The sequence below is a fragment of the Nicotiana attenuata genome, unplaced genomic scaffold (assembly GCF_001879085.1).
Source record: "Nicotiana attenuata strain UT unplaced genomic scaffold, NIATTr2, whole genome shotgun sequence".
In the NCBI taxonomy this organism is placed as follows: Eukaryota; Viridiplantae; Streptophyta; class Magnoliopsida; order Solanales; family Solanaceae; genus Nicotiana; species Nicotiana attenuata.
This window is the reverse complement of record NW_017670916.1, coordinates 260,166-314,058: the sequence shown is the minus strand read 5'-3', so window position 1 is coordinate 314,058 and position 53,893 is coordinate 260,166. Positions and strand designations below refer to the sequence as shown.

The 53,893-nt window shown below is 38.8% G+C and overlaps 2 protein-coding genes across 2 annotated transcripts; one reads left to right on the top strand and one right to left on the bottom strand.

The window, feature by feature from the left end:
• Positions 1-23,938: 23,938 nt before the first annotated feature.
• On the top strand, positions 23,939-24,911 carry LOC109244464 (PRA1 family protein F3-like). Its single transcript, XM_019411561.1, has one exon. It carries the CDS (start codon positions 24,035-24,037, stop codon positions 24,563-24,565), a length of 531 nt encoding a protein of 176 aa, XP_019267106.1. The 5' UTR covers positions 23,939-24,034; the 3' UTR covers positions 24,566-24,911.
• Positions 24,912-25,897: 986 nt separating this feature from the next.
• On the bottom strand, positions 25,898-40,488 carry LOC109244463 (E3 ubiquitin protein ligase DRIP2-like). The gene is made up of 7 exons (XM_019411560.1): positions 39,951-40,488; positions 39,081-39,180; positions 36,825-37,152; positions 36,249-36,694; positions 36,100-36,150; positions 26,961-27,033; positions 25,898-26,544 (listed from the first exon to the last, which is right to left on the bottom strand). The coding sequence occupies exons 1-7, from the start codon at positions 40,063-40,065 to the stop codon at positions 26,365-26,367; spliced, it is 1,293 nt and encodes a 430-aa protein (XP_019267105.1). The 5' UTR covers positions 40,066-40,488; the 3' UTR covers positions 25,898-26,364.
• Positions 40,489-53,893: the final 13,405 nt, after the last annotated feature.

Here is a 53,893-nt window from a genome sequence, read left to right as displayed (position 1 = left end):
TTTTTCCTTCGAAATTTATTCATGTATATCTAATGACAATGAATGAAAGTTAACTATGTAATGCAGCAAATATTTGTAAGCAGCATAGTGCATGTTCTTTCATTTTTTATTTTTATTTTTTAACTAAAGAAGTCAGGTTATAAGTTTTGGAGACACTGAGCATTGGACGCATACTTATTATTTTGCATACTCTGCACACCTAAGTTATAAGTTTTGACAACAACTTATAGTGTATAAACAATTCATTAGATCGAGGGCCTAATAGAGGAGGGTATTTTTGCAAGTGGAAATGACACCAAGGGTGTGTTTGGTATGACGTAAAATGTTTTCCATGGAAAATATTTTTCTAGAAAATATTTTCATGGAAAATGAGTGGTTTTATTAATTATTTTCCCTTGTTTGGTTGGTGAGTGAAAAACTTTTTCTGGAAAATATTTTCTAGTATTTGGTTAGAGGGTAGAAAATATTTCCTTATGCTACTCTCCTCACCCCCTTCCCCCAAGTCCCCATGTTTCCTGTCACGACCCGGAATTCCCTCCTTCGAGACCGTGATGGCGTCTAACATTTCACTTGCTAGGAAAGCAAACGTTAGAGAATCTTTAAGCCAATTTTGAACCAATTTCAATATACAAAATCAATTAAAACAAAATAAGACTAAAACTGAGTGCGGAATAACATAAAAACCAACAATATCTGATACAACCCGGACCTGGAGTCACAATTCACGAGATTCTAGAATCTATACAAACAGGGTCTGAAGTAAATACAACTGTCTTGAACAAAAAGAACAGTAAAATAGGAGAAATAGATGGGGACTTCAAGGTCTGCGAACGCCAGCAGATCTACCTCGAGTCTCCAAAAGCAGTTCCGAGCTTAAACGCCTCACGGACAACTGGGACCCATACCAAAATCTGCACAAAAAGAGCAGAATGTAGTATGAGTACAACTGACCCCATGAACTCCGTAAGTGTCGAGCCTAACCTCGACGAGGTAGTGATGAGGCTATCACAAGACACCCACATAATAAACATGTGCAGATAACAATATAAGTACAAGATAACAACAAATGAAGGCTAAACAAGTACTTTTGGGAGGGGACATACGAAAGGGGTACATGATACGATAATTACAGCAGAAATGATAATCAAAACAATCAATATGCCTTTAACAGTAAAACGAATAAACACAATGAATAAAGTTGCACAACATCACCCTTCGTGCTTTTACTCTCACTTTCATCATAAATCAATAGATACGACACGATATCACCCTTCGTGCATTAGCTCTCAAAATATGGAACGACATCACCCTTCGTGCATTAACTCTCACAATATGGCACGACATCACCCTTCGTGCATTAACACTCAAATACGGCACGACATCACCCTTCGTTCTTTAACACTCTCCCTTACCATATAATAATGAACTTATAACAACAGGGAGAAAGAATGAACAGGAACAAGCCTTACGTCAAAATGGTTCCACAATACCACCCTCAACTTTAGAAACAATATTCAATTATCACAGAAAGCCAATAAACGCGGAAAGAACGATCAATTTGATAAGTAACTAGTCTAAATATGGATAGCATGATCAAAGTAGGCAATTAATTACAAGGAACAAGTCCCACCTGCGTGCTTTAACCCAACAACAACGCATAAGTACTCGTCACCTCACATATACGTTGTACCCAATACCTAAACATGTAGCAAATGGGCAAACAAATCCTAATCCCTCAAGTCAAGGTTAACCACGACACTTACCTCGCTCCAAGGATCAACTCAAAGCTCAACCACATCTTTGCCTTTCAAACAAGCCTCCGAACCAATAGAATCTAGAAAATTACCAGCCAAACGATTCACATTAAGCCTTAGGAACTACCCACGATTGCAAAAGATTCAATTTAGGTCATTATTGAAAAAGTCAACAAAAGTCAAATCCCGGGCCCGCTTGGTCCAAACCCGAAATTCAGACCTAAATCCGATTACCTCATCCCCGAGCCCGATTATATAATTTAAATCCGACCTCAATTTGGGTTCTAAATCCCAATTTTTACACCAATCCCTAATTCTACCCAAACCCCCAATTTCCACCATGAAAATACTAGATTTTAGGTTGAAATCTTATGAAATGTAATGAATGATCGAAAGAAAATAGGTTAGAATCACTTACCAATAATTTGGGGAAGAAGGGTTCTTGGGAAAATCGCCTCTAGGGTTTTCTTGTTTTGAAAATTTGAAGAATGAGAGAAAATCCCATTTTTCGGCTATTTGATTAGTTGCCGATGTCACAATTGCGAACCCCGCAAATGCAAGAAAACCTTCGCAAATGCGAAGTCTCAGCATCTCTGCTATCATCGCATTTGCGATGGTTTGTTCGCAAATACGAACAATGATCTTTTGCAATTGCGACCAAAATGATAGCAAATGCGATCAAGCCCCTCCCAGTCCCACTTTGCAAAAGCGAAGTCTAGTTCACAAATGCAAAGCTGAGGTGTCCCAGCTACTCTTCGCAAATGCGATGGAGTAGCTCGCAATGCGAAGCCTGACCTCGCAATTGCGAGGTCTAATGCTTGCACCAGACTTGAAGCACACCAGCACTTTCCTAAGTCCTAAATTCACTCTGTAGCCTATCCGAAACTCACCCGAGCGCTCGAGGCTCCAAACCAAACATGCACACAAGTCCCAAAACATCATAGAACTTGCTCGCGCGATCAAATCGCCAAAATAACACCTAGAACTACGAATTGAGCACCAAGTTAGAGGAAATTTTCAAGAAAACTCATAAACTTCTATTTTAACAATCGGATGTTCGAATCACGTCAAACTAATTCCGTTTCTCACCAAATTTGACAGACAAGTCATAAATATAGTAATGGACCTATACCGGGTTCCAGAACCAAAATACGGACCCGATATCAATAAAGTCAAACTGGTCAAGCTTTCAAAGTCATTAAGCCTTTAAACTTTCAAATTTCAACAAAAAGAGATAACGCGAGCTAGGGACCTCTGAATTCGATTCTGGGCATACGCCCAAGTCCCAAATCACGACACGGACCCACCGGAACAGTCAAAATACAGATCCAGGTGTATTTGATCAAAACGTTGACCGAAGTCAACTCAAATAGATTTTAAGGTAAAAATTTCATATTTTATCAGTTTTTAACATAAAAACTTTTTGGAAAAACACCCGGACTGCGCACGTAAATCGAGGAAGGTTAAAATGAGATATTGAGGCTTCGAATCACAGAATTAGATTCTAAAACTCTAGATGATCTATCGGGTCATCACATTCTCCACCTCTAAAACAATCGTTCGTCTTCGAACGGACATAAAAAGGTACCTAGACTGGTGAAAAATGAGGATATCTACTCCGCATATCCAACTCGGACTCCCAAGTTGTTGCCTCAATGGGCTGACCTCTCCACTGCATTGGAATGAAGGATAACACTTTGACCTCAACTGACGAACCTGCCGAGCTTGAATAGCCACCCGTTCCTCCTCATAAGTCAAATACTTGTCCAACTGGACAGAGCTGAAATCTAACACATGGGACGGATTACCGTGATACTTCCGGAGCATGGACACATAGAACACCGGATGGACCGCTGATAAACTATGTGGAAATGCGAGCTTGTAAGCCCCCCTCCCACTCTCTGAAGAATCTCAAAAGGTCCGATATACCTAGGACTCAACTTGCCCTTCTTTTCGAACCTCATCACATCCTTCATGGGTGAAACCCGGAGCAATACCCTCTCTCCGACCATGAATGCAACATCACGAACTGTACGGTCGACATAACCCTTCTGCCGGGACTGAGCTGTACGAAGTCGATCCTGAATAATCTTGACCTTATCCAAGGCATCCTGCACCAAATATGTACGCAACAATCGAGCCTCCCCCCTCTCGAACCATCCAATTAGAGATCGACACCGCCTCACGTATAATGCCTCATAGGGAGCCATTTGAATGCTCGACTGGTAGCTGTTGTTGTAGGCAAACTTCCACAAGTGAAAAGAACTGATCCCTAGAACTTTCGAAGTCTATAACACAAGCGCAGAGCATGTCCTCTAATATCTGAATAGTGCGCTCGGACTGTCCGTCCGTCTGAGGATGAAATGATGTGCTCAACTCAACCCACGTGCCCAACTCACGCTGTACTGCCCTCCAGAAGTGCAAGGTGAACTGCGTACCTCGATCAAAAATAATAGACACGGGCACACCATTAAGAAGAACGATCTCGCAGATATAAATCTCAGCCAACCGCTCTGAAGAATAGGTAACTGCCACATGAATGAAATGCGCTGACTTGGTCAGCCTGTCCACAATAACCCAAACTGCATCGAACTTCCTCTGAGTCCGTAGGAGTCCAACAACAAAATCCATAGTGATACGCTCCCACTTCCACTGAGGAATCTCTAGCTTCTGAAGCAAACCACCAGGTCTCTAATGCTCATACATTACTTGCTGACAATTTAGACACCGAGCTACATATGCAACTACGTCCTTCTTCATCCTCCTCCACCAATAATAACGTCGCAAGTCCTGATACATCTTGGCGGCACCCGGACGAATAGAATACCGGGAACTGTGGGCCTCCTCAAGAATCAACTCACGAAGTTCATCTATATTAGGCACAAAAATACGACCCTGCATCCTCAAAACTCCGTTATCTCCAACAGTAACCTGCTTGTCACCACCGTGCCGCACTATGTCCCTAAGGACAAGAAAATGAGGGTCATTATACTGCCGCTCCCTGATGCGCTCAAACAAGGAAGACCAAGCGACTGTACAAGCTAGAATACGACTGGGCTCTGAAACATCCAACCTCACGAACTGATTGGCCGGATGATACAAGATGGTGATATCATAGTCTTTTAATAGCTCCAACCACCTCCTCTGCCTCAAATTGAGCTCCTTTTGCTTGAACAAGTACTGCAAGCTCTAATGATCTGTGAATACCTCACACGACACACCGTAAAGATAATGCCTCCAAATCTTAAGCGCATGAACAATGGCTGCCAACTCTAAGTCATGAACATGGTAATATTCTCATGAATCTTCAATTGCCGTGATTCATATGCAATCACTCTACCATTCTGCATTAGTACCGCACCAAGTCCAGTACGAGATGCATCACAATATACTTATAAGATCCTGAACCTGTGGGCAACACCAACACTAGCGCCGCAGTCAAAGAAGTCTTGAGCTTCTGAAAGCTCACCTCACACTCGTCTGACCATCTAAACGGGGCACCCTTCTGGGTCAACCTGGTCAACAGGGCTGCTATAGATGAAAACCCCTCCATAAACTGATGGTAATAACCCTCCAAACCCAAGAAACTCCGGATCTCTGTAGCTGAAGTGGGCCTAGGCCAGTTCTGAACTGCCTCAATCTTCTTAGGATCCACCTGAATGCCCTCTGTTGATACAACGTGCCCCAACAAAGCGATTGAGTATAACCAAAACTCGCATTTTGAAAACTTAGCATATAACTGGTTGTCTTTCAGAGTCTGAAATAAGATCCGAAGATGCTGCTCATGCTCCTCTCGACTGCGGGAGTAGATCAAGATATCATCAATTAACACAATAGAAAAGGAATCCAAATAGGGCTTGGACACTCGGTTCATCAAATCCATAAATGTTGCTGGGCAATTTGTCAGCCCAAATGACATCACTAGAAACTCATAATGCCCATACCGAGTCCGAAAATCTATCTTAGGGAGATCGGATGCCCTAAGATGGTAGCCAGACCTCAAATCAATCTTTGAAAACACCTTGGCACCCTGAAGCTGATCAAATAAGTTGTCAACTCTCGGCAATGGATACTTGTTCTTGATGGTAACTTTGTTCAACTGCCGGTAATCTATGCACATCCTCATCGTTCCATCTTTTTTCTTCATAAACAACACAGGCGCACCCCAGGGTGAGACACTAGGTCTAATGAAGCCCTTATCAAGGAAATCTTGCAACTGCTCCTTCAATTCTTTCAACTCTGGCGGGGCCATACGGTACGACGGAATAGAATTGGGCTCAGCGCCCGGAGCCAAATCAACGCAGAAGTCAATATCCCTGTCGGGTGGCATCCCCGACAGGTCTGCAGGAAATACCTCTGGAAACTCACGAACAACTGGTACTGAATCGATGGAATGAACTTTCGCACTAGAATCGAGGACATAAGCCAAATAAGCCAGACACCCCTTCGCGACTATATGTCGAGCCTTCACATAAGAGATAACCCTACTGGTAGAATGGACAGGAGTCCCTCTCCACTCTAATCGAGGCAACCTCGGCAAGGCTAAGGTCACCGTCTTGGCGTGACAATACAATATAGCGTGATAAGGTGACAACCAATCCATACCCAAGATAATATCAAAATCTACAATATTGAGCAGTAGAAGATCTACACTAGTCTCAAGACTCCCAATGGTAACCACACACGAAAGATAGACACGATCTACAATAATCTCCTACAGGTGTAGACACATACATAGAAGCACTCAAAGAATCACGAGGCATAACCAAATATGAAGCAAAATAGGATGACACGTAGGAATAAGTAGAGCCCGGATCAAATAGAACTGAAGCATCTCTACGGAAAACTGAAACGCTACATGTGATAACAGCGTTAGATGACTCAGCCTCAGGCCTGACTAGAAAAGCATAGCATCGGGGCAAGGACCCACCACTCTGAACTACATCTCTAGGATGGGCCCTAGCTGGCTGGCTTCCACCTGTAGCAGCCCGACCTCTACCTCTAATGGTCTGACCTCCACCTCTAGCCGCCTGACCCCTACCTCTAGCTGGCTGAGCGGGCGGTAAAGCACCCGATGCCGGGACCATGGCACGAGAACCCTGATGCCGTGAGTTGCTCGATGACCGAGGGCAAAATCTAGCAATGTGCCTTGGATCACACAAGTATAACAGGACCTCGACTGCTGTAACTGCTGACCCTCAAACTGACCTTGTCGACCTGAGAAACCACCTTGAAAACTTTGGAGAGGAGGTGCACTAATAGGAGCTGGTGGTGCACTGTAGGCTAGCTGGTCGAATAAGACATTTGAGGGCCACGATCACCTGAAGTACTGTGGGATGCCTGGAGTGCTGAATGAAACGGCGTGGGAGGATAGCCCCTACCAAAAGTACCCCTACCTTTAGATAACGCACCATTGAACCCACCGGAATGATGAGGCCTCTTATCAGACCCCTGACCTCCCCCTGTGCAAGAACCATCTAGACTCGCCTGGCGACATTTGCAGCTGTCTGGAAAAAAATCTCACTCCCGGTCTCCTTGGCCATCTGCAACTTGATAGGCTGAGCGAGTCCCTTAATTAACCTCCTCACCCTCTGTCTCTTGGTAGGAAGCAAAAGAATAGCATGACGGGCCAGATCCACAAAACAGGTCTCATACTGAGTGACTGACATACTGCCCTGCTGGAGACACTCAAACTGCCTGAGATAATCCTCTCTCAGTGTGGCAGGAAGGAACTTCTCAAGAAATATCTGAGAGAACTGGTCCCAAGTAAGAGCAGGAGACCCAACTGGTCTGGTCGATACAAAATCCTTTCACCATCTTTTGGCGGAACCCATCATTTGAAACACGGCAAAATCGACCCCATTGGTCTCAACTATCCCCATGTTCTACAGCACCTCATGGCAGCGGTCAAGATAATCCCGTGGGTCCTCAGAAGGTACACCACTGAAGTGAACTGGAAAGAGCTTGGTAAACTTTTCCAATCTCAATAATCCCTCAGAAGAAATGGCTGGTCCATCACCAGCCTGTGCCGCAACAACCGGCTGAACTACCTCAACTGGCTGGGCTGCTGGAGTCTGATACTGGGAGCCATCTACTCCAGAGTGTGAGTAGTGGGAGTCTATGCTCCTCCCCCAGCCTGAGAGACGGTTGGTGCCATAGGGAATGTACCGGCCTGGGCCACACTCTCCATAAGGCCCACTAAATGGACTAGAGCGTCCTGAAAACACTAGGGTGGCGATGAACCCCTCGGGGACCTGAGCTGGTCCACCAGGCACAGTCTGGGCGGGAACCTCCTCATCAAACTCCACTTGAGGCTCCACTGCTGGTGCTGCTGCTCGAGCTCTAAGCTGAGCTCTGCCCCTGCCTCGGCCTCTAGCGCGACCTCGGCCTCGACCTCTGTACCTCGTAGTAGCTTCGGCTGCTGTCCAGCTGAAGATGCAGTACGTGTTCTCGCAATCTGCGAGAGAACAAGAATAGAAGAGTTCAATTAGCAATGAGATAACAAAATCGCACGACAGAGAAGAATAGAAGTGAAATTTGTTCCTAAACTTCATAGCCTCTAGAAGATAAGTACAGACGTGTCTGTACCGATCCTCCAGACTCACTCGTGACTTGTGAGACCTAGGCAACCTAGGACTCTGATACCAACTTGTCACGACCCGGAATTCCCACCTTCGAGACCGTGATGGCGCCTAACATTTTACTTGCTAGGCAAGCCAACGTTAGAGGATCTTTAAGCCAATTTTTAACCAATTTCAATATACAAAATCAGTTAAAACAAAATAAGACAAACTGAGTCAGAATAACATAAAACCAATAATATCTGATACAACCCGGATCTGGAGTCACAATTCACGAGCTTTAAGAATCTCTACAAACAGGGTCTGAAGTAAATACAACTATCTTAAACAAAAAGAACAGTAAAATAGGGGAAATAGATTGGGACTTCAAGGTCTGCGGACGCCAGCAGATCTACCTTGAGTCTCCAAAAGCAGTTTCGTGCTGAAACGCCTCACGGACAGTTGGAACCCGTACCTAAATCTGCTTAAGAAGTGCAGAGTGTAGTATGAGTACAACCGACCCCATATACTCCGTAAGTGTCGAGCCTAACCTCGACGAGGTAGTGACGAGGCTATGACAAGACACCCACGTAATAAACTTGTGCAGATAACAATATACGTACAAGATAACAACAAATGAAGGCTAAACATGTACTATTGAGAGGGGACATGCAAAAGGGGTACATGATACTATAATTACAGTAGTAATGTAATCAGAACAGTCAATATGCCTTTAATAGTAAAATGAATAAACACAATGAATAAACTGCACGGCATCACCCTTCGTGCTTTTACTCTCAACCTCACAATGGAACAATAATACTGCACGACATTACCCTTCGTGCTTTTACTCTCACTTTCATCATAAATCAATAGATACGGCACAACATCACCCTTCGTGCATTAACTCTCAAAATATGACACATCACCCTTCGTGCATTAACTCTCACAATATGGCACGGCATCCCCCTTCGTGCATTAACACTCAAATACGGCACGACATCACCCTTCGTGCTTTAACACTCAAATACGGCACGGCATCACCCTTCGTGCTTTAACACTATCCCTTACCATATAATGAACATATAACAACAAGGAGAAAGAATGAACAAGAACAAGCCTTACATCAAAATGGTTCCACAATACCAACCTCAATTTTAGGAACAATACTCAATTATCACAGAAAGCCCATAAACGCGGAAAGAACGATCAATTTGATAAGTAACTAGTCTAAACATGAATATCACGATCAAAGTAGGCAATAAATTACAAGGAACAAGTCCTACCCACATGCTTTAACCCAACAACAACGCATAAGTACTCGTCACCTCACATATAAGTTGTACCCAACACCTAAACATGTAGCAAATAGGCAAACAAATCCAAATCCCTCAATTCAAGGTTAATCACGACACTTACCTCGCTCCAAGGATCAACTCAAAGCTCAACCACAGCTTTGCTTTTCAAACAAGCCTCCAAACCAATAGAATCGAGCAAATTACCAACCAAACGATTCACATTAAGCCTTAGGAACTACCCACGGATGCAAAAGATTCAATTTAGGTCATTATTGAAAAAGTAAACAAAAGTCAACTCCCGGGCCTGCTTGGTCCAAACCCGAAATTCGGAGCAAAACCTGATTACCCATTCACCCCTCAGCCCAGTTATGTAATTTGTTTATGATGGGCTTAAGGTCTTTTAATCTGTGTTTTGATGATCTAACAAACTTTCTGTATAGAACCAGATAAAGGACCTGAAGCATGCCTGGTACAATCATTCAAGTTAATCGACTTAAGACAATCTGGGCAGTCTACCTTTAGATTCACAAGAACCAGATTAGGGACCTGATCCCTTGGTGTTCCCCTGACAGAAGTACAAGTCAACTATACAGCTGGAACGCAACTGCAGAAAATGACTGTCCACAACTGTATAAAGAGGAACACAACAGGGACCTAGTCCCTTAGGGTTCTCTGACAGAAGTATGAGTCAACTATGCAGCTGGAAAGCAACTACAGAAAGTGACTGCCTGCAACTGTACACGCGAAAGTGCAGCAGACAGTGCAGCAGTCACTTCCCATTGAGAAGAAGCATGTACTAACCAAGATTTGACATCACCATTGTGAATTGACATCACCATGGTAATGTCTTTTGTAGTATAACAACCTGGTGCAGGGGATCTGATCACTTGAACACTTGCAAATTAGAAAAGAAAACATTCTCTCAAGTGCTAGCAACAACCTCTCTCAAGAACAAAGCTACAGCAACCTCAAGGACCGGATCCAAGATTGAAGATATCTTAAGTCCTTAGGTTTGTTGAGCCTTTGTTATGTGTTCTTCATTGTAACTCCTATCCTGCTTTCTTAGAAGCGTTGATTAGGAAACCTCTTGTAAAATCCGTAAACTCTCTGAGTTTATGTTGTGACTAAGTTTAGTCATAAGTTAAAGTCTTTGTTACTAGAGAGTGACAAAGTGGCTTGTGGTGAGAGTATCACAAGTTAGTTAAATTCTTTGTAACTAGAGAGTGATAAAGTGGCTTGTGGTGAGAGTATCACAAGTTAGTTAAATTCTTTGTAACTAGAGTGACAAAGTGGCTTATGGTGAGAGTAACACAAGTTAGTTGTGTTGAATTCTTTGTAGTGGAGTCATTACAAAGTGGCTTGTAATAGGCGTTTACAAGTTAGTGAAGTTGAAAGCCTACAAGTGTAGGTCGTGGTTTTTGTCCCCTTGAGTTGGGATTTTTCCACGTAAAAATCCTGTGTCTCATTTACATACTGGTTCAGTAGTTAGCATTGACGGAACTGATATAGGACCAGATCTCTATACAGTTTGGTTCATTAGTATTTTCATTGGAAACTCATAGAGGACCAGGTACTCTATAGTATGGTGGACTCATATAAACTATCAATTGGTATCAGAGCGGGTTCTTTCTTAAAGGTTAACACCTAGAAAGGATCTCAATGGCCGCTCCACCTAACCTTGAGGAAGGACAATCAACCTACAGACCCCCTAGATTCAATGGTCAGTATTACGACTGGTGTAAGACTCGTATGCATGATTTCATAATGGCAAAAGATTCAGAGTTGTGGGACGTCATTTGTGATGGTCCACATGTTCCTATGAAGAAGCTTGGAGAAACTTGACCAATGGTGCCGAAAAACAGAAAAGAGTACAGTGATATTGATAGAAAAGCTGTAGAAAAGAACTTTCGTGCCAAGAAAATCTTGGTATGTGGTATAGGACCTGATGAGTACAATAGAATCTTAGCATGTGATTCTGCCAAGGTAATATGGGAAGCTTTGCAAACGGCACATGAAGGAACCACTCAGGTTTAACAGTCCAAGATTGACATGCTCACCACCGAGTATGAGCTCTTCAGGATGAAGGATGATGAGTCTATATACAAGATATGCACACTAGATTCACATCTATTATAAATGAGCTTCATTCACTTGGAGATGTTATTCCCAGAAACAAGCTTGTAAGGAAGGTTCTCAGTATTCTACCTGGCTCTTGGGAGAGTAAGGTGAATGCTATCACCGAAGCTAAAGATTTACAAACTCTAACCATGGATGAGCTGATTGGAAATCTGAAGACATACGAGATGAAAAGACAGAGAGATAGTGAAAGAAGAGAGCCGAAGAAGGAGAAGAACCTGGTGCTCAAGGCTGAAAATAATGACTCAAGTGAAGAAGATAGTGATATGACCTATCTCACTAAAAGATTTCAAAAGATGGTTCGAAGAAAAGGTGGTATACCTAAGAGAGGTAGTACAAGCAGACCAAGAAACTATGATCTCTGTCACAAGTGCGAAAAGCCAGGGCATTTCATCAAAGACTGCCCACTTCTGAAACAGGAGCATTACAAACAAAACTCTGACAAAGCAGCAAAAAGGAACCCGGTTCCTGACAAATGATTCAGCCGAAAAAGTGCAGCTAACAATGTTGTGAAGCAAGCTCTTGCTGCTTGGGGAGACTCCTCCAGTGAATCAGAAGGGGAACCAGATGCAGAAAACAGTTCCATGATGGCAGTGGAACATAAAGCAAAGGAATATGATTCACTGTTTGCATTAATGGTTCAGTCCGATGATGATGAAGAGGATGATAATGATGAGGGAACAGTGAGAGGAAGCGGACTGCAATGGACCATGAACAGTGGATGCTCAAAGCACATGACTGGAAGCACCATGGACTCTCTCTCACCGAAAGCCCTGCAGGAAGGGAATGTATCCTTTAAAAAAGGGGGTACATTCTCGGTGTTGGAAAAGTTGGAAAGCCTCTTTGACACTCAATTGAGAATGTGTACTATGTGGATGGCCTGAAGTACAGTCTCCTGAGTGTTTCTCAAATCTGTGATAAAGGGATCAAAGTAGAGTTCTTATCAAAAGTGTGCACAGTTACCAATCTGGTAACTGGCGAAGTGGTCTTAGTAGCCAAAAGGCATAAGAACATCTACGTTGCTAACTTTTGAATCTCTACAAGCTGGTGATATGAGATGCTTGAAGTCAGTTGATGATGACGCAGAACTTTGGCATAGAAGATTGGGGCATGCAAGCTTCTCACTTCTGAATAAATTGATTCAAAAGGACCTGGTTCATGGTCTGCCAAATTCAAGATTCACCTGGACACTGTTTCTTAGAACAAAGGATGAGACTTTCGAGGTATTTGTGGCCTTTCTCAAGAAGATCCAAGTGAAGATGAAATTGAAGGTAGCATGCATCAGATCTGACCACCGGACAGAATTTGACAACGCCAAATTTGATGAGTTTGTAATGAAAATGGGATCACTCACAACTTCTCAGCACCAAGGACTCCACAGCAAAATAGTGTTGTTGAAAGAAAGAACAAAACTCTGGAAGACATGGTACGGACAATGCTCATTGACAGTGGAATCGCCAAAAATTTCTGGGCAGAAGCAACAAACACTGCTTGCTACTTGGTGAACAGGTGTATGATCAAGTTCCTCCTAAACAAAACCCCTATGAGTTGCTCAATGGAAGAAAACCAAAGATAACTCATCTGAGAACCTTTGGATGAAAATGCTATGTTCTCAACAACGGGAAGGACTAGCTTGGGAAGTTTGATGCAAAAAGCGATGAAGAAATCCTTCTGGGATACTCCCCTCAAAGCAAAGCCCACAAAGTCTACAAAAAAATGGCACACTGTGTGGAAGGAAGTGTTAATGTGCTATTCAACGAGACATCCTCCTCTAAAAAAGGAGGAAACAGTGATGATCAAGATAATGAACCACTTTTGGTCCCTGGGAAATATCTGATCTTTCAAATGGGAAGGCTGATATGATGAGTCAGATGAAGGAGACATGTGAAGACAATGCAACATCCTCTTCCACTTCTCAAGAGGAACTTGGTACTTCAATTACTACCACTGAAGCTGAAGAAAGAGTTGGAGATGCAGTGCAAGGCACTCCACAAGTAACAGAACAAGGAGTGCAGGAAATCCATTTAACTTACCCAGTTCCTCTACCAATCAAACTTCAGTCCCAAATTGGAAACACAAAAGCTCCCATCCACTTGCTAATATAATCACCCCCTTGATTCTAGAGTTCAGACAAGATCAAAAATCAGAAATTCCCCAGCCTTCTCAGCATTTCTATCCCAAATAGAATCCAAAAATATCAAGGAAGGCTTGAAGGATGCAGACTGGATTACTGCAATGCAAGAGGAACTACATCAATTTGAAAGAAACAAGGTATGACACCTGGTACCTAGACCCTCAGACAAAACCATCATAGAGACCAGGTGGGTATTCAGGAATGAGCTGGATGAACATGGAAATACTACAAGGAACAAAGTAAGGCTTGTTGTCCAAGGATACAATCATTGATTATGATGAGACTTTTGCCCCAGTGGCTCGCATGGAAGCTATTAGGATCCTCATCGCCTTTGCTTCACATATGGAATTCACCCTATTCCAAATGGATGTGAAGAGTGCCTTCCTGAATGGTTTTCTCAAGGAAGAAGTCTATATCAAGCTACCTCCAGGTTTCGAACGTCATGTACATCCTGAACATGTATTCAAATTGGATAAGGCATTGTATGGATTGAAGCAGGCCCCTAGAGCCTGGTACGAGATACTATCCAAGTTTCTCTTGGAAAATGGCTTCACAAGAGGAAAGATTGACAATACATTGTCTTTGAAGAAACGGGGAAGGAACCTGCTCATTGATCAGATTTATGTGGATGACATCATATTTGGAGCTACAGCTGACTCATTATGTGAAGAATTTGCTAAACTCATGGGAAGTGAGTTTGAAATAAGTATGATGGGGGAACTGAATGTCTTCCTGGGTCTTCAAGTGAAGCAGTCCATAAAGGGAACGTGTATCAGTCAGCAGAAATGCATCAAAGAACCCTTGAAAAGGTTTGATATGGAAGCATAGGAATCATTGGATCTCTACTCTACCTTATTGCCAGCAGGCCAGACATTGTATTTAGTGTGGGATTATGTGCAAGGTTCCAATCAAATTCTAAGGAATCTCATCTGAAGGCTGCTAAGAGAATTTTGAGATATTTTAAGGGAACACAGAACCTGGTTTTGTACTATCCTTCAGCTGCCTCGTGATGTGCTCATTCACTGTGGATCAAGAAACAATTGGAAGATTTTGGTGTATACATTGATTGTGTACCGCTTCTATGTGACAACACCAGTGCTCTCAACATGGCAAAGAACCCGGTTCAACACAAGAAAACCAAGCACATTGATGTCAGACACCATTTTCTCAGGGACAATGTGGAAAAGGGTCTTATTTGTATAAGATTTTGTTGCACAGAAGATCAAATTGCAGATATCTTCACCAAAGCTCTGAGCAGGGAACACTTTGAGAAACAGGATGGCACTGGGGTCACTTAAACCTAATTGAGAGCCTGGTTCTGCTGACATGACTATGATAGTCACACTAAGGTAAAATTGGCTAAAGTGTTTTCTGACTAGGCCTAACTCACATCTATACCGTTGCAGGTAAACACGCATGATGATCATAGAAGCTAAAGGTACAATGTTGAACTTCGGAGGAGAGCTGCAAAACCTTTTTACAAAAATAGGTCAAGAACCTGGTTCCTGAACCACAAGTCAGTAGTAATGTGTTTTTCACATGCTTATTCAAAAATATAGCAAAATTAATTCAACTGCCACATCATCCGACTTCTCAGAGTCTGCATAACACGTCTTGTCTCTCAAATTCTTTCACTTACTCTGCACGTTACGTATTCCCTCAAACTACCGTCTTTTCAAAACTCTTCAGAACCCGTTCCTCTCCCCTCTCATCATTAGCTCTTTCTTCCATAAAACCCTCACACTCCCAGCAGTTCTGAACAATTATCTCCCTTTGCATCTCTTTAATTTTTCCTTCAGAACTCTCTACCACTTCTCTCACCATGACCAACGAACAATCGTCTCCTTCTCCTGCCATCAACATCACTCCCACATCTCCACCTGCCTTAACACCACCATCAGAAACCCACTTCTTCACTATCCATGATACTACTGTATTCCTCTTCATCTCCAGTCACCTCTACTCCTCCGTCAAACCCTGTCTCATTTCCATGTGTTGCAAACCCTACTTCTCCTCCTTTCTCCGAACAAACCAAAAGTGCTACTCCTCAGGCGTCAGAGGTCTCTGAGGAAGATCCCGATCAGTACTTGAAATCCTCCGTTCTAGGCTCAGTGGCTCCCACGGAGTCACCAGAAAAGGAAGCGGCACTAAATATCATGGCTATCGCTGCTAAGAGTCTTATGAATGAAGGAGCCTCCCCTCTGCCTGAATCTCAGGGGGAAGAAACTTCATTCTTAGGGGATAAAAGGACTCTGGTGCTTTTCGAGTCTCCGGTTCATGACACCTCATAGAAAAACCTATTGAAGAACTTGATTCTCTTTCAGCTGAAACAAACCAGGAGGTTGCAGAAGAAAGAGGCTTTTGAGTCTGCCTTGCAGAAGAGTAAGCAGAGTATTAAGAAAAAGAAGAAGAGGTTGATCAAATAGGAGGGAGTTGTGGCTGACAAACACATTCCAGTGGTTGAGGTTGATAAAGATGCTGTGGAGGAACCTAGTTCCTTAGTGAAAAGATCTAAAAAAGTTTGTGGTTGAGAAAGATTTGTTTGAAGGTGACATTGTGGCTGTTGCAAGCAGGAACGGGAAGTTTGTGAAATGTCTAGAAAACAAAAGTGGGAAACTGTGGGAGGACCTGGTTCAATGAAGACCATTCCAAGTGAAAGTGGCCTTGGGCAGGAGAGTTTGAGAACTCAGAAAAGTCTTGTGGGGTCGCACGTTTGACCTGGCAATCTCGGAGATGGCAGATATGAGACAAGTTCTGGACTTAGGCAACAAGTGAAGAACCTGCGGGAGAAACTGCTTGACTAACAGTTGTCTGCAAATGCCCGCATGGACCTGGTTCTCAAAACCATTGCTGCCTCCTCTTCCAAGCCTCCTTCTTCTAGTGCCCCCTAGGATCCTCTCAGTGGCCAGTTATCTTTTGCTCTGATGTTTTGTGGCTGTTGTTTTCTTTTTGTTTGTCTTTTTGTGATGGCATGTTGGATTTCACAGTTGCTGCTCCTGTTGAAACAGTCTAATTTCTTATCAATGAAACAACTCTTCTTTTGCTTGTTAGACTTCTTTATGCCGTTTTGTCTGACTGTGTCTTTTTGTTGATGCAAAAATGGGGAAGAATCGATTAAACTGAAATTGTAGCAAGCAATTAAAGGGGGAAGCATAGAGTCAGGGGGGAACATATGCGGTTGATGGTACCTTATCTGGTTAAGTCAAATAGTCATCAATGTTAAAAGTTTGTCATCATCAAAAAGGGGGAAATTGATGGTCTTAAGGTCTTTTAATCTATGTTTTGATGATCTAACAAACTTTTTGTATAGAACCAGATAAAAGACCTGAAGCATGCTTGGTACAATCATTCAAGTTAATCGACTCAAGACAATCTGGGCAGTGTGCCTTTAGATTCACAAGAACCAGATTAGGGACCTGACCCCTTGGTGTTCCCCTGACAGAAGTACAAGTCAACTATACAGTTGGAACGCAACTGCAGAAAGTGACTGTCCGCAACTGTATAAAGAGGAACACAACAGGGACCTGGTCCCTTAGGGTTCTCTGACAGAAGTATGAGTCAACTATGCAGCTGGAAAGCAACTGCAGAAAGTGACTGCCTGCAACTGTACACGCAACAGTGCAGCAGACAGTGCAGCAGTCACTTCCCATTGAGAAGAAGCATGTACTAACCAAGATTTGACATCACCATTGTGAATTGAAATCACCGTGGTAATGTCTTTTGTAGTATAACAACCTGGTGCAAGGGATCTGATCACTTGAACACTTGCAAATCAGAAAAGAAAACATTCTCTCAAGTGCTAGCAACAACCTCTCTCAAGAACAAAGTTGTAGCAACCTCAAGGACCGGATCCAAGATTGAAGATATCTTAAGTCCTTAGGTTTGTTGAGTCTTTGTTATGTGTTCTTCATTGTAACTCCTATCCTGCTTTCTTAGAAGCGTTGATTAGGAAACCTCTTGTAAAATCCGTAAACTCTCTGAGTTTATGTTGTGACTAAGTTTAGTCATAAGTTAAAGTCTTTGTTACTAGAGAGTGACAAAGTGGCTTGTGGTGAGAGTATCACAAGTTAGTTAAATTCTTTATAACTAGAGAGTGACAAAGTGGCTTGTGGTGAGAGTATCACAAGTTAGTTAAATTCTTTGTAACTAGAGAGTGACAAAGTGGCTTGTGGTGAGAGTACCACAAGTTAGTTGTGTTGAATTCTTTGTAGTGGAGTCATTACAAAGTGGCTTGTAATAGGTGTTTACAAGTTAGTGAAGTTGAAAGCCTACAAGTGTAGGTCGTGATTTTTGTCTCCTTGAGTTGGGATTTTTCCACGTAAAAATCATGTGTCTCATTTACATACTGGTTCAGTAGTTAGCACTGAGGAAACTGATATAGGACCAGATCTCTATACAGTTTGGTTCATTAGTATTTTTAGTGGAAACTCATAGTGGACCAGGTACTCTATAGTGTGGTGGACTCATATAAACTATCAGTTTAGAAATCCGACCTTAATTAGAGGTCTAAATCCCAATTTTACAAAAATCCCTAATTCTACCCGATCCCTAAATTTCAACCATAAAAATACTAGATTTTAGGTTGAAATCTTATGAAATGTAATGAAAGATTGAAAGAAAATAGGTTAGAATCGCTTACCAATGATTTGGGGAAGAAGGGTACTTGGGAAAATCGCCTCTAGGGTTTTCTTGTTTTGAAAATTTGAAAAATGAGAGAAAATCCCGTTTTTCAGCTATTTGATCAGTTGCAGAATGATCGCAAATGCGATCAAGCCCCTCTCAGTCCCACTTTGCGAAAGCGAAGTCTAGTTCGCAAATGCGAACCAGAGGTGCCCTAGCTACTCTTCGCAAATGCAATGGAGTAGCTCGCAAATGCGAACTTAACAGAGATCGCAAATACGAAGCCTGACCTCGCAATTGAGAGGTCTGAGGCCTGCACCAGAACTGAAGCACACCAGCACTTTCCTAAGTCCAAAATTCACTCTGTAGCCTATGCGAAACTCACCCGAGCCCTCGGGGCTCCAAACCAAACATGCACACAAGTCCAAAAATATCATACGAACTTGCTCACGTGATCAATTCGCCAAAATAACACCTAGAACTACGAATTGAGCACCAAATCATAGAAAATTTTCAAGGAAACTCATGAACTTCTATTTTAACAACCGGACGTCCGAATCACGTCAAACCAATTTTGTTTCTCACCAAATTTGACAAACAAGTCATAAATATAGTAATGGACCTATACTGGGTTTCGAAACCAAAATACGGACCCGATATCAATAAAGTCAAATATAGGTCAAACTTTCAAAGTCATTAAGCCTTTATACTTTCAAATTTCAACAAAAAGCGATAACTCGAGTTACGGACCTCCGAATTCGATTCCGGGCATACGCCCAAGTATCAAAACACGATATGTATCTACCGGGACTTTCAAAATACGGATCCGGGTGCGTTTGCTCAAAACGTTTACCGAAGTCAACTCAAATAAATTTTAAGGAAATTTTTTCATATTTATCAATTTTTTACATAAAAACTTTCCTGAAAAACACCCAGACTGCGCACACAAATCGAGAATGGTTAAAATAAGATATTTGAGGCTTCGAATTACAGAATTAGATTCTAAAACTCTAGATGACCTATCGGGTCATCATATTTCCTTGCTCCCTCCCTACTCACCACCCCCACCCCAAATACCCAATGTTTTCAGGACTCTATTTTATTCTTCTAAAAGTTCACACAAACCCAAAGGAACTAGTGTGCTGCTTTACTCTTTTTTACGCAAAACAACGTTGAAATTTATGCTCCATAACTAAAAAGAAAATACTCTTTTTTGGTTGAAAAAGAAAGTAAACTTTTTACAACATGAAAATAAAGTACTTTTTTTTTGTTAAAATGAAAATAAAAATACTTTTTTATATTATGAAAAGAAAATACTCATTTGTTGAAATGAAAAAAAACTATCTATAACATGAAAAGAAAGTACTATTAATAATATTTTTATTAAAGGTAGGGGTTGGGGTGGGAGTAGGGTAGGGTGGGTAGGTGGGGGTGGGTTGGAGGGAATGGGGAATATGGTAGGGAAGGTTTAGAAAGAGTTTTGGAAAATATTTTCCCTTCTTTTGACAAGGAAAATATTTTCCTCCAATTAGAGGAAAATGAGTTCATGAAGAAAATATTTTCTAAAACATTTAAGCCAACCAAACATGAGAAAATTGAAAAATATTTTCCGAAAAAATATTTTCCTTCATACCAAACACATCTCAGGTAGTCACTTTTAAGCATGCTGTTTAAAATATATCCACAGTTTATAATGTATTTAAAGATTAGCCAATTTCGCTCAAACTTCAGGACACGACGTCCTAGAGTTTAAACCTCAAAGTTCCAACTTCAGGACATTGTAGCCTAAAGTTCAAAAATTGTGTACAAAAGTTCGAATCATATGTCCTGAATTTTAAATTAGTAGTTCAGAAATCTAGGACTAAGAGTCCTGAATTTCGTATTAGCAGCTTAAAAATTCAGGACACTAAGTCCTGAATTTCCAAATTCAGGATATTTATAGCCCGTTTGACCAAGCTGCAAAAATTAGCTTATATTGAGAATAGGGATGGCAATGGGGCGGTGCGGGTGCGGGTGCGGGTGCGGGGCGGTGCAGGTTTATACATATACGGGGCGGTGCGGGTTTATACATATGCGGGTGCGGGCGGGGCAACATAAAAACAAATTCAATTTTTTGCGGGTGCGGTGCGGGTTAAGATTTAAATTTTTTGAATAAGTACAACTTTTCAGCTATCGACCACTAATATTCAACCAAGAGATATTTTTTTTCCAGTTTTGAACTTATAATTCCGTTCTCCTACGAATTGGATCATTGTAGTCTCAAATTGATTTAGTTTTTAAAATTGATTCAAAGTAGACGTCTATTCAGTTTATTGTAAATATGAATGCTTCTGCTAATTGCATCACTGGGAAGAAGAGCTGCTTGTTTTATATTTTATTTACTGCTCCAACGTCTCACTTTTAACTATATAGTTAATTTGTTTTAAGCTAAGTTCAGGTATATGATCTCATTACATTGTACACTCTGAATTGTATATTAGAATGATATACTAATAGCATTCTGTAGGGTTTATAGTTATTCCCTAGTTATGCGTATTCAAAATATGACTTGGTTTGCCACTGGATTCTGATAGAAACTTTTACATTAGCAATGACATATATAAACATAATTAAAAAGACAAAAATAAAAATAAGACAAATTGGAAAAGAAAAAAAAAGAAGAGGAAAATTTTGCGGGGCGGGTAACGCGGGTGAAAATGCAATGCGGGGCGGGGCGGGCGGGTTGGATTTTACGAGTTAAGGTAGAACCGGCCCCTCACCCGCACCGCCACGCACCGTTTGCCATTTCTAATTGAGAGGTGCTTTTTCTCATAAGTGTTTTTCTCAAAAGTACTTTTAGTGAGAAGCAGTTTGTGTTTGACTAATTAATTCGAAAAGCACTTCTGAGCACCTATTAATGTTTGGCCAAGCTTTTAAAAATAATTTCTAAGTGTATTTTTCACAAAAATGCTTTTCAAAAAAAGTATTTTTGGAGAGAAACTATTTTTTTTTTCTGCTTCTTCCAAAATTGCTTCTGCTTCTCCTCAAAAGTACTTTTTTTTTCTTCCAAAAGCTTGGCCAAACACTTTAACTTTGAAAAAAAAGCACAGTGCTTCTAAGATTGGAGAAGCTTGGCCAAACAAGCTATTGGTCTTGAAGTTTGTGTGAATTGGCTAATCTTTAAATATATTATAAATTATAGATATATTTTAAATAGCGGGCTTAAAAGGCGCTATTGGTGCACTTCTCCTTTTTTGCGAAATGTCAGGCCACGTAGGATGCGTTGGTCACATTAGAGGGCCTAACAGATAGGGTATTTTTGCATTAGTTTTGTAACATCGAGGATAATAGTGGATCGAAAGTATGACAGAGGATATAAGAAGTTTTATTGTGTGCCTCACACAACTAGCATTAGTTGTGTGAGACCCCTTTTGTCTCATAAATTTGTAGACACATTCTTACACATTTGAGTTCACAAAATTTTGGTCCATAAAATTGTGAGACAAAAAAGATGCCTCATACAACTAATGTGAGTTGTATGAAGCACAAAATAATTTTTTTTTTTATCTTTTTCTCATAGTAAAAGCGTATTTTTGACCCTTTACCCTTGTAAATTTTGTAAAGTGGAAGTGAATTTACACTATTGAATTAAAAAGAACAGAAAGAAAAAAAGCTTAGCAAAGAAGACTACCCTCGTTGAACTATATACCAATCACGAATTTCTCTATTCCTCTTATGTTGAAGCACAAAATTACAGTGAAAATTTTCCAGATGGACTAAAAAGTGCAATTATCTTTTAGGGTGTGTTTGGTTCGATGTTTTCTAATTTTTCCATGTTTGGTTGGCTTAAATGTTTTGAAAAATATTTTCTCATGAACTCATTTTCCTCCAATTGGAGGAAAACATTTTCCCTATCAAGATAAGGAAAACATTTTCCAAAACTCCTTTTTAATCTTCCCTACCCTATTTCTCATCCCCACCAATCCATCCCCACCCCCACCCCTACCCCACACTAGGGGTGTTCGTCGGTCGGTACGGTACGGTAATTAGACATTTCGGTTTGGTATTTTTGGTATTCGGTTTCTTAAAATGCTATACCAATACCATACCTAATTAAATTCGGTATGGTTCAGTTTTTCTCCTTTCGGTTTCGGTTTATTCGGTTCGGTAACTTCGATTTATTCGGTTTGAATACTAACTAGTGTGTAGAGTCATAGACTGTAATATTCTTAATTAAAGTACTCAAAAGTACAAAACAAAATACGCTTGTTGATAAAAGTTTTGTCCAAAACCAGCAAATATCAACCCAGAGATAAAAAACTGTATATAAAGGAATAAATTTGATCATTAGAAATGTCTTGTTACTTACTTAGAGTTAATTGATGAACTTAGAGTATAAAGAAAAGTAAAAATTTTAGATTTTTTATATTATGTTATAATTAATAATATGTGTATTGTGCAATATAATATCTATTTCGGTACGGTATCGGTATTTCATTTTAAAATACAAAATACCATACCTAATACCAATTATTTTTAAAAGTAAACCAAATACCATATCGAATACCAAATACCAAAATTTTCGGTTATGGTACGGTAATTCGGTATTTATCAAATTATGCACAACCCTACCCTACACCCACCCATCCACCCACCCCCTGCCCCCAACCCCTCACCCTAAATAGCAATATTATTAATGGTACTTTCTTTTTATGTTATAGATATAGTACTTCTTTTTAATTTCAACAAATGGGTATTTTTCTTTTTATGATATAAAAAGGTTTTTTTTTCTTCATTTTAACCAAAATCAGTAGTCTTTTTTTGTGATGTAAAAAGGTATTTTCTTTCATTTTAACAAAATGATGTAGTAAAAAGTATTTTCTTTCATTTCAACAATAAAAGTTTTTTTCCATGATGTAGAAAAAATATTTTCTTACATTTCAATGAGTATTTTCTTTTCATGATGCAGAAAAAATATATTTTTCATTTCAACAAAATACGTACTTATTTTCATGTTGTAGAAAGAGTACTTCTTTTTGAACCAAACAAGAGTATTTTCTTTTTAGTTGTGGAGCACAAATTTCAATGTTATTTTTGCGTAAAAAAGTAATGCAACACATTAGTGCCTTTGGGTTTGTATGAATTTTTAGAAGAATAATTAAATTTTTGAAGAAAAATAGAGTTCTAAAAACGTTGGGTATTTGGAGGAAGGGGGGGAGGGGGAGCACATGAAATATAGGGACTTGGGAAAGGGGATGAGTGAGGAGAGTAGCATAAGCAAATATTTTTCTAAAAAGTATTTTTTGGAAGATTTTTTCCATTCACCAACCAAACAAGGAAAAATAAGTTATAAAACCACTCATTTTCCATGAAAATATCTTCTAGGAAAATATTTTCCATGGAAAATTTTTTGCTTGTACCAAACACACCCTTAATATAAGGACCAATTATTTAGGCGCGGATTCACTCCCATTCGATCCCCTTCTAGGGTTTCAACTCGCTTATTCGAGAAGATTCACCATTTGAAACCCCAAATTACAATCCGATTCAATCATGCGTGCGGCTTATGACTTCTCCTTCAATCGGGCCAGATCCGGCACACTTTCCTTCTACGCTCGGCGTCGTCCATGGAGAGAACTATTGGCCCACCCGTCTTCATATACCCGGCCCATTTCCCTCGCCGATTTCACATCTCGTGTCAAGCGAAACCTCGGTTACTTTCGGGTCAACTACGCCATCATTGTGCTACTCATACTCTTCTTAAGCCTCTTATGGCATCCAATTTCAATGATCGTCTTCTTAGTCGTGTTCGTTGCTTGGTTTTTCCTCTACTTCCATCGCGACGAACCGTTGATGATTTTTAACCGTATGGTTGATGATAGGATCGTTCTGGTTGTTCTAAGCGTTATTACAGTGGTGAGTTTGGTGCTGACACGTGTCTGGTTGAATGTGTTGGTCTCGATCGTGGTGGGAATGGTGTTAGTATTTTTGCATTGTTCGTTTAGAATTACGGAGGATTTGTTTCTAGAAGAGGATGATGCTGCTGATGGTGGATTGCTTTCTTTTGTTGGTAGCTCGTCATGATATGAAGAAGCTAACACGGAGCAAAATGTTATTGCAGTCAATGGCCTCTTGTTGAAGCAATTAATTCAACAATTTGAATAAAATGTTCATTATATGCAATATATACAAGGTCGAATTAGAATGCAATGAGGTTTATGGCATTAAGAGTGTAATTTTTCTGGGTTTATTGTATGGTCGTGAATGGCTGTTGTTTACATTTTTTCCGGCAATTGAATTGAGAATTGAGACACGGATTATTTGGAGTATGTCTAGTTTTGTGCTGTCATTGTATATAAAGAGTACTCAATTTAAGCAATGGTACTCGAGTTAGTGATCAAATGCTGCATGGAATTTCTATGATTTGTGATTGGATCTGTTTCACTAGTTAACTGAGCTTTACTGGATTATTGTTGCACTTATCATGCTGATATATTTGATTAATGAATCAACAACATCTACATTTTAAATTGTTAGGATCGGTTATATGATGCTCTGTATTCCATCCTGTTCTATTCAAGTTTAATTCAACATAGCTTGACAATGTTTTGCCGATCGTTAATTGTTCAAACAGTTCAAACATCTGGGAAACGAATGCTGTCTATCCACAGTCATTCCAGCTATAAGTTAAATCATCTTCATATATAAGGAAGTTTAATAATTTGGATGAAGATAGTGCGAACTAGTGTTTGAGGCGCGTTTTTTAAGTGAGGCGTAAGTCTCTGAGACTTTTTCAAATTAAAACAAAATTTGTTGAATAAGTCCTCCAAAATAATACTCAAATTCTCAAAAGTCAGCTTGGTAATTGCTCAAAAGTTTTAAAAAGCAACTGAAATGTATTAAATTTAAAAGTCTAAGACCTTTTTTATTGATTGAAACCCTAATTCATGGTATTCAATTATTTTTTTACAAATACAAAGAGAACTTCATTCTCCTTCATAGTAGCAAGTTCAAACTTCAAATTGCAGGTTAGTCATCTTTTTTGTTCCTCCGTGTAGAAAATTTTATTCTTTTCAACTCAAGTTACTTGTTCTTCTAAGTAGCATATTATAGATTGCTTTGACTACTTTTCTAGTGGGGATAGAGCACTATATATATATATATATATATATATATATAGTTTTCTTCAATATTTATGCAATTTTACCTGTTTATAAATATTTACTGTAATTATATTATTTTATAAAACATTATAGATTAAATACTTATGGGGCTTACACCCCGTGCCTCCGGGCTTACGCCTTGTTGAGGCATATGTAAAACGCCCCACCTTAAGCCCACACCTTTTAAAACACAGGTGCGAACATCTCCAGAATAGCAGCAGATTAAATATGCACATGAATTCTAATCTCAGAATGGCAATCAGAATACAGCAATGTAATTCATCATTCTGGAGGCTGATGATGAAATACTAGTATCTTTGAAATATAAATAATTGTGTATTATGATGGCTGGAGGTTTGAAAGACATAATGAAAAAACACTATCAAAATTCACGCAGTATAACTACAAGGTAGTGTACACTACAAGCATACAACACATTGCAGAAAAATAGTGAACTTGAGAGCATGGTATCTTCTCAGTTAGAGCACGAATAGCCGAACTCGTTCAGGGTCCCATGTGAAATCTCATCTTTTTTCTTACCCTGTTGCTTGATTCCCGCCGATCTGCACCAATTCTAGTTGCAGCAATTAAATACAACTTACAAGTCTACACTTATCATATGCCACTCGAGGCACAGGGGCCTAGCAATTCCGCCTGGTACTTCAACATAACACTAGCTCTAATATAGTTTATCAAGTACATGAATGCAGTGATAATAACTCAAGAAGCTGGAACGCCTGGAATCTTTCGAGCATAAGCCAACACCATCACAAAGTCCTTTGCTGATGAACCAATAATTGCTGGTATTCTTTCGGATGTAGTAGTTTGAAGCCACATATCAACCAAACTGTTAAGTGGTAAACTGGGGGCTATTGATTGTCCCATACATCTAATCTCAACCTACAAATAAACTCGAGTCAGCACAACAAAAAGTAAAACAATTAAATCATGTATGTTTTCTTCAGTCAAGTTTATTGCAAGAACTCTCCCTCTGTCATACTTAGGGGCAACCATACTTGTCACTTACGGGTCATCTTCTTGGTAACCAGAAAGGAACATATTACAGTTAACATTGAGCATTACACATTATAATTCCTCATATTGCACTCACGTAACATAGACAGTTACCTGAGCCAAAGTTGAGTTCAACCCGTTCAAAACCAGACCGAATGAACATTGCACCCAATGGCAATTAATATTATAGAAAATCATGTTCCCCACTAACTTCAATTGAACATCACCAAGGAAGATGTATAATGTGAATAAATGCATGTGTTGTTCATTGATTTATAAATAACTAAAATCAAGCCAATTACCTCGTCTTCGCTCTTAAGATCCAACTTCCTCACCAGGTATTTTTGGATGAAAGAAACTGGAATGTTACCGTCTCTGCAACAGCGGAAGATATGAGAAAAATTATGAGGAAAATTTGCAAGAATTCATGTCATAAAATATCAGATTATCTTTTCACCAACTTCCAGAGCAGACCTCTTTTTCTGCATTGCCATTTTACCTTTTTCAAATCTTCCCAAAAACTACTCTTTTTCCATTTAGCCTTCTTATGAACCGTTTAAGAATTTTAATGTCAGCATATCAAATTGCAAGGTCCTTTTTGTCAGTGATTTTCCTTTTTTATTTCAAAGTTCCCAGATCACAAGCACGCTTCATTTCATGCTTTCATTACTACCCGTGATATTACTGTTGGTTATAAGCCATTAAAAGTTAACAACTGTGATTTCTGAACTTAGCTGGTCTGGAGATAGGATGCAGGTTTGGTATATAATTAGTTGTTTGAAATTGGACAGTGTAATGTTCAGGTCACAAGATATAGACCAAACCAGAACAAAGAGATAAAAAAAAGGGATGGATACTTCATAGTCTTTGTCCGATCTAAGCTTCCATATATTTCAAACTTCAGTTGAAGAGGAGATCATTTTGAGTTCAAGCTCAAGGACCTTAGTTCTACTCATGAGAACATAATCAGATGGAGGGCATACTAACTATTAGTAGTGATATTCTTCTATTTCGAGCAAACGTGGATACGACCATACCACCACTAACGCACTTGATCCCATCAAAACCAAACATACTTAGGCGAGAGTAGTACTAGGATGGGTGACTCCCTCGCAAGTCCTCATGCTACATTCCTTGTTTACCCAATTGGAGGCATAGTAGTTGTTGCTTGCAGTGTTATCAAAGGCTTAAAGCGCAAGAAAAGCTCTGAGGTACATTGGGGCTTTAAGTGCAAAGGGCAAATAAAGCATGGGCTTTAATGGAGAAAAGCTCAAATGGAAAAAAAATAGTCCTAGACTAATAATTATAAGCATGAATAACAAATATATGGATAAAGAAATTGATTTTTTTCACAATAAAGTGAAATATTAATTGTTTAGGTTTGCCTCTTCAGATACGCTCGTTGGCAAGGAAAAGTATGCCTTAGAGCCTTGATGACAACACTGAAGCGCCCGCTAAACAAGGCGAAACGCTCAACACGTTTTGAGCCTCGCTTTAGGGCTTAAGCACGCCTTTGACGACACTGGTTTCTTGTTGAATACTACCCCCAGAAGACGGCCAACATAATGTACGAGGATTGGTCCTACTAGTCAGTGTAACAAATCTAACCTCGTTCACCGACAGTAAAGTAGGACCTTTTACCAAAGCAAAAGATTAGCTTTGAGAGGTCCAACCTGAGTGTTGCTGACCTAATATAAACAAATAATCTGTCCCTTCTCTAAAAGCTTAAACTTTTATATGAAGCGGCCACACTCTTATGATGAACAGGCAAAGTTTCTAAATTCAAGCCTCACCTACACGAGGTGGTCACAATTCAAAATTGGTTAAAAGGATATCCAAGGGGTGGAAACAAATGAAAATAAGAAATACAAAAATCTAAAACAATATATGGCAGGTGCGGAAGCAAACATCACTCTGAATATTGGAGGAACTTTTGGGCTGCAGAAACATGCTGCAATAGTAAATCAGTTGCAGCACTGACGTGGAAGAAACCAGAGAATTCTGAGGCTTGAGGGGCGTAGATTAAAAAGCAACTGTGGAAGTGTAGCTGGGAAATAGGCAAGAAGATGGAAAACAAGAAATTATGAATGCAGTAATGCTAGATCACAACTATTGCTACTTCTAGCCTTCTAATAAAAAAGTAGAAACAAATGAGTTTAACAAATAGACACTCTATAGTACACTATTGTTGTACTTCTTAAAAAATTAGTATAATTACACATAAGATATTAATGTCAAAAAAGGGGAACATATCCCTATAAAAGGAGAATACATATCAAAAGGAGCTATGCAAGAATATTGCTCTCTACAGAAGCCATTCAACGGCTTGGAGGAATCAGATTGGTTTACCAATGGTACTTCTAATACCAGAAGAAAGTGGTACAAGGGGGACTATATTATAAGCCAATATTTTCATCATTCACCTGATTGGTCAAATAACTGTGAACACCACATAAGATCCAGCAAGAGACTGAGTTAGCAACTATATGAGAGAGAGAGTTCATAGAGAGAGGCAATACGTAAGGAGCTATCTTAAAATCAAGAGAAGAGGAGCTATCTTAAAATCAAGAGAAGACAAGGAACATAAAGGCACTTAACTAGGCATGAACATCCATTTTATTATACTACCCAAGTTGGCGCAGTGTTATCACCATGAAGCAAGTAGCTGGCTTATAGTTTACAGCAACTTTGCAAGACAGGTCTCTCATAAGTAGTTGCAATCCCTAAGAAATACTGGCCTGTAAAAGAAAATCCTATCCTGAAAGAGGAGAATAAATCCTCCAGCATTTTGTCCCAGTAACCCCTCTAGTACCTTAACTCTTATCTTCAGCATCTATTAGCTATGCTCCAGAACTGGCTTCCTCCACAGTTAAGAAATCCAAATTATAACTGGCGTTCACATCATAACCATCTTGGAAGGTAGGTATCGGACTCACCCATCCAGTTGACTAAAATAGATAAAAGACCAATCACTGGCTTACTCCAATTGTTTAGAGCATCTAAGACTATTCCAAGACCAAATGCAAAAGACTTGGTGAGAATCCACCAAGTAATTTTCTTAAATTAATACCCCGGGTCACCCTTCGGGTTGTTCCATAGGTAAATGCCTCATTAAAGCCAGTTGGTCTCCTTCACAAAGGTGTGGTTAGAGCCCATTTGGTATAGAAAAACATAGGTAACTTTGTAGTAAGAAATTCTTTGCACTCAAGATTGTATTCAGTCATCAAAGCGCAAGGGTCATGTTACTGCATGTGAAGTCGGGATGCTCTCTGCAACACGGGTTTCCTAGGATAAGTATATGGTCCCTAAAAGCATACCCAACTGAGTTTAACCAGCTGGTTTTCTCCAATTTCAAAAGCAGGGCTAGTTGTACCCCCATATCTGAGTGTAGCAACTGTTGAATAATGGAAAAGAAGTGCGTAGGAAAGCTCCAACAAACAAACATAGATTGATACGCGGAGCTAAAGAGAACCTACAGAACTGGTTCGCCAGAACTTTCCTTAGACTGGATTTGCGATACCCGAAAATCATATCTTTCATCAAAAAGAAAAAATGAAAAAAACAACAACTAAGTAATCCACCCAGAAAAGGACATCAAACAGTTCTAGAAAGATAACAACACCTTGTAAAAACAAAAAGAAGTTAAATGAAAAAGAAAAACTAGAAAAAAAGAATCAACAACATAAAAAACCAAACCAAAAGGCATCAACAACATAGAAAGACATTGACCAGAAGCACAAGCAGAAAAGAGATGTGAAAGCTGTGGCATATATTGTTTTTACTTTTTATTTTTTTATATTGGTTTTACTTTATAGTTTTTGAAGTAACATGACAAGAAGACCAGTTTCCTCGGTGCTTCTGGAAATCGCCATTAAATCTAGAAAGGGCAGCCCTGTGCACTAAGCTTCCGCTATGCGCGGGGTCCGGAAAAGGACCGGACCACTAGGGTCTATCGTATGCAGTTTTACCTTGCATTTCTGCAAGAGGTTGTTTTCACGGCTCAAACCATTAAATATCTCCATTTAAAATTGAATATCGAGAGGCATCTTGTACATACATATTGACTTGGTATATCTACTAATACTAAGTTAGAATACAAATGTGGTTCTTTTATGCCCCTAGGGCTTTTGTTCAATGGAAAATATAGTGCAGACGCATGTCAAGAGTTTGAATCCTCTTATTAACCAAGTTTGTATATAAGTGGAGAAGTATAGAGAGGCAGGCCATTATCCACCGATTTTCGAAGCTAAGACTAAGGCTGTTTGGTGGGCCGGTCTGGGACCGGGACCTGACCGGGCCCGCGGTCCTAACGGGCTAAACGGTCCCGGCGGGCCGGTCCTGGTGGGCCGGTCCCTAAATGGGTAGGAAGCCCGTGACGGGCCGGTCTTGTACACGAGGCCCACGAGACCGGGACCGCTAAGCCCGGGACCGGCAGGCGGTCCTGGGCCGGTTCAAGCGGGCCTAACGGTCCTAACGGGCTCCAACGGCTATTTTTTAAAAAAAAAAAACTTTTTTTTTTTTAAAAAATAGCCAACGGTCAGATTTTAAAATCTAGCCGTTGGCCTTTAATTTTCAACTGTTTGGAACTTTAAAAAATAGCCATTTGGCCCCCAAACTTTATTTTAACCCCAAACTTTATATAATTACACTTTTCCCCAATTCTCAACTATAAATACCCCCTCATTCTTTCATTTTTACTCACCAATTCATCAATCTATCTCAATCTCTCAATCTATATCTAAATTCTCTTCTATAATTGCTTATTTTATTATTGCAATTTCGTGAAAAATTGTGAAGTTGGTGAATTGAAGTATTCAAGTCTTCAACGATTTTCAATTTTCAAGAAGTTGTTCGGCAATTCGGTAAACTCGTTCCAACTCTTAACTTTTAAGAATATATTTTTGTGTGTTTAGTTTGCATAATTGTAATTAATATGGCATTTTCTTTGAAAAAAATGTTTGGTGGTAAGGGAAAAGCTAAAATTGGTGAAAGTAGTCTCCAACCTACTACCCTTCCCCCGGCTCCCCGACCCAGACCAATTACCCGTCCTGCTGCTCCTATTATTCTTGATAGTGATAACCCTTGTTTTCAATTTTCCGATAGTGAATTTTGCCATAATGTTGCACAAGGTGAACAATTAAATGAAGAAGTTATGAATGCTCTTTATCCTAATCAAACTATCTTAGAAAATGATGAGGAAAATGAGGATGTAGATGAAACCCAACCGGATTTAGATGATTCACCTACTAGTCCTGTTAATAACCCAACTGATGCCCCGCCCGACCCACCTGTACAAACCCCTACTTTTAATAGACAACCTTCTAAACGCCTAGAAACATCAATAGTTTGGAATTTTTTTACTCAAGTAAGAGAACAAAATAAGGCTAGGTGTAAAACTTGTGGGAAATTGCTGGCGCATAAACATCAATAATTTTGATGAGACTTCACATCTAAATGAGCTTCAAGTTTATTTGTCGCAGGGACTTGAAAAGGAGAATCCAGACGGCACCTTTGATCTTTTGGAATGGTGGAAGACAAGGGAAAAACATTTTCCGGTTCTTGCAAGGATGGCTCGGGATATTTTATCTATTCAAGCTTCAACAGTTGCATCAGAGAGCGCTTTCAGTCAAGCAAGACTTCAAATAGGTGATCATAGAGCGTCTATGAGGGAGAGCTTGGAAAAATCAGTACTATTCAGAGATTGGATCCGCTCGGAAAGAAGAAACTTTGGACTTGCAGAATCACAACCGGAGATAGACGAAGCTTATGAAGAAATGATAGCGGAACTTGCGGAGGATGCTGCTTCGCCCGGAAGCGGTGATGAACAAGCTTCTTTTCCGCCACCACCAACGGAACCTCCTCCGAACCTTGAAGGATTTATGAGATTTGTAAGAGATACAATGTAGATTATGGTGTAACTTGTACTTTGGCATATCTTCTTTAGTTTTTTTTCCTTTTAATGGTGGTATTAGTACCTTGTTGTGCTCATTCCATTGGGGGGAAGAAGACTAAGAAAGATATGCCATTTTTGGTAATAAAAATTATAAAACATACCCTTGGCCTTGAATATCTCTTCGCAATATTTTTTTGTCTTTAACTTGCAATTATTTATAAGGTATAATATATATACATAACATACAATATATACTACAACAAATTATATAATGGAATATATATACATAACATACAATATGTACTACAAGAAAATATATAAGGGAATATATATACATAACATACAATTTATACTACAACAAATTATATAATGGAATATATATACATAACATACAATATATACTACAAGAAAATATATAAGGGAATATATATACATAACATACAATTTATACTACAACAAATTATATAATGGAATATATATACATAACATACAATATATACTACAAGAAAATATATAAGGGAATATATATACGTAACATACAATATATACTACAAGAAAATACATAAGGGAATATATATACATAACATACAATATATAGTACACTATACTAGTATACTATATATATTATATTTACATGAAGAAGTAGTACTATATATACTACAAAACAAGATTTTTCAAAATGAGGGCCCCACCCCCAATGACCACCAACGGTCATATTAATTGCACAAATAGCCATTTTTTTTTAATTTACAAAACTAACCTTATCTAACACTATAAGTACCCCCCTCCCTCTTCTTCATTTCAATACTCAATACTCATTTCTCAATCTAAATTTCTCTCAATCTGTCAATCTCCAATTTTCAAGACTTCAAGTCTCAATCTCAATTTTCAAGTTAAATCATGCCTCGTTCGGAAAGAGTGCGCTTATTTGTGTCGCAATACTATGAAGTGCTTGAAGAAAATGAAGAAGGCCAAATATTAAAGTGCAAGAACTGTGGAAGAGTCTTAAATTTTCGTTCAGGGTGTACCACAGGCATTTTAAGGAGGCATATAAAGTATTGTGTTGAGGGTATTTATCCGCAAATTCGTCTTTAAGATTTTTCAACAATTTGTGTTATTTTAAAATTATCAGACGTATTTATGCTTCATGTTGTACTTTGTTATTAATTTATTATGCATGCCAATTTAGTTTTACTATTGATTTGTTATTTTACATTTTCGTCAAACACTTTAATAATTAGATTTCTATATTATATATACCACATATATTTATATAGCCATGCATAAGAGCAATTTATATATATACATACACATATGGTTTACAAGAAATTGCCCTAAATAAAAAAAATTAAAAAAAAAGCCCGGAAATAAAAAAAAGCCCGTTAGGCCCGCTAAGCCCACGAGCCCGGCCCATTTAGCCCGGGATCATATGGGCTTAGGCCCGTCACGGGCTGGTCCTACCCGTTGAGCCCACGAAGCCCGGGACCGCGAAGCCCGGGACCGCCAGAGCCCGGGACCGCTAAGCCCAGGCCCGTTTAGCCCGGCCCGTTTAGCCCATTTAGGCCCGGGCCCGGGACCACATACAGCCTTAGCTAAGAACAGCAGATTCACAGTTATAAAAACTTATGGTTCTTTTACAAAAAGTGGGTGTAGAAATGAGGTGATAGATTAACCATGGTTTATTATGGTTGGAGAGTGTAGAGTACCTTTTGTTTTTTCACTAGTTGGGAAGTGTAAATATAGCACCATGAACCTGAATTAATAAGTTGTAGTTTCATTTCGCAACTGGAAGTTTCACATGACCTAACATTCAATTTGATACAGAAACCGCATGAATACCACACTTGAATGAATTGCACGGTGGTTGACAGGTCACAGGTGGATACAGCATTCAGGATGTAGAGGAATCTACATCTAAGACAAAGTTTTTGCTTTTCTGGACTACTTTTAAGTAAATTCCACAAGCTAATTCAGGGAGAACTGGATAGCGATCTATCTGATTATAGGAACCCGTTATACTAACATTTTATGTTAGAACAGAGAATTAGTCCGATTTCAAAGTCAAATCAGCACGTTCAGTTTAGATTATTACTTTCGATCATTGCTGGTCTATAAACAATTACCCCCTAAATGATGCAAGAATATACTGACCAGATGTGATTAAATGCTCAAAATAAAGGTAATTTAAATCAACTGCCCAGCTTGTTAACACAGCACAATGCATGTACTCAGATTTAGAGCATATCTATACAATATTAAAAGCACGAAGGCCCTTAGCGAAATGTCGTTCACCATTTTTACCCTATATAAGTGTAATTTATAATGGATAAAATTGTAAATACAAATAAATTACTATTAAAAAAAAAGATATAGCCATAGAATAAAAAGAAATAATAATTAAGAAGAAGAGTAGAAGTAGGAACCTTCTTCCTTAATTAGTATCCCTAATAATCTACCAAAGATTGTTAAGTCAAAAAATTCTTAGGTAAAAAAGGAAAAACAATAAGACAACAATTAGGAGACCAATTACTTTCGTAGGGTAAAAATGGAAAAAAAATCTATACTATATTAAAAGCAGGAAAACCCTTGAAATGTCGTTCGCCTTTTTTACCTTTACCTTTTAAAATTGAGTTCATACTAGACAAAATAGTTATTTTATTATTTTCCTAAATATTTAGTAATAATCATTTATATAGAAATCCCTAATATTTAGGAATTTAATCTTTTCCTTATATAAATTTTACTTATATAAGTTCTTCCTTATTTCAACTAGGTAGGAAATATTAATCCTTACTATAATTAAACAAGGATTTTTCAACAATAGCGTTTAAAAACTTCCTTTCTCATCACTAATATTTAGTACTTATTTAGGAACACAATTTGATTTCTTCTTGAGGAATGAACAGACTTTGATTAGCCAAACGAGTGATTATAGACAAATGAGTTTAAAATCAAAACCCACAAGCCACATTCAAACATAAATGACTAGCTAAAATTTACATACAAAAATATAAATGCACATTCAAATAAATATATAATAGATATAAATTTCTAACATCTATGGTTATTATAATCTTTAGCACATCATCAAATTCTAGAAATATTATCGAAATGATAAGTTAATTGCATGACAAATACATATTATTTTATACTAATATTTAAATAAATTTTATATTCGTCGATATAGGTTCACGCGCAAAGCGCGTACCCTAAGACTAGTTCTATTATAAAGGTCAGTTTCAGTGCTCCTGACGCAACATTAAGTAGTTAGCATATTTAGCTTCTATCATTTATCTTTATGCAATGTGACTATGACTTCTCCGTAGCCACCGCAGTAGACAAGTTGCAGAATTGTCAGTGCTGGAAAGAAATGATATATCACCTTCGTACCTCAGGAAGGGTAGGAAAAGCTTATCAAATTTTGTAAGAACGAAAATTCATGCAGCTAATATGTTCTTGGTACAACCTTTGTGAATTCTAAGAGCAAAATCAGGCATATTAAGAGCATCATCATCAGAAGTTTGTTTCAAGGAATAAAATGCACTTACTTTATTCTCAAGTAACTCCCAGAAATCTGTGGCAAGGGTGTATCTCCCTCCCTGACACAAATAATTCGGAGAATTAAAAACATTGGAAATTCACTCGTCTCAGTAAAAGTAAAACAGAAAAATTCTATAAGATAAAAGCAGATTCTCACTGGTCTTCAGAGGCCACTAATGAGAACCATATTGGATAGATTCTTCTTTCACATCTGGCACTGGTTGCCTCCAGCACAGTTTGCGGTGAAATATTAAACTCTCCAAAAGCTGATGCCTTCTTTTGGCGAATTCTACGTGATTTCTTAGGTTTATCAAATTCTTGAGGACCAGGATCACCATTATTATCATCCTTGATCTTCAATTTGTGCCCATGTTCTTTGACTTTAGTTTTACGGACATGACCCTCACGGTCATGGGAATGCACACCTTCTGACTTAGCGGTAGAACCCTGTGAGGAAAACCTCGAAGATTTGCTCCTGTTTGCTGCTTCTACCAAACAATTTAATGGTTTCCACAAATCAACTTTGCCTTCCCACTGTTTACTGCCGTTTGCAATTTCTTTATCAGGTGTAGGGTGGTCAGAAGGCTCACCACTGGAAGAATTCTGCAAAAAAATTGACATGATTGACTGTGACAATAATACTGCAGGTCTTTGCATAACATTGACCAACGACAAGACCTCAACGAAGTCCAAATTGAGGCATAGCACCTAACATCTGAAGAACATGACTTACCAGCCTTATGTTCTGAGTGAACTTGTTCAAAGTCTCAGGTGAGCTAGAGCTATCCAGTTGATCTTCTCCAGAACCTTCTTCTTTCTTGACAGGTTTCTCAATTGAAAAGGCGGAACCCCGTAATGTTTTTCTTGCCACCGATTTTGATCTTCTTCCTGTCATTCCAGTTTGTGCAGATACTCTTGGAGTGCTGACCACAAGTGACGAGAGGGATCTCTCCTTTCTCCTTACTGGCAATGCAACTGAAGGCATAATTTCAGGTGCGTTCACCTTTCGCCTCTTATAAGGGAATACCTTTGCTCTCACATCTTGCAGATTGTGATCTGGCCTGTTGTAAAATAATTAAAAAAGCAAATAACATTCTCAGGGAAAATTTTGTCTTCCACCCAACCGTAGAAGAAAATATAACATGCATAAGATGCAGCTACATGCATGAAAAAGCAGAACAGAATCGTGACAGAAAATGAAGATTAACTGAGTTGTAGTGTAGCCTAACGTAACTGGTGAAACTTGATGAGCTATGGGTACTTCAGTAATAAATTTTACCTATCATCATACACACACAAACACACACACACACAGAGACTCATTTTTTTAATGAGACATATGTCATCATGTGTTGTCCACATATTATAGTTTGCTCTCTACACACCCATCTGTTGTGTGATGCCTCTCCTTTACTACTTCAGAAGTTTCTCAGATAATCAAAAGTGAACTTTAAATCCAACAGCTACAGATTCCAATTTTATTGGATGATATAGAAGTCTGCCGATGTCTTCTGCTGCCAAGTTTTCCTCCTTATATTCCCAGAATCAATGTCTTCTTGTTACCTTATTGGTCTTTCTTCACAGAACCTCCAAATTGTATCAGGAATTAATTGTAAATACTGATCCAACCCGTAACTTGGTAAAAGGCAAATATATCAAATTGTTGTGGGATCAACATTGTTTTAAGGGTTGAATATGTGGCCTTAAAGACCTAACATATCCACAAGAGAAAAAATCAGATCTGACAAAGGGTGCAACAAGTAGCACAGAGGAAAAAATGAGAGATGTCCACCTGAGATGGTTTAACCATGTCGCTAAGCAGATCTCCAAATACATTAGTCCGTAAGGTACTAAAAGGAGAAGAGAGGCAAACCTAAACCCGTATGGAGGGATTTGTTTCAAAGACCAAATAACTTTCGTGATAAATGTGGATTTAATAAGTGCAAAAACAGTGAAGCAAAGGATCCATACAGACGATAAAACTAGTTGGGATTCAGGCTTCTCTGTTGTTACACTAACATTATGTCCTTTGTCCACCAAAAGTCTTTTTAATGTGATAAGAGATTTGCACGTCAGCGTGGAGACAAGTATCAAATTTAGAGAGCTTATAGTTTTACAGAACTCCTTATTTGCATTATTAGACAGATTATTTAGTATTGGAGTAAACTAGATTGAATAGAGTTGAACAGATATAGAGGATTCATACTACAGATCCCAGTTAATTTCGGATGGACACATAATTGATTGAATGATTAAACATGCTGTACAAGAGTTAGCGTAATTGTAGTGACACATAAGAGGAAAGCTACCCCCTAGAGCACTATGATCTGTGCTCAGTATGTTTAGAGAAATCCTAATCCATCTATGTCCAGGAAACTCAAAATGTCAACAAAAATTTAGCATGCCTGTTTCTTTAAAGATGGACTTCATAAAGAAAAAAGGTGAATGTGGTAGAGGAAAGAAATTCCCAAACTTGATGAGCATGTCATATTGCTCTCTAGTTAAACATAGAACAATCTTGAGCCAGCAATAAGTGTGAAGACCACACATATATCCAGGCATAAATAACCATACTGAAATCACATAGCTGCAGTTTCCACCTAATTTCTTTCCCACGGAAAAAGCCTGTACTTTATAGCTGCATACCAAACTCCAAAGGAGCGGTGAACATGGTACAGGCTTAATGATGTTAAGTTTGGTAGGTGTAGAAAATTAAGTTAATCAATATAGATGGAATCTTTTAGTCGAACTCTCTAAGTAAACATGGCACAGACTTCATGATGTTATATTTGGTAGGCATAGAAAATTAAGTTAGTCAATATAGATGGAATGTTCTAGTAGAACTTCCAGGTGGCGGAAAAAAAAGTTTCTGAAGAATATCTAAAGCTAAAACTTTCTGCACGAATACGTCCACTGAGTACTTAAGCACACTCTTTGCATTTAAGAAAAGAGAAAGGGAAAAGAATTAAGAGCTAGACGATAATATGACCTCAATTTCTCTAAAGGAACACAGCCTAGGTCGATATTGCAAATCGGACAGCATTCCGTTTCTTCATCAGACAACTTCTTGTAGATGCATTTCCTGCAAACTGAGTGAAGTTCCAGAAGGAACAGTGTCAAAACAGTAGTCATCTTTTTTGCAAAAACAGTTGCTATTTACAATAATACTCAAACCAAAATGCAGAAAGACAACATTTTTATGTAAAGGGAACAAGAAGAAAGTAAGCTAAGTTCAACTCATTCATCATGTTTCACACCATATACATGAATGCAAGATCGTAAACTCTTGTATAGAAAATTAACTTTCTAGAAATGCTTACATGAATAAAGAAACATCACGGTCACTTGCGAGCAAAAAGACAGCAATTTAGCAATAACTTAAACTAACACCTCTCCTGGACTCCAATTTGTAACTGAGATCACATAATCTAAAGTAACAGAAAAAGAAAATATATAATGCACGATACAAATAAATCAGGTCAATCAACAGCATTTTGAAGCTTCAATTAGACACTACGAACTGTCCTGATCAGCTCAAAACATGTATCTCCCTAGTCACAACAATAAGCAAATACAGCTGAAACGAAAACATAAAAAAAAAATCATCAATTTCCCGTAGATAATCATTAGCGCAGAGGAAATAACATGTGATTTACTGAAATAGGATCGATCAAACACATAGCTCGTTCCCATTTAGCAGGCAAAGAGTAGTACGCAATTCCAAAAAAAGTAAACCCAGATCGTAAAAATGACTGAAACAATAATCAGAAAACGGAAAGCAATTCAAAATTCAAACAGCTGACATTGAGCAGCAGCAGTGAGCAGTATATATAAAGAGAGAAATTAAAAGGGGACTCACATGTATGAAGACATTCGGAAATAGTAGTTGCATCTCTGAAGAGCTTGTGACAAAGAGGGCATGTCATGCATGCCCCAATCCTATCCCTCCTCACATTCACCACTTGATTCGACATTTATATCTGTATTTCTCTGTATATCAGCTAGCTCCCCACTCTCAATAAACAGTTTCGAGTTTATAATTTAGACCCTCAATTTTATCTCTCAAATCCACGTACTCGAGCGGTGCATGCTAGAAACGCCACCGTAACACATGGAATTTACGTTCATTCCTCGCTATTTATCTGCATTCAACCCACAAACAAAGAACGTCACAATTATCACACCCAAAGTCAGCTTCGCTGATTTAATAATAAGAGACCAGTTGAATCTGAGATTTGATTTGGGGTAAAGGGAACGTGGATTAGATGATCTCTTGTTGCTGTGTATATAACTGCGTTGTTGTGTATTTGGGTTTGGGAGTCGAAATCGAGGGTGTTTTGGTTTGGGTTGGGTGGGGTGGGGGGAAGCTCATGAACGAAACCGAATACTTCTGTGCTTTTTATATTATACTCTAAAGTAATAATTATATGTTATTTTTTGGTTTTATTAAATGCTATGTATGTAATATGAGGGCTGGGGGTTAAAATGCGCCGTGGAGAATGGGGACGAAGAGTGTGGGCTGCTGATTAATATTCGTTGTGTTTCGTATGCGTGAGCGTGACGGCGGTGCTGCTGAAGGGCCACATAGAGGGTGGTTTGGATATTAATTGCATCTCGCGGCGCACGTTAGCCTTCTAGGACATTTTTTATAAGAAAAATATTTTTCAGAATTAATCTCAATTAAGTGATATGTAATTTAACTTTAGTTAACAACTCTTTGATTTAAATAAAATATCAAGTGTAAGCAATTATTTATATGTACTTTTCTTAAGGAAAAATCAAAAAAGAAAAAGAATTCTTTTAGAAATACCTCAAGGAAAAAGATGGAGATGTAGAAGTTGATTGACTGCCTGCTCTTGTTGTTAGTTCGAATTTTCTTCTTTTTTTTATTTAATTTATATACCGAGGAAGAATTTTACGTTGCTATTGTAACTTAATCGGTCGCTGCATGTTACTTACTCCAGGTCCATTTTAAGTGATTTTTTGATATTTTTTTGTGTTCCATAATATTAATTTTTCAGATATAAAAAAGGAATTAACTTCTTCAAGTTTGCCCTTAGAATAAAGAGCCTACGAATAGTTTGTTATATTTTCAATGAGCAAATTAAGATTAGTATGGTCAATTTCATTGTTAATTAATGCTAAAAGATGAATTCCTTAATATGTATGAAAAAAGGAAAAAAATTACTTAATTTGGACCGGATGGAGTATTATTTTTCTTTATTGCTCCATAAGTAATTGTCAGCGATAGTAGGAGTATAAAATTTTATTTATTGCTGTAAGTATATACTCCATCCGTTCACTTTTATTTGGCATGCATACTAAAAATAGATTTCCATTTTTACTTGTCACGCATATCAAGAGAAGACAATCTTTTTTCCCTGTTATACACACAGTATTTATTACTCATTTCAAATTATTTTCTCGAATCTAATAAAATATGCATCAATTAATATGGGTATCATGGTAAATTATGTACATCATTTATTATTTTTTAAGGGACGTGAAAAGTCAAAATGTGTCAAATAAAAGTGAATCGACGAAATATTCCTCAAATACATTAATTAATTCTTGAGATGGGGGAAAGGGTTCATATCAGAGTTGAATTTGTATAGAATTCACCGTGTTTCAGAAACAGAGTAACGCGGTTCGGTTCCATGTTCGAACTAGGAGATGTCCGAACAACTCAAAGTCAAAAGTAAATCATCTTCTAATGTACATAATGAGAACGTGTCTCTTGTGCCCTGAAAAAAGCAATTTTTTCCTTTTGACCCTCTTGTTTTTACCAAATTAAACTACCACTTGGCGTTTCAATTATCACTAAAGTAACTCTTGTTTTTTTACTTCTTCAAGTCAAATTAATTTTTACCAAATTTATATTTTATAATCATTTGGAAGGTGTCAATGATTATTAGTTCTGCCCTTAAATTAGAATAGTCGTAGACAACTTCCAACATAAACCAACTCTTTTTCATTAATTTTAATTCTTCAACTTTAAAAATTACCCGCCTGATCTACGCGACGAGGCAATTTATATATGTATAAAATTAATCAACTAAGCCGATTAATTCAAATTCATACGGTGTAAGATCCTTTAAGGGTGAAGCTCTTACTATCAGGATTTTTTTATTTATTTTCATAGCTCAAACCCAAGAACTTTGTAAGATCTATTCGTTTATCCGTAAAACGATACAATTGGATTTGTTACGTGGTTTATAGACAAGTGAACTGATTTGATCCAAAATGATAAATAAATTAGATATAAAATAAGACTTAGCGTTAAAATCAAAGGGAATGGCAGGCTTGGCTCCGGGAGCGATACTTCCGAGGACAGAAATAAGAGCAATTTAAAACAGAAAGTAAAGTTGTATTATTTAGCATGTGAATAGATTGTAGCATAAGTTTTGCCAAAGGTTTTGTGTGTTTACAATGGTTGTTGAAACTACTATTTATAGTTATACCTAATCAGCTTTAGCACCAACGAGTTCGTGCCGGCATAGTTCCCGCAAATTCCTTAATAGACCTCTCTCATTACGTAATCCGCCTCTGAGGCTCCTAAACATTGGGCCAACGGGCCTTGGAAAGATCTTCTAAACAAATGTCCACCCAAGAGGCTGTAGCGAGCCGTTTTGGTGCGTAGTGCCCGAGATGCCTTCGGGTCTTCGAGCAACATACCATGCAGAAGATTATCGATGAACTCATTCCTCTAGTCCTAGACTAGGTTGGTTGTATTTACTCCACAATAATCGTCCACATCCAGCACCGAATGCATAAGGTGAACGAAGTACCGGAGTCAGATCCTTTTATCTCCGTGGACGACCCTAAATTGGCCAATGCATCTGCTTCTATGTTCTCTTCTCTCGGGATGTGCATGGTCGACCACTCCCGGACAGTTCAAGCAAAGTTTGGACTTTGATCACATACTGTTGCATGCGTTCCTCCTTTGTGCCAAAAATTCCATATACTTGGTTTACTACCAGTTGAGAATCACATGATCTCTATGATCTCGGAGCCAAGTCCCTGGGCCAGTTCGAGTCCTGCAATCAAAGCCTCATACTCGACTTCATTGTTAGTTAACGAAACAATTTTTACGGCTTTCCTCAGGGTTTCCCCCGAAGACGCGATTTGGACCACCTAAAGCCCCGACCCTTTCACATTGGAAGCTCCGTCCGTGAACAAGGTCCAAACTTCTAATGTCATTTTCAACACCATTACCGCTTCTTCGACAGCCAAGTGAAATAATTCGGGACTGAAATCGGCCACAAAGTTGGCCAAAACTTGCGATTTGATCGCAGTCCTAGGCTTGTATTCATATCGAATTCACTAATTTTGACTGCCCATTTGGCCAGTCGGCCTGTCAATTCAGGCTTGTGATGAACGTTTCGCGAGGGGAAGGTCATCACAATGGCTATCAGGTGGCACTGAAAATAAGGCCTAAGTTTTCGAGAGGGGACTACGAGAGCTAAGGCTAGTCTTTTAAGGTGTGGATAATGAGTCTCCATTCCTGACAAAATTTTGTTAACATAATAGACGGGATATTGCGTACGTTCGTCCTCCCGGACTAGAACGTCACTTGCCACTACCTCCGAGACCGCTAAGAATATTAGCAGTTGTTCACTTTCCCTCGATTTTGATAGGGGGGGGGGGTTGAGAGATAACATTTCAGGTCTTTCAAGTTCTGTTGACATTCTGGAGTACATTCGAAATTGTTATTCTTCTTCAGAAGTGATGACATTTTCTCGAGGATCGTGAAATGAACCTGCTTAGAGCGGCCAATCTTTCGGTTAGCCTTTGGACTTCTTTTACGCTTGTCAGCTGGTCCGGGATATCCTCAATGACATTGATCTTATCGGGATTTACCTCGATCCCCCTTTATGAAACCAAGAAACCCAAGAACTTACCGGAACCAACCCCGAACGTGCATTTTTGTGGGTTGAGCTTCATGTTGTGCTTCCTCAAGATATCAAAGGTTTCCTTGAGGTGTTTTAAATGATCACATGCATTCAAAGACTTGACCAACATGTCATCTATGTATACTTCCATTGTTTTACCTATCTACTTCTCCATCATTTTGTTCACAAGCCTCTGATAAGTGGCTCCGGCGTTTTTAAGACCGAAAGGCATCACATTATAACAATATATGCCAAAGTTCGTTATGAACGAAGTTTTTTCCTGATCCTCCGGGTTCATCTTGATTTGATTGTACTCGAAATAGGCACCGAGAAAACTCATTAACTCATGCCCGCCTGTTGCATCAATTATTTGATCAATGTTTGGTAGTGGGAACGAGTCTTTAGGGCATGCCTTATTCAAGTCTTTATAATCTATGCACATTCAAAACTTGTTATTCTTTTTCGGAACTACAACTACATTAGCCAGCCATTCGGGATACTTTACCTCCCGGATTGAACCGATATCAAGCAATCGAGTTAGTTCTTCCTTAACAAACCTGTTTCTGACCTCGACTATCAGGCGTTTCTTTTGCCTTACCGGAGGGATGCTTGGGTCCAGGCTTATCTTTTGCATGGCCACCTCTAGCAGGATACCTGTCATATCCGAGTGCGACCATGCAAAACAATCAATGTTAGCTTAAAGGAAATTTATAAATCCTGACCTGAGTTCGGGATTGAGTCTTGTTCCCAAGTGAAATTTTCTCTCCAAGAACTCCTCAAACAAAGACACTTGTTTGAGTTCTTCTACTGTGGACTTGGCCACGTTTGTCTCTTTCGGTACCTGAAAGTACCTCGGTACCTGGTGAGATTCCGACAACTCCTCGCCTTTATCATATTCACTTGGCTCGTGAGTAGGCGTCGGTTCCTGTAATTTCTATATGATGGGTTCCTTCCCTTTACTGCTTGAAATCGATACTATGTTCATTTCTCTTGCGGCTGGTTGATCTCCTCTTGTTTGCTTGATTCCCTCTGGGTCGAGAATTTCAGCAGTTGGTGGTGTATTGATGGTACGACCTTCATTTCATTTAACCATGGTCTACCGAGAGTTATATTGTAGCCCATGTCGTCGTCCACCACTTCAAATAAGGTGGTCTTTGTAACCCCTTCGGCGTTCGTGTGCAGCAGGATCTCCCCTCAGGTTGTCACACTTGCCAAGTTGAACCGGACGAGGAGCTTTGTTGTCGGAATGATGATTTCGATTAATTTGGCTTGTTCTAGCACTCTCCATTGAATGATTTTGGCTGAGCTTTAATCTTGAAATCTAAAACATTAAGAGAAATTACCAGGGCATCATTATGCGACAAAAGAAGTCCGTTTATGTCTTCCTTCGTGAAGGTGATGTCTTCTTCGGTGACTTCCCGGAGTCTCTTGCTGTGGGTCACCGATACTTTTCTCTCCTTGGCTGCCGAGAAGGTTACACCATTGATTTCATTCCCTCCAAAAATCATGCCGATAGTTAGCCGAGGAGGGTCTTCCCCTATCTACGAGGATTCTGCGTTATCCCGGCTGCAGCCGTAATTACTCTTGGCTCGGTCGCTCAAGAATTCCCTAATATGGCCTTTCTTCAACAATGTTTCCACCTCCTCATGCAGATGCCGACAGTCTCCAGTTCTATGACCATAAGTCCCATGATATTCGCACCATAGTTGGGATCTCTCTAGCTGGGATCAGATCTATTGGCTTTGGGAATCACGCTTCTTTAATGTTTCTCATTGTTGATACTAGCTCCATTATGCTGATGTTGAAGTTATAATCAGACAGCCTGGGATATGAGGAATCGGGGGTCCCTTACACTTCTTTCTCTTGAACCGATCTGTTGTTTCGGCTCCGGTAAGTTCTTCTTTTAGGAGTGAACCTATTCGAGGATTGGAACCCTTTGCTGCCACGTCCTTCGACTCTCTCGTAAGGAAAGAATCAACCTTTAGAAGATCGTTGGTCTGCATCAAAATCATCCTTGAAATTATCCAGGTCTTTTCTCGATCCCGTCCTTAGGTTGATGTCGGGAATCCGAGATGATCATCTTCTATCCTTATCTTCGATTCATAGTAGTTATGGACATCTGCCCATGTGGTCGCTTAGAACTCGAGCAGGCTTTCCTTCAACTTTTGGAAGGCGTCGGAGCTCCTCGGGTTCAAACCCTTAGTGAAGCCTCAGCTGCCCATTCATCTGGTACGACCGGTAGCAGTATCCTCTCTTTCTGGAATCTAATAACGAACACCCGCTACAATTCAAACTCAGCTTGTGCGATCCTGAATATGTCCGCCTTTCGGGCTTGGACCTTTCTGGCCCCGGCGTGTGCCTTTATGAATGAATATGCGAGCATTTCAAGAGAATCTATTGAGTGCTCAGGCAGGAGTGAATACCATGTCAAGGCCCCTTTCGTGAGGATTTCTCCAAATTTTTTCAGTAGAACCGGCTCAATCTCATGTTGAGCCAGGTCGTTTCCTTTCACTGCCGTTGTATAAGCTCTGATGTGCTCCTGAGGAACTAAAGTCCCATCGTACTTTGGTATGTACGGTGTCTTGAACCGTTTCAGAATCAATTCTGGTGTTGTGCTCGGCTTAAATGGCAATTGGGTGTACTTTTTTGAGTTTGGGCCCTTCAAAACTGGTGGTGCGCCCGAAATTTGATCCATTCGGGCGTGAAACTCCCTCGTGTTCTGATCCATCCGCTTGTTCATCTCCCTCATGAATCTCATGAATTTGGTTTTGAAAGGATCATTACCGTTGTCGTTATCGGATCCGCTGCCGGTACCCCCAGCTCCGTCGAAACCGACCTCACCACTCGAGGTGTTATTATCAACTCTTTGATCCGTTTGATTTGCAGGAGCGTTGATAGGAACTAAGCCTCTTCCATTTGCGTTGTTGGAAGCGCCTGACAATGTCTGCTTCAATTCCGTCATGACTTGGTCTTCTTGCCTTGAGAGATGACCCATGATGGCTTTCTGTTGTTCTCTCAAGATCCTTACCGTTTTCGCGATGTGTTCATCCTATGCATCACCGGGAGTTATTTCCGCACGTGTAGGGGATATTGTCTGCCATTAACCGGAGTTTCCACATCCCTCTCATTGTGGGTATTACCAATCAAATCCTTATGTTGAGGTAGATTTTCGTGTGCCTCAACTTTGTTTGCAATGTTGACATCATTAGCTGTCATTTTCGATTTTTGCTATGAAACAAAGAATCAAACGAGTTAGTAATAGATGCATGGATCAACTCAATTACGCAATTGTCTATGCCCCACGGTGGGCGCCAAACTATTTACCCATAAAATGGTATAGTTGAATTTGTTACGTGGTTTACTGACAAGCGAACTGATTTGATCCAAAATGATAAATAAATTAGATTAAAAATAAGACTTCGCGTTAAAACTAAAGGGAATGGCAGACTTGGCTACGGGAGCGATACTTTCGAGCACATAAATAAGAGCAATTTAAAACATAAAGTAAAGTTGCATTATTTAGCTTGAGAATGAAATGTAGCATAAGTTTTGCCAGAGGTTTCGTGTGTTTACAATGGCTGTTGAAACTACTAGTTAGAGCTATCCCTAGGAATGTGTAAAAGGGGCCATTGATGTACGTGTAATGGCAGGCCGTGAATGCCAAAATTCTCTGCAAATGCTGCCTATTTAATACTAGGAAATATTCTTCATTAAATGCCATCTGGGGGCAAATGTTTGACCCGCTCCCGTTGATTTCCGTTCGGGGTCTATCTGATACCAACTAAAACTATTGCCCCCGGTCTTGATTTTCATTCGATTTGTCTTCCGCCTGTCCCCGGTTCCACGTGTCATGCTACCATTTGGTCGTTTAATATAAATCAATTTTACCCTATACAATATCCTAAAAATAATCATTTCTTTTTATGTGATAATTTATCTTGAATATATTGGACATATTTCAGCAACCGTTCTTTGTCTATGCCCTTCTATAGAAGGAAAGAAGAGGAAAAGCTACACCAGCTAAGAAAAGGAAGCACAAGAGATGAAAGTACTCTTATAACTCTTTTACCTAGACAAAGATACAGATGAGGGGAAAAATAGGAAAAGAGTTTTTTGAATACACTTTATTCGATCTTCTTATAGACCAAAATATAAGAAAAACAGAGAGAAAAGTCAGGATAATGAGCGCTCTGCCTGCCAAGCGGGCGGCAGGAGCATTAACGTTTATATGAGTAGAACCTCCAAATAGTAATCTTGTCACGACTCAATTTCATGGAACGTATTGTTCGTTTTGGCCCAACAAACCTCAAGGATTTGTCCCTTATGTTATGCCATCATCAAGATTGAAAGCGTGAGTATCATGTGAACTTGTGTTGTACCTTATAAAACTTTTTACTTTCTCTATCATTTCGATGTGAGATTTGTCTAACGTGATATGAGCATCCCTTCATCAAAAGTTTGCCATCCTAGAAGCCTATTAGTCCTACTTGACCTGCCAACCTCGATCAACCCTCTGTTATGGACATCACATTCATCCTCCCTTGGGACTCAACATCGCTGAGGTTTGTCTCAGATCTTTTTTCTTTTAAGAAAAACAAAAAAAAAGCCACGCTCGAATAAAACAAAATAGTGCAAGCAATTAACATCTCACGACCCAAACCGATGGGCCGCGACGGGAATCCGGTACCTTACTCAACCGAGTATCAACATAACGTATCTTTTGTATCATACTATCATAGGTAACTGGGCCAACATGGCCACAACTCATAATGTGTAACTCTAAGTGGACCACAACTCGTAATGTATAACTGTAAGTGGGAAAATACTGTATCAATGAACCATCTTTCTCAAAACATGAATACATCTGGGCCTTCAAGGCCTCTGACATACTTTACAAAATAGACCTATGTCTAAAAAGCCTCTAAGATTATTTGACATCAAATGGGACAGGGTACCGGACTATCCATAAGTTTGTAGCAAAACTCTGACACGATGACTCATAGACTCGACTGCAATCCGAATGAGGTGGAGTCTTACCGAACCTTCTCTGAATGTTAACCTCGTCTAGTATAAGGGCTCGTCAAACTGATTATCTATACCTGCAGGCATGAATGCAGAAAAGGACGTCAGTACGAATAATGTACCGAGTATGTAAAGTGGAACTGAAACATAACAATAAGTCAACATTAATTTAAGACATATAAGAATTAACCTGAATCTTTGTATATGCATACTTATTATACTTATATATATAACGCTTCTCTTTGAGACTATTTCTATTATCCATATCGTATAATGCAGGACTGCCCAACTGATTAGTGGTAACTGCCCGACCGGCCATAGCATGGTAGTAAATGCATGACTGCCTGACCGGCCATAACTTGGTGGTAAATATGTAACTGCCCAACTGGCCGTAGTTCGGTGGTAAATGCATGACTGCCCGACCGGCCGTAGCTCGGTGGTAAATGCATGATTTCCCAACCGGTGGTAAATAACGATACATAACTGCCCAACCTGTGGTAACTGCCCGACCGACCGTAGCCCGATGGTAAATGCATGACTGCCTGACCGGCCGTAGCTCAATGGTAAATGCATGACTGCCCGACTGGCCATAGCTCGGTGGTAAATATGTAACTGCCCAACTGGCCGTAGCTCGTTGGTAAATGCATGACTGCCTGACCGGCCGTAGCTCGGTAGTAAATGTGTAACTGCCCAACCGGCCGTAGCACGGTGGTAAATACATGACTGCCCAACCGACTGTAGCACGATGGTAAATGCATGAAGATGCATGTATCACTATACTATAAACATTAACATCTTTATCAAATACCTGAATAGAGACTTACGAATATGCTTAGACATGCTTGAATATCAATTTACAGGAATGAATAACATAGACATCCTTAATTGCTAAGAGTAGAACCACTTATGGAATAACATTACGTTTACATATCGTTACTTGGTCATGCCAAAAGAAAGAAGATTAGCCTTAACATACCTGAGTCGATTCTCTTGACAATCCCTCTAATACACGTTAATTGCGACAAAACACATGACGGCAAGATCGGAGTAGGGAAAAATCCGTATGATATTCTTGAGAAAGATTGTACCGTACTCCCTTATAATTGCAAAATCTCACGTTGCTTTGAATTGTTGAAGATCTTACCTTGCTTATGTGATATATGCAGATGCATATTAGAATGAGTTATGTGACTTACGTTGCTTATCCATGTCTCTTAAGTTGGAGATATTTTATATATGGATGTGGGCCCCACTTTATGTGGTGGCTTAACCACATACCTTTAATCCTTAATCTTGCCACATAATCTATAAGACTTAAGAGTCATAAAGCTTGGGGTGGCTTGCTGCCATGTGGGATTCTTTAATTTCCCAAATTTTTTAATTAATCTCCCACTAAAAATTATTAATTACCCAATTATCAACATAATTAAGAATTATCTTAACTTACTAAAAAATACTACTCACTTTTAACATACCTTATACTTCTTACTATCATGGTCATGTAGTACCTTGTATGACACTAGTCCATAAATATTGGGTATTATAGCTCGGACCGTATTTTATCTTAAAATGTTAAACTTCGACGAAACTCATTTTTTTCAACTCGTTTACCCTATGACCTTCATGACACATACTTATCACTTGTTATAAATAGCATAAATAATTATAACCTCAAAAATAGTCTTATCCTTGAACTTATGTCAATTATCTTACGACAAATCCAACGTACGAAATCACGGTGTAACATGACATTTGCTTCTCGGCTATGTATCTATATATTTATACAAAGATAGCGAACTCAAAAAGGATTTGGTAATACTCTTATTAGAAAAAGATATATCTATCTCTTTATGGGATGTTATAGATAATAGACTTGTAACACCCTGAAAAATATCGAGGTATTTTAAAGTTATTAAGAAGATTAACGTGTGCTAATTATATTAATTCGGGTGTAAACAAGGACTAATGATATGAAAGATATGAATTAATCATGGTAATATGTGTACAAGGTTTAATAATTGATTATGGTCTAAGAAGATCCCTAAGGCTAAATCAAGTAGGAACTATATGATGGGCTAAAGTATCTACGAGTTTAGTTTTTATTTCTTCAAACCGTCCGTCATTTGGGCATTCCTATGAAATGTTATGAGCTTTCTACGAAAGGGTGGCGGAGAAGCTTTCCAGCTACATAGCTACGCAACTTGCGTAGCTAAAAGCAGTAGCGGGAGGAAGGAAGGGATTTATCTTGCATAGCTATGCGGCCCTCAGATTTTGAAATTGTCTGAGAAGGTACAACCTGCAAAGCACAAAGTACAAGTTGCTGAAGCTGGGCTTATAAATGTAAGAATTCGGGGTGAGAAAGAAAATGAATTTTTGAAGAAATTGAAATTTTAGAGTGAGAAACACACGGGCATGGCAACAAATGCACTTCGTGGGAGTTATTATGTTGTATCTATGCTAGATTAATATTGTTTGATGATATACTAACATTGTTATGGATCAAAATCTTTAGATATTATAAAAACAGTCAAAGATCTCCAAAGTTCTTCAAGGATAGGGTTTTCTTCAGAAAGGTAATTTCTTTACTCGCACTTCAAGAGTGATAATTAAAATAGTGTATGGAATATGTTTTGACGTGGAAAATACAATTTTGATATGAGATTAAAAAAAACCTAGAGATTTAAATTGGATAAAATTTTGGGTCTAAATGAAGAGAAAGGTGAATAGTAGTTGGTTTATATTGATGAAAATGTTTTGAGTTTCTAATGGTTTCAATATACTTGTTAATCTAATTGATGCACGAACTGAAGAGGGAATCAAAATTTGGCTAAGAAATAACACTAGTCCTTGAATTGGATGTTCTTGAACCTAAGATTTTATTGAAAAAGGCAATGAATAGTGACTTGATAATGTTGGGTAGTTAGTATAGTATCATTAATCACTGAGCACTAAAATAATAAGAATGGAGTTGAATAGACTAATGAATAATTTGGGATGGTTGAAGGCTTGTTGCCGAATTATGAAGCCTAAATAGATAATTATGAATTTTTTCGTGTTTGTTTTGACGTAGTTGGAATATCTAATGGTAGATATTGAATTGTTGGTGGTATTTGAGCATTTTAATCAATTGGATCAGTGTAGTATTATTTGGAGCTTGAAGATTGAAGTAAGTTGATTATGGTTTACTCTTCTTGGGGGATTCTCTAAAAGCATGTTTTGAGTTAATACGTGATATTATTTATAAATGTGCATCCATACTTGTGAGGATAAGCGGGAAGGATGTCACCATGTGTTTCTAAGTTTGTTGCTTACAAAGCGTCATGTGATTTTATCAAAATCTTATTTTCAAAACTTGTATGCAAGATGACACTTAAGAAGATGTTATAAGTTTTATTAAAATGTATGTGTTGATAAGAGTATAAAATGTTTAAATGCTAAAGATATGTTTTCATGAAAAATTATGTCTTTTGAAATTTGAATAGTAGAATACCACTTATTGTATCTTTAAAAGATTGATGTTAAATTGCTAAAGACTTTAACATGGAAAATGTTAATCTTTTGATATTGTTCAAATGGTTTTGGATTGGCTATGAAAATCATGATTTGATAAAAATAGATCATTGGAGGCCATTAGGCTATAAATCTATTTTGGATATTCAAATATTTTGGTAGTTACTAGTGGAGACCACCGAGATTGGTTCGACTGTTAAGTTCATTTTCATGGAATTATATGTGTCGGTGTAGGGACACATTCCAAGGTTAAGCCGAGGTTTGTGGGATAAAGTCCCCCATTGAGAAGGAAAATGATCATTATTTAAAGTAATGAGGTTAAGTCAACTCGTATGGCACTATGTGAAGTCACCAAGACAAGTAGGGTCAAATACTTGTTGCTAGGTTGATCACCTAGTGGTTGTTTATTATATTGGTGTCGGTATAGTACTCCCGGTGAAAAGTAAAGAAGACTTTCTTAGGCCTAAGGAGCCGAAAGTAATTTCAATGACTTAATGAAATTGAAATGGTTTTGTATGATTTTTATTAAAATTTGTGGATTGATATAAATGTTCTAAATTTTTTTATCATGGTTTATTCTTCACTTGACTTTTTATTTGAAATGATAAAGAACATGATTTATATAATTATTTATCACTTTATATCAAATATTGCTTCCATAATTTTTGTAAAATCTTCTCCCAGGAACTTGAGTTAGAGAGAGTCTATGACACTTATTGAGTACCGCGGTGGTGTACTCAGCCATCAGAGGCCCCTCTCTAGGGTCCCACTTACTTTACATGTTTCAGGATGAAGTGTGATACATGGTATACGAACAAGGCTAAGATGAACCTTTTTCCTAGGTATATGGTAAGGCACCTTTCCTATTCCTGATAGCTATCATGTTGTTTTCTTATCTTATATTAGTCGAGCATTAGCCCAAGTGTTCAACTCTATACTTTGGTAAGAGACCCCATAGATAGCTGTGATGAGTTGTAGTAATGTGATGGTACACGATATATATGAAAAGATATTTGTTGTATTTGATCTCATTATTGTTATGAAAGACTTCATATGTGATTTTTGGAAAAAGGTTTCATCATTTAACTTGAATATATATATATATATATATATATATATATATATATATATATATATATATATATATATATATATATATATATATATGATTTTCAAAGAGTTTCCGCAGTTAAATTAGTTTTCATGCATATGGTTTGATAGGTTTAAGTTTAAGTTTCAATGATGACAATATTATCTTATGTTATATTTACAGGACAAACAAAAAGAAAAGAATGAAGATGCTCAGCAAGATTGCTACTGGATTCAAAATAGCAAGTAAGGAAAGAATGAAGATACCATTACTGCATTAATGATCAAT

Bases quoted from the DNA above. Each gene is read 5' to 3' on its own strand.
- LOC109244464 (XM_019411561.1), top strand. From the start codon at position 24,035: ATGCGTGCGGCTTATGACTTCTCCTTCAATCGGGCCAGATCCGGCACA.
- LOC109244463 (XM_019411560.1), bottom strand. From the start codon at position 40,065: ATGTCGAATCAAGTGGTGAATGTGAGGAGGGATAGGATTGGGGCATGC. The intron at 37,153-39,080 runs GTCATATTATCG...ATTTTACAACAG, and splicing joins GTTCCTTTAGAGAAATTGAG to GCCAGATCACAATCTGCAAG. The intron at 26,545-26,960 runs GTAATTGGCTTG...GTTTATTTGTAG, and splicing joins ATCTTAAGAGCGAAGACGAG to GTTGAGATTAGATGTATGGG.